At 35.8% G+C, this 72,089-nt stretch overlaps 1 long non-coding RNA gene across 1 annotated transcript; it reads right to left on the minus strand.

Annotated features, from left to right (window-relative positions):
- Positions 1-6,840: 6,840 nt before the first annotated feature.
- Positions 6,841-43,651, minus strand: LOC128315419 (uncharacterized). The gene is made up of 4 exons (XR_008298162.1): positions 43,464-43,651; positions 14,793-14,851; positions 10,046-10,127; positions 6,841-7,641 (listed from the first exon to the last, which is right to left on the minus strand). It is a non-coding gene; the product is annotated as an uncharacterized LOC128315419 (long non-coding RNA).
- Between the last annotated feature and the right edge of the window lie 28,438 nt (positions 43,652-72,089).

The raw sequence follows: 72,089 nt of genomic DNA on the forward strand, positions 1-72,089 counted from the left end.
TGTCATTTGAAAATGAAAAGACATGTGAGAACTTTAAGTGTATATTCCTAAGTGGAAGAAACCAATCTGAAAAGGACACATACTATATCATCCATCTGTACACATTCTGGAAAAGGCAAAACTATTAATATGGCAAATAGATCAGTGGTTGTCAGAGATTCAGTGTGGAGTGAAGGAGGTATACAGGATTGAATATATGAAGCACAGGGAGTTTTTACAATGGAGAAACTCTCCTCGTATGATACTGTAATAGTGATGCATGAACTTGTGCATTTTCAAAACCTGTAGAAATTTACAGCACAAAAAAATGACTCTTAATATATACAAAATTATAAATGTGTTAAGGAGGTTAGATGATTCGAGGAAGGAATTAGACTTGACATGAGAATCTAACTTTATTACGAAGGGACGCACTAGTCTCACTGAAGGAAGTGGGGAAAGAAAGGCACTGACCTAAGTAACTGAAAAGGAGTGAAGTCCAGAAAACCAAAACAAAATAATTGTGTGTAAGTGCTATACTATAGTCGATAATGTTTTTCTCTACAGGAGTATGAGTTAAAACTTTTGACACTGCTGTATGTGTATACCGGAAGTGAATGATTAAATAAAAGGATGACAGATGGGGAGAGCCAGATTTCTCACTTATGACATAGGAATTTGCCAGCAAGCAAGAGGAAGAGGCTAAATGATCCAGATGTTAATGTATTAGAGTTGGAGACATCAGTAAGAACTCATATTTAGTTTTAAATAGATAAAATTTATTACATTTAGAAGGAACTCTGGCTTACATGCGTGTATTTCTTTGCTCTATCAGTTGAGAAGTTCTGCTCAGGTTTAATACATATGTTAACAGTTATCCCAGAAATAGAGTGAAGACAGAAAAAATATGTGAAATAAAAAAGACCAAAGTTATTTAAAATTTTGATGATAAATATTAATTTATAGATCCACAAAGCTTGGCAAACTGAAAACAAGATAAATTCAAACTAAACAATACCTAGGGCCATCACAGAATAGTTAAACTGCTGAAAAAATAAAGAAATAATACTGAAACAATATTCAAAATAGCCAGGGAAAAAGAGGCATATTGCTTATGGTGAACAATGATAAAAAAAAATACTGTGATTTCTCATTAGAAATAATAGAAGCCAGATGTCAAAGAAATGGAATACTTGAAATGAAAACAAGTCTATAAAATTCTAATGCAATGAAAATACTCTGCATAATGAGAGTGAAATGAAAACTTTTTCAGAGAAACTAATAGCATAAAGGCATAAAGGCAAAGATAATCATTTGGAATCAACTCTATGTTGTCTACCAGAGAAATACTTCATAAATAACATCACAAATACATTAGTTTTTAAATCATTTTTTATTTTAATTCCAGTATTGTTAAAATACAGTGTTATATTAATTTCAGATATACAATACAGTGATTCAACACCTCTATACATTACTCAGTGCTCATCATGATAATTACACTCTTTTATCCCCATTACCTATTTCACCCTGACCGCTCCTGCCTCCCTGCTGGTAACGATCAGTTTGTTCTCAAATGAAAAATATTTACCTATGCAACTGGAAGCAAAAGAAAGCTTGCATGCCTACCTTAATATTAAAGAAATTATATTTCAAGACAAAATATAAAGAGAGTAATTTCTTAGAGGTAAAAGGGCCAATTTCTAAGAAGCACATATCAACCAAAAATATATATGCACTTAGTAACAAAGTTTCAAATTTTATGAAAAAAAAAAAGTTAAAGCAAATGGAAATACTACAAATTTCCACAGCCATAGTTGTAGAAACTATCACTTGCTATAGTCTGAATGTGTGTACCCCCTTAAATTTCATATGTTGAAACCCAATTCCCAGTGTGATGGTTTGGAGGTATGGCCTTTGGGAGGTGATTAGGTCACAAGAGCAGAGCTCCATGAATTGTATGAGTACCCTTAGAAGAGACCCTGGAGAACTCTCACTCCTTCCACTATGTGAAGACACATCAAAATGGCCATCTATAAACTATGAAGTAGGCTCTCATCAGACACTAAACCTACTGATGTCTTGAACTTCTCAAACTCTAGAATGTGAGAAATAAATTTCTGTTGATTATAAGCCACCCAGTCTATGGTATTCTGTTATAGCACATCAAATGGACTAAGACATCACCCTTATCTCAGTAGTCAATAAAAAATTTTAGGAAAAAAAAATCAGAATACAAAAGATCTGAAAAGCTCTATCACCCATTACCCTTTAATTAAAATTTTAAAAAGACAGTTCAACTTCTACAGAATCCATATTCTTTTCAAGTAAACATAAAATATTAATGAAGGTAGACCAAATTCTGGGCCATAAAATAATTTTAATCAATAAAAAACTGAAATATTACACAATATATTCTCTAATCCCAACAGAAATAAATTAAATAATAAAATTACATACCCTGAAATGTTTGGAAATTATATAAAACCCAAGTGATCTATAATTTAAAAAAAGATATAGAAAAGTAAAAAATGTTTGGAGATGAGTGACAATTAAAAAATCAACACTTCTGGGTATGCAGTTAAAGCATTACCTGAAGTTTAAAGACTTACATTAGGGAAGAAAGAAGGGGGAGGAAAGAAAAAAGGAGGGGAGGGGAGAGGAAGGGAGGGAATAAAAAGAAAAGGAAAATAAATATTTAGAAAAAAATTATCTAAGTTTCTATTTTAAAAGGCAAGAAAATATAGAGTAAAATTAAACAATAAGTAGGATGGAAAACTAACATTTTAGGATATGACACTAAAAACAATGGCAGCAAAAGCAAAAAATTAATCAAATGGAACTACATCAAATTATAGCGTTTCTGCACAGCAAAGGAACAACAACAAAATGAAAAGGAACAGCAACAAAATGGAAAGACAACCTATGGAATGGGGGAACATATTTGCAAATTATATCTGGTAAGGAGTTAATATCTTAAATATATAGGAAACTCATGCAACTGTAGAGCAATCATCATCATCATCATCATCGTCATCGTCATCACCATCATCTGATTTAAAAATAAGCAGAGGAACTAAATAGACCTTTCTCCAAAGAAGACATACAGATGGCCAACAGGTATAGGCAAAGGTGGTCAACATCACTAATCATCAAGAAAACGCAAATAAAAGTAAAAATGAGATATTGCTTTACCACCGCTTGAATGTCTATTGTCAAAAAGACAGTGGATAACAAGTGTTGGTGAGGATATGGATAAAGGGGAACTCTTGTCTACTGTTGGTGGGAATGTAAATTGTTGCAGCCACTGTGGAAAAGAGTATGGAGGTTCCTCAAAAAAATTAAAAATAGAACTACCATATGCATATATATATATATACATATATATATATATATATGTTTCTGTGTGTGTGTGTGTGTGTGTACACACACTGAAATATTCTAAGCCATAAAAAAGAATAAAATCTTGCCATTTGCAACAACAACATGGATGGAGCTAGATTGTATTATGCTAAGTAAAATAAGTCAGACAGAGAAAGACAAATGCATGATTTCAATCATATGTGGAATTTAAGAAACAAATGAGGAATGGGGAAAAAAGGGAGGGGGGAGCAAAACAAGAAACAGACTCAAATATAGAGAACAAACTGATGGTGACCAGAAGGGAGTTGGGTGGGGTAATGGGTAAAATAAGTAACGGGGGTTAAGGAGTGCACTTGTGATGAGCACTGGGTGTTGTATGGAAGTGTTGAATCACTATATTGTATACCTGAAACTATGTTAACAATACTGGAATTTAAGTAAAAATTTAAGAAAAAATAGAACTACCATATTATCCGACGATCCCACTTCTAGGTATATACTCAAAGGAAATGAAAACATAATATCAGACAGACATCTGTCTGTACATTCACACACACACACAAGTGCACACACACGGTAGAATGCTATTCAGCCATGAGAAAGAAGGAAATGCTTCCATTAAGTTGAATACTGAATTGTATCATTTTTATGTGGAATCTTAAAAAAAAATTCAAGCTCGTAGACTAGAAACAGAGAGCAAAAAGTGGTTGCCAGGGGCTGGATGGGAGCACTGTTGGGGGAGGTGAGAATAGGGAGAAGTTGGTAAAGGGTACAAACTTTGAACTGCAAGATGAATAGGCCTGAAGATCTAATGTATTAAATGGTGGCTATAGTTCTATAGCTGATAACACTGTATTGTAGAATTGAAATTGCTAAGCATTTGGAACTTAAATGTTGCCACCAACATACATATATAGGAAGTAATGGATGTGTCAATTAGTTATATGGGAGGAATTCTTTCAAAATATATACATATATTAATATTCACAATGTACACTTTAAATATGTTACAATTTTATTTGTCAATTATTCCTCAATAAAGCTGAAAAAAAAGAAAAGACAGTCTACTGATACAAGCAAGGTCCCATGGATGAATAGAACAGCACTGAGAGTTCCAAGATAAACTCATACATCTATGGCTAACTGACTTTTGGTAAAAGTGTGCCCAAACCATTTAATGCAGAAAGGACAGTCTTTTCAATGAATTGGAAAACTGGAAGTCCACATGCAAAAGAATGAAATTGGACACTTACCTTGCACTTCATACAAAAATCAACTTAAGATGGATCGAGGACCTAAACGTAAGAGCTAAAACTAAAAAAAAATCTTTTAACAAAACAGACATAATCTTCAGCAAGACATTTTTTAATATGATACCAAAAGCACAAACAAAAGAAAAATTAGATTAACTTAATCAAAATTCAAAACTTTGTGCTTCAAAGGACACTACCAAGAATGTGAAAAGACAATCATGAAACTGTGCCCCATAGGGTTAATGAGGTTGAAACTAGAAGAAAACTTAAAGCTCGTTTTTCCAAGAACTGTTTCTCCCTAATCAGCTATTGTGTCTTTTCAGACTCCACTAACTAATTCACCAGCTGTCTAGGCAGAAGCTTGGACTCAGGGTCAAATGACATGATTCAAGCCTATGAACAAGCAAGGCCCTGCATACCTTGCCTGACATAACTAGCCCAAGACTTCATGCAGTTTATACCAGCTCTCAGAGCATGCCCTTAGCCCCTTCTCCTGTCCTAAGGTCCTCCTGATGTCAGAGGCTGAATTTTGCCTCATTCTGATGTTGTCTCCATCTCAAAGTGAACATGAGATACATGTTACCTATATGTTTGCCCAGTGTGCATCCTCCATCTTTTCTTGTGAATAGTTGTAAGTTTCCCCTCCCTTTTCATCAATATGTATGTAATCCCAACCCCTATGGTTATAAAATACTTGTTCTCTCCCATTTCAGGAAGGGGGATTTTAGTCTTGTCCTCCTATCTTCTTGTTTGGCTACCTCTTGAATCAACCCTTTCCTCGATGCATGCCTGAGGTCTTAGTGATTTTCTTTGCTATGCAGACAAATTCGGGTTCAGTTACAATCACAGAATGGAAGAAAACATTTGCCAATCATATATCTGAAGACAGATTTTGCATGAAATATATAAAGAACCTTCACAATTTAATATGAAGACAAATAACCCAAGCAATCAATTGGGAAAAAATTAGAATAGGCATTTTCCAGGGAAGGCAGATATTCAAATGGCCAATAAGCACAAGCAAAGATGCTCACCATCATTGGTCATTAGGCACATGCTAAGCACAACCACAATGAGATATCACTTCATACCAGTTAGGATGGGTAGAATCAAAAAATCAAGTAACAAGTATTGGTGAATATGTAGAGAAATGGGAATTCTCATGCATTACTTGGGAATTTAAAATAGTGCAACCACTTTGGAAAACAATAAGGTAGTCCCTCAAATGGTTAAAAATAGAATTATCATATGACTCAGCAATTCCCCTGCAAAATGAGAACATGTTTACACAAATAAACTTACATAGCAACACATATACTAGCATAATTTATAATAGTCAAAAGGTAGAAACAATCCACATGTTTATCAATGGATAAATGAATAAACAACATGCGTTATATACATACAATGGGATATTATTTGTCCATAAAAAGGAATGGAGGTCTGATACATACTGCAACGTGGATAAACTTCTTAAACATTGAACTAAGTGAAAGTAGCCAATCACATAAAGCTATATGCCCTGATTCTATCCATATGAAAATCCAGAATAGGAAAAGCTACAGAGACAGAAAGTAGAATAGTGATTTCTTGGGGATGAAGAGAGAAGTATGAGGGGACAGAGGAGGGTCAGTTAAGACACATAAGATTTCTTTTTAAAGTGATGGAAATGTTCTGTAATTTACTGTGGTGATGTTGCAAATATCTGTGAATATCCTAACAATCATTGAACTGTAAATTTTCAGGGAATGAATTGCATGGTATGTGAATTGTATTTCAATATAGTAGGTAAAATTATTTTATCTTTTAATTTTATATCCAAGTTAGCATATAGTGCAATGATGATTTCAGAAGTAGGACCCATTGATTCATTCCCTACATATAACACCTAGTGTTCATCCCAGCAAGCATCCTCTTTAATGCCTCCTGCTCGTTTAACCTACCCCAAACCCCTCCAGCAACCCTCAATTTTTCTATGTATTTAAGTCTCTTATGTTTTATCCCCCATACTGTTTTTATATTATATTTGCTTCCCTTCCCTTATGTTCATCTATTTTGTATCTTAAATTTCACATATGAGTAAAGTCATATAATTGTCTTTCTCTGACTAATTTCACTTAACATAATACATTCTAGTTCCATCCACATTGTTGCAAATGACAAGATTTCATTCTTTTTTATTGCTGACTAATATTCCATGGTATGTGTGTGTATATATATATATATATATGTATATATATGTGTATATATGTATATATGTGTATACACACACACACACACACACACACACACACACACACCACATCTTCTTTACCCATTCATCAGTTGATGGACATTTGGGCTCTTACCATACTATGGCTATTGTCAATAGCGCTGCTATAAACATTGGGGTGAATGTGCCCCTTCCAAACAGCATACCTGTATCCTTTGGATAAATATCTAGTAGTGCAATTGCTGGGTCATAGTGTAGTTAATTTTTTGAGGAACCTCCATATTGTTTTCCAGAGTGTCTGTACCAGTTTGCATTCCAACCAGCAGTGCAAAAGTGTTCTTCTTTCTCTACAACTTTGCCAACATGTGTCATTGCCTGAGTTGTTAATGTTAACCATTCTGACAGATGTGAGGTGATATCTCACTGTGGTTTTGATTTGTATTTCCCTGATGATGAGTGATGTTGAAGCGTCTTCTCATGTGTCTGTTAGCCATCTGGAAGTCTTCTTCGGAAAAATGTCTATCCATGTCTTCTGCCCATTTCTTCACTGGATTAGTTGTTTTTTGGGTGTTGATTTTGATAATGTCTTTATAGATTTTGGATATTAACCCTTTATCTGATATGTCGTTTGCAAATATCTTCTCCCATTCCATTGGTTGCCTTTTAGTTTTGCTGATCATTTCTTTTGCCATACAGAAGTTTTTTTTTTTTTTTATCTTGATGAGGTCCCAATAGTTCATTTTTGCTTTTGTTTCCCTTGCCTCCAGAGACACGTTGAGTAAGAAGTTGCTGTGGCTGAGGTGCCAGAAAAGACCCCAAATAGCCAATGCAATCCTGAAAAAGAAAACCAAAGTTGGAGGCATCACAATCTCAGACTTCAAGATGTATTACCAAGCAGTAATCATCAAGACAGTATAGTACTGGCACAAAAACAGACACATATCAGTGGAAGGGAATAAAGAAGCCAGAAATGGACCCACATAATAATCTTTGATAAAGCAAGAAAGAACATCCAGTGGAATAAAGACAGTCTCTTCAGCAAATGGTGCTGGGAAAACTGGACAGCAACATGCAGAGGAATGAACCTGGACCGCTTTCTTACACCATACACAAAAATAAACTCAAATGGATGAAAGACCTAAATGTAAGACAGGAAGCCATCAAAATCCTCGAGGAGAAAGCAGGAAAAACTTTTTTTTTAATTTTTTAAAATGTTTCTTTATTTTTGAGAGAGAGACACACACACACATAGAGTGCAAGCTGTAGAGGAGCAGAGAGAGGGAAACACAGAATCTGAAGCAGGCTCCAGGCTCTGAGCTGTCAGCACAGAGCCTGACGGGGCGCTCAAACTCATGAACGCTGATCTCATGACCTGAGCCAAAGTCAGACGCTTAACCAACTGAGCCACCCAGGTGTCCCAGGTAAAATTATTTTAAAATGCACTTACTATATGAATTAGTAATCCCACAACTAGGAATTCACACAAGAGAACAGTTCAAATATTCTCATAAAAGAATGGTACATTAAAGTATAATATCAGAATAACAACTTTAATAAGGCCCCTAAACTAGAAATTACCAAACTGTCCATGAACAGGTGAAGGGAGGTGGAAACATTATATAAGCTTATGATGAGATATGCAAATTAAGGAATGAACCACTTATACAACCATGGATTCAATAACGAGCATAAATTTTGAAAACCTTATATAGAGTGAAGGAAGCCAAATACAAGAGTAGCTGTTATATTACTATATTTATGTGCAGTTCTAAAATGGCAAATCTAATCTATACTGATAGAAATCAGATCAGTGTTTTCCTGAGATTTCCTGTAAGGGGGGCATTCCTTACAGGGGGCACAAGAGAATCTACTGATGTGATGCAGATGTTCCATATCTCAAAATAGGTGGAAATTATAGTGATGTATACATTCATTAAAACCTATCGGCTACACTATTAAAATGTATACATTTTACTGTATATAATCATACTTCAATAAAGTTCATTAAAGTATCTGTACTTGATTTTATAAAATCAGATCTTCCTGTTCAGTGGGAGTATATCTCTATTTATTCACATTTCTTATGTTCTTCAATAATGCTTTATAGTCCAATGGCTTTTTAAAACTTTATTAGGATTTTATAATCTTGATTACCATTGTCAATGACGTACTAATTTTCCACTTGAATTTCTGATTATTGCAAATATAGAGAAAGTTATTGACTTTTGTATATTCATCTGATATACAGCCAGTATTCCAAATGGTCTTATTCATTTTCATAAGGTTTTAATAAATTTTCTTTCATTTTCTAGAAATGAGTTATATCATCTTCAATTGAAGGAAAATTTTGTATTTTTTTCCTTATATGTCTTATTTTTATTCTATTCTTGCTTCATTGTACTACCTAAATCTTCAAAAAGAAGTTCACCAATTTTGCTGACTGTGACCTGTAATACTAGAAATAATTCTCTTACTGATATGTTGAATTGTTGAAAGTGCAGGCATTGTATTTTTAAATCCCTTTGTGTTTTGGTTTTAAACTACTTTATTTTGGACTTACTTTTTAATGTCTTCTTAATTGATTATAAATTATTTTTCTAATTTTTAACATGAACATTTATTTACTTGTATATTTCTTTTTAAATAATAAATAAATTTAAATTATCTATTTTGCTTTGAGTACAGTTTTAATTATAATCCATAGGTTTTCTTATGGAGTATTGTTTATTTCAATAAATTCATAATAATTTGTCATTTTGATTTTGTATACCTCATTGACAAAGAGGCATTTTACCAGTATCTTTCTTAATATCAGAGAGCTTTTGTTTGTTGCCACTTTATGCTTACAAGTATCTGATGCTTGAAAATTATAAAACATCTTTGTTTTGAACTATATGCGAAAGTTCTTGACCTCACTGATTTCTGCTTGTGGGTACAAGGGTATTTATTGAATTGGGCCTCTTGGAGGAGCCTGGTTGGCTCAGTTGGTTAAGTGTCGAATTTGGCTCAGGTCATGATCTTAGCATTTGTGAGTTCAAGCCCCACATTGGGCTGTCTGCTGTCAGCACAGAGCCTGCTTCAGATCCTCTCTCTCTCTCTCTCTCTCTCTGCACCTCCCCCACTCATGCTCTCAATCTCCCTCAAAAATAAATAAAAACATTAAAAACAGTAGGCCTCTTAGATTTATGGTACATAAAAACTATACGAATTATTTGATTAATAAATTGTGAAACTATACCTTAATATATGTTGATTCAGAAGATTTAGGATCTGATAAAATAATGAAATCCTGAATGTAAACATCAACAGGAAAGATGCAACTAGAATTATAAATAGAAGTGGAATGAAAAAAAGAATTTAAGGAATGTAGAGAAAATGGAAACTATATTATAAATGCCTGTTTGATTACCATAATATCTTAATTCTCTTCTAGAAGAACTTTGAAATTTTAGAGTTGTAAGAACAATTACTAACTTATCTAATATGTATTGACGTGGAAGTGTATTAAGAGTAGGAACTATAAGGAAATGATTAAACTGTTAACACTAAATCCTACTTTAACTGTCATTCTTGGAAAATTGACAAAAAAATTAGGCATTTAATAGTCATAATGGGTAAAATTACTTAATTCTTTTATTACAGTGCTTATTTTAAGGCCTAAAATAACTAGCTAAAAAGCCCCAAACAATTTTGAAGTGAAATAGCTCAAAATTCAAACAAATCAAGCAACAATAGAGTTACCCAGATAATAATAAGTACAGAATGAATTAGAATAAATCTACCAAAAATAATAAGTATAATATCATATGAATTGTTGCTTATTCACAATAAGCCAGGTGACAGACACTGTAAATCATTTAATCCTAAAACAACCTTATGCAATAGTTACTAAGACTTGCATTTAACAAAGACAAAAATGAAGCTTAGAGAAATATTTTGCCAAGGTTCATTTTTTCCATCAGCCTAGGCTGTCTCCCGTGCTGCCAGTTAAAGTAAAAACACCAATGTCAATATACAACTTTCTATAAAGGGCAATTTTTCAAGCTTTTTGTGACATAAACTAACTCAAGAAAGTAAAAGATGGAGTTTATCTTAATTATTGAGAGTTATCCCATGAAATCCAATGGCAAGAATAGTAATACCTGCTCACGTTTATCAAAGTGCTTATTAGGTGCCAAGATCTGCTCTAAACACATTATATGTATTAACTCATTTAATCTTTGCAAAAAAACCCGTAGGATTTCTACTGGGGTAACATACTATAATTATCACAGTCGTATATAGTGTTACCATGGCGTAGCATACTATTACGATCATTTCCCTTTTACAAATGAGGAAACCGAGGTACAAAATTTAAGTTTCTTGCTTGTGGTCACAAGGACAAAGGTAGGTACCTGGTGGGAAGACTGATAGTCTGGTGCAGGTTTTACTGCCTTTTGAAGAGTGGAGTTAAACAGTGAAACTAAAAACTCCGTCAGTACTTTCTTCTCAGCTCCCCCCTGTTGTGTACATATTCTAGCCTATCTCTGTGTCTGGATTTCTCTGGTTCTTGGGCCAAAAGAATATGAACTATTTCCAAGTTTACATGTCACAGGTTGGTCATACATGACATTCACAGCCATTGTAGTTCTAACAACGTGAAAGAGAAACTACTTGGCTCATCTTGAGTCATTGTCCCACCCGGGTCCAGTAAGTTATAAGCGGGAAGAAGAAATCACCTGTTAACATTTTTTTTTTTCCTGTGGTCCTTCTATAACGTAAATAATGAGGAGAAAAAAAACCTTCTCCCCCAAAAGAGTTGCTCTGAATAGACAAAGAAAAACTACTATTGACGAAAAAGTAAGAATCAGGAAAAACTAAAAATGGACTATGAGCTATGATATAGCATGATCATTATTTGGTTTCAAGTCGGTTTCTCTTTCTAGACGGCCTGTTTCTTCGTATCATAAACTCTGTCTTGTTGAGCTTTGAATTTCCACATTTGTGGGCATTGTCCAATACAAGAAGTTGTCTTAAAATATTTTGGAAGTGATCTGAGTAACATACTAATTATTATTCTTCCCATTACATGTATATAATTTGTTAAGTATTCTTCCAATGAGTAAATTTGAGAGAGAAAATAACTCCAGATTTCAAATTTTTTTTAATGCTTATTTATTTTTGAGAGAGAGACAGAGTGAGAGTGGAGGAGGGGAAGAGAGAGAGAGAGAGGGAGACACAGAATCCGAAGCAGGCTCCAGGGTCTGAGCTGGCAGCACAGAGCCCGACAAACTCACAGCCCGTGATATCATGACCTGAGCTGAAGTCCCACACTTAACCGACTGAGCCATCCCAATGACTCCAGATTTCTAAATAATTATATTTTTTATTGTCCCCATAAGTAAATTAGCTGTAGAAGTGAGTCATTTTAATTGGGAGCAGGAATAAAGAAATAATAGTAAGTAATGTGCTCACAAAAAACAGATATTAACAAAGCAAGGAACTCTGAATTGATACAGTGTAAACCTCATCCCATACATAGAGGAGTCCAAGAGCACAATGAAAAATTCAGTGATCTCCCACAGGCCAGCAGGGCACTAAGGGGCCAGAGCGGGTCCAACATCTAACCATTCTTTAAAAGGCCTCAGAAGAAATTAGAAATTGTTTGGCTTAATTTAGATAAATAACAGAGGTTCACCCAAGAGCTTTTATGCTGTAATTGAAAACATTTATTATGTTAAATAAACAGAGATATTATGGGACAGTAGGAAGAAAGGCATGAGCTATGAGGGAAAAAAAGGCATTTTTAAAAGAAATTTGGGTCTACAGAGAGCCATGTCCCTCCATTTTCCCAGATCTCTAGTTTACCCCTCCCTGCCAAAGTGTGGTTTTTCACCTTATTTTGGATCACAAGTAATTTCTTGGGTTTGATGAAGGTTGTTCCTGAAAACAATAATACAAGCATAAAGACAAAATTTAACAAGCAATTTTAGGGGGTCCAGAATCATCCATGTAGTTTCTTTCTTTCTTTTTTTTTTTTAACGTTTATTTATTATTGAAACACAGAGTCAGAGCATGAGCAGGGGAGGGGCAGAGGGAGAGGAAGACACAGAATCTGAAGCAGGATCCAGGCTCTGAACTGTCAGCACAGAGCCCAACTTGGGGCTCGAACTCACAAACCACGAGATCATAACCTGAGATGAAGTCGGAAGCTTAACCGACTGGGCCACCCAGGAGCCCCCCATCCATGTAGTTTCTATTGGTCATTGCACCCCAACATAAAAGGACCTACTGGATTAGAGTACACCAATCAAAAATTCCGAGGAGTCCTGTACAAAAACGTGAGCCAAGGGTGAGAGGGGAGACTAGGCTAAGCCATTGTAAATAATTACTATTTTATTGTAGTTTTCCCAACTCTTTTCTATTCAACACCTGACTCAGGCACATATACAGAGTAGGAGATTTGACTAGATACACAAATCTTTTTTTTAAGTTTATTTATTCATTTATTTATTTTGAGAGAGAGAGAGAGAGAGAGAGGAGCACAATCTGGGGAGGGGCAGAGAAAGAGGAAAAGAGAGAATCATAAGCAGGCTCCATGCTGTCAGCACAAAGCCCAATGCAGGGCAGCATCTCACAACCGCGAGATCATGACCTGAGTTGAATCAAGAGTCAGTCGCCTAACTGCCTAACTGAGCTGTCAGGCGCCCCTAGGTACACAGATCTTAAATACAATTATCTGATGAGCTAAATATTAACTCAAAGGGAGCTTAAGAATACAGTCAAGGACAGGGGACATGCTACAGTTAACAATTTTTGCCAAAATTTTATTCATAATCTAAGTGGATACCAGTAGTGCATCCCCTATCCAAGAAAGAAATTTTGACATAAGCCATTTTCAAATTTAAAGTTTAAAAATAATATCTAAAAACTGCAGCGTAATTATTCAAACAATGTATGAGTATTTGTGTGTAGGTGGTGTGCGTAGGGTGTGTGTGAGAGAGAGACAGAGACAACTGGGGAGAAACAAAAACACAAATTTGCAGACACAAGTCTAAATAGAGAACTAAATAATTGTGAAAATTATATTGACTATGTCCATAAAAGACTTCTTGCTTGGAATCTTAGGTGTTATGAAGATAGCTAAGAATATTAAAATTTGAAAGATTTAGTTTTGTTGCAATTACCAATTATTTCTGGAAATGTAATTTTGACTTAAAAGCACCAATGAAACCTACCTGTAGGTTAAATGTTTGGCTATATCAATATTCAATTCCCAGAAAAGATTTCCTTTAGGAGATGTGTTAGAACCTGGAAGAACTGATTTGTGGAGAGCAACTTACTACTGTGTCTGTGTTAAAGGTACCAGTCCTTTTGTTGATCTATGATTCCAAAATTCTAAGTTATTAAAAAATGCATTAACTTTTTTCTGGAAATGATGGGACCACTCAATCCATTATATATGTGCTATTAGAATAAAGGATAATTAATGAGCTCAAATGACATAATCAAATGTATATTGTAAGCTTCTTGAAAATCATGAATTTCATTTTCAGCATAAATAATTTTTGGCTAACTATGTTTCACCATAGGTGAATAAATCCTTATGCTCCTCACATTTTCCTATAACACCATCAAATAGCATTCTGATCATTTTGTTATGAAGCAATTCTTTTTATTGTTGTACTCAAAACTAATAACCTACTCATTCATGTTTTCTAATTATTGAAATGTACTATGAAGGATTTTTAATATATCATGCTATAAATTTTATGATGCTCCAGCAAGAAAGAACTATATTAAAGCATATACAATATATAAATCCTTAACATAGAATTTATACTTCTTTTATAAGAATATATCAGTTTAGCAAAATCTTCTTTTTTATACAAAACTCACCAAAACAGTGTAAGATAGAAAGAATTAGCTTAATGATAATGATACATAACTCTTCTCGTAACCCATTAGTTATTTTGTGAAGTATATATGAAAATAGGCGATATTACCTATGAAAGTTTGTTGCCTACATACATGCCTTCTTGTTTCCAATCCATGCAATATCTTGCTGCAAAAAAAAAAAAAAAAAAGTCATTTCTTTATCTGTATTGCTTCCCTGTTCAACTAGCCATGATGATTTCCACTTGTCTGTTGTATCAAATTTGAACAGTGTGTAGTTTCCATAATTCTTCATACCTGGACTTGCTCTGTCTTTTCAGTCTTATTTTTCCACAGTACCTAATCACCTTTGCCTCCAGTTTAGGCCAAATCCATTATTCGCTCAGCAGCGCATCACGGCTAAATGAATTATCCTATCATTCACTCTAATGTTCAACATTTTTTCTTTTAAAACATATGTATTCCGTCTGTATTTCCTATGCTGAATATCAAAGGGCATTGAAAAAACTCATCAAGGCCTTATGACAAGAATATCATTTATGAAGCACAATTTAGGTGGTAGACAATGTTCTATCCTCTTTTCAACATATAATCCTTTAACACGGGAATTATTTCGATCCACCTTTTACAGATGAGGAAATCGAATCTTGGGGAAAGTTAAGTAGTTTCCCCAAGGTCAGACCTTGGAAGTGACATAGCTGGAGCTAGAACCCAGGCATCTGGATTCTTGGCATAAAAAAAATAAATCTAATCCAATCTTCTCCATTGTTCTGTGAGGTAGACAGAGTGCATGTTACTTATCTATTTATAGACTAGAGGGGGGAAAATTTTTAGAAATTAAATGACTTGTTCAGCATTTAGTGGCAACCCAGAGTTAAAATGTGGCTTTTAGTTTCTTACTATTTTTTTTATTTATACCACATTCTACAAAGTAAGTGTTAAACTCTATCAAGCATGGATTTACCTTCAGTTGAGCCTTGCTGAATGGAATTAGTACAGAAAATGACCCTTAGCACCACATTTTGAATGAATGGTATTTATATTTCTTAGATAAGAAATAAAGGAAGGGAGTATAAAAAGAAATAGATGGAAATTTCCTGGAGATTATTTGAGTGATGGCAAGTCTTTTGTTTGAGGGAAGCACAGGGTAAGCACAAGATCATTTCCTTATCTATGAGCTGGAACCAGATTATGGAATGCCTTAAAACTTGGACTTCATTAGCTCACAGGAAGATAAGCACCAAATGCTGCTTAGCCCGGAATCTGGGATTTAGGATGACCCATCTGAGAATGATGTATGCGATGCAATACAACAGTGGTATATGATTACCAGTATGTATGCTGTTGAATCAGACCCACCTAGAGAGCTTGTATGAGACCATGAGCTTCTGAACATCAGACTAGGTAGGTTTGACATGGTCCTTGGAACCTATATCATTTATATGAAAGGCTATATTTGAGTTTAAATTAGAAGATAGAAAAATAGAGTAGAAGTATGGAAGTTCGATTAGGTTTAGTTAGAATATTGAAGTATTGAATGTGAGAAGGAAAGAAAATTTGAACTTGGATAGTTTTTAAAAAAAAGGGGGGGGGAGTGTGGCAAATGCACACTATAAAAGATTCCATATATGTTTGCAAGAAATTCAAGACATTTCTAAGGCATTGAGGCTGTGATACTTTGAGGTTATGGAACTCGAAGAATTCATAAATACGTGAATCAAGATAGGGCGAAAGAAAGGAAGGGAGGTTGTGAGGAGATTAGGGATTTTACTTTGAACATGAAGTAGAGATGGTCAAGATTGTCTCTCTCCTGGTGGTCCCTTCTAAAGCAGGAGTCACATCTCACCTCCATCTCCTTCTAAATAAGTGAGTCTAGATGGCCTTGTTTATACCAGGTGACACCATCTCCTAGATCACAGCTTTGAAGAACAGAGATGGTGTCAGATCCAACCTGCATGAGTCTTATGGGAATGTGTCTAGCAACTCAGTCTACAATGTTAGAAATTATCCACAACTTTGAGGCTTCAGTTTATGTTCATCAATAACAGAATTTCTATTTCATATTCTGATATCTAGCTATTCATACACTTCTTTGTGTAACCATATATCATTTAATCCAGATGTCAGCTGTCACCTCATTCTCCTCTTTGAGCACCTAAAGATGAAAAACAAACTCACAGATACTTGCATATTTTTTGAACAATATAGTTTATGAAATACATCATAGAGGAAATGGAGGAGAGTGTACATATTTCATGCCACACAGCAAATTTAGTAAAACCCCAGGAGACACAGAGCAGCAGGCTGTCTTTGTGTAAAAGTGCACTAGACAAAGGCTCCCCACAGAGATGCTGAATAGAGATCAAAATCTAGGCTAGGTTCCACTCATGAAGACAAGTCCTGGTGAGAGACTGTATCAATCAAGATCAGGAAAAGAGCCTTTGTATACCATATCTTCTGAGAGACCTGCTTTCTTGAAAATCATCTTCTTGAGGGGTGCCTGGGCAGCTCAGTCAGTTAAGTGTCCAACTCGATTTCAGCTCAGGCCATGAACTCATGGTTCGTGGGTTCGAGCCCCGCATCTGGCTCTGTGCCGACAGTATGGAGCCTGCCTGAGATTCTTTCTCTCCCTCTCTCTCTGTCCCTCCCCTGCTAGTGTTCTCTCTCTCTCTCTCTCTCTCTCCCTCCTTCTCTCTCTCTCAAAAATAAATAAAAACATTTAAAATTTTTTTTAAAAATATAGAACAAAAAAGCAAATCATCTTATTGAAAGGGGATTTTTTAGTAATTCATACAATGGTGTCATCAAGGCTAGGAGGCACGCCTAAATAAATATTTTGTTTGACCCCAAAACCCCTCTTTGGCCATGCCACCACTGGTCATCTTCCTCCCTTTATTCATGTCTTCTCCATTAATCTTGTTCCCTCAGTCTTCTAGCTCTAGTAATTATAGAGAGATCCATTTATCACCACGAAATGCAGCCTAAAGCAGGAAAGGAACAGGAAACACTATACTCTTTTTCTCCTTCCCCGGGAACCCCTGCCAGTGCCTCCTATCAGCTGACACCAGTGGGAAGGCAGAAAGCAAAGGGACCCTGGTGAACTGACCCTTAGGCATGAGCCTTCTGGTCCAAAGCATAGGGTGGAGAAGTGTGGAAAGTGGATCAGGGTGGGAGAGGGACTAACAAAATCCCTTTGCATCCAGCCTTGGCAGTCTAAATACCTCAGCCATCTCTCCCAAGTTCAGTTAGCTTCAGGTGTGAAAGAATGACTTTCACACAATCTTTTTTCTGGAACCTAGAGTTTTAACAGCATTAATTTGAGACTCACGCTTCATTTGTGCTCATCTTGTCTTTGCTTATCTAAGCAACCCTTTTAAATCAAGGAAAACATTGATCCCAAATATTTAATAAGAACTTGAAAACTCAAAAACACAGACTACAGTTAATTTAAGAAACTAGAGAAGTTAACTTAATAATATTTTAAATTCTTCTCAGCGTATAATGGACAATTTTTCCTAGAAGTCTTTTTTTTTTAATGTAACATGATACAGGGTCCCCCAAAGTATATTTTGTTGTTATGCAAAAGAGAAGCATGTCCAGCAGATCATTTCCAGACTCAATTCATTTAGTCACTTTTTAGCAGAAGAATCATGCTTTAGACAGCACAAATCCCCTGGGGATGCCCAAGGATACTCACTATTTAGCCTAGTCAGCCATTCTGAGTAAATTGAAAAGGCTTGATCTCACAACAACAGAGGGTCAAGTAACTAAAAAAAAAAAAAAAATCACAAGCTTCAATTTAGTGTTGGTAGGAGTTCTGTTTTTTATCGGCAATTGATAATGCTTTTCAATTTCATCAAGATGAGAAGTTAAGTAATTTCTATTTGATAGCATTGTTAAATAAATGTGTATTGTCTGAAAAGGAGGAAAGCAGAGTTTATTGAGAAGTAAAAATATACAAATAAGCCACTCCCAATCAAAATTCTGTACACCATAACTGGAATGCATGAATATAATAAATGAGATAGAAAGTAGAGCGCTGACAAAAAAAAAAAACCAAAAAAACAAAACAGGTTCAGGGGAAAGTGGTGAAGACAGGTAAACAAAATTCAAGAAGAAATTTCAAAAAAGGGTGTCCTCTAATCTATTTGTAACTGAGGCTCGTCTGTCACAAGACAATGTTTCATGATAGTTAAACAAATATATTCACTGAAACTTGGGAGTGGATCTGGGACTCCTGGTGGCTCAGTTGGTTGAATGTCTGACTTGGCTCAGGTCATGATCTCACAGTGTGGGTTCGAGGCCCATGTTGGTCTCTGTGCTGATAACTCAGAGCCTAGAGCCTGCTTTGGAGTCTGTGTCTCCCTCTCTCGTTCTCTGCCCCTCCCCCACATGTGCTCTCCCTCTCTCTCTCAAAAATAAATAAAAATTTAAAAATATAAAAAGAAAACTTAGGAGTGGATCAATGAACCGATTATATGATGTATATGTCATTTTTGTATAAAGACAGTTTGTAACTAGCACAATATTACCGCTCAAGTCTTTGGTGAATAAGCTGAAATTTAGTAAGCAGAAGTTAGATTACTTTGTACCTCCTGTAGACAAATACAGAAGGATTCAATATGAAGGTACACCGAATACTGCCAACACATAATTAACTGTATGGCTCCAGATAAAACCTTACACATTTTTCTCTTTACTGTTACTTTTGTTCACTGTGGTACACATCCGGCCTTAAAAAAAAAAATAGGACAAATTTATACTTGGATGCTGATGATGGGTAAAGAAATGGAAAACATTGTGACAGTTTTTACCAAGATTAATCTGAAAACAAATGAGACTAATGGAAAGAAAGTTCTGAACTGGAGGAATGGACAAGTGCATACAGTAGAACTTAGAGGGATGGTCGATGGTCTTAAGCTCTTAATTGAAGGTGAGAGGAGGTGGTCAACCATTATCTGAATCCTGTTTCAAGGGAATATATTAAAACTTGATACTAATGACTACCTTTTACTGTGGTGACTCAGCCTGTAATCTGGCAATCCTCCCAGGGATTCGTTTTGTTGGGAAATTGTCTGAAAGGGTATACAAAGGATTTGGTGGCCTGTTTTCACTGAAGCAGAGGGTAAACATGATTTCTTCTGAGGGTGTCTTCCAAGGCAGCACCTGGTACTTTCAACAAGGTGAAAGGGCCACTTTCTGCAACCCAGATTTCCAGCACATAATTCCTCCCATATGTTTCTTTATAGGAAGCATCTGGTTGTTGAAAATGTTAATCATATGTCTCAGTTTTATCCAAAAGAATCCCAGCCAGAATACCAGGACCCCTAAAACTTCTGAGTTTAGTCAACACTTAATGAAAGTAAATTTTACATTCCATTTAATATATTGAGGACCACACTGAGAATGAAATCTTCAGATACCTTTAAGAGTAGGAGAGATGCACTGGTTACACCCAAAGATTTCTACATTTTCACTTAAGGAAATGAGGACCAAAATAGAGCAACTTAAAATTTACCTTGATCTCTAAATATGCCCAATTCTAGCATTTTTTTACATGTCTTGAAGCACTGTTAATGTGATAGAAAATAATTATCTGAGACTATGTTTCATGTCTTTGAAATATTGGCAGTGAACCAATTTGGAGCAATTTTTAGCATTTTGAAGGCCAACTGGGTAGATAGAAATGGAAAAGAAAACTTACTGAGTAGTCAATATTTGGAGAATTCATACAGATAAAATGGTGCGCACCCATTAGAAAAATGTAACAGCATTTATGTATTTTTTTTTGTTTTTGTTTTTTTTTTTAATGGAACAACATTTAAATAAAATATGACATCAAAGAGATTGAATTGACTGTAGGCATATGCATTAATATGATGAATCTGAAAAAAAAATTGAGAGATATAAATCTCAGAAGACGTATATTAAGATTACATTTATATAAAATGAAAAAGAAAAAAGTCAACACTAAGTAATATATTGTTTAAGGATCCAAGCCTCTATGGTAATGCAATAGATAGAACAGGGTCAGCAAACTACAAACCTCAGGCCAAATCCAGCCTTCCACCTAAATAAAGCTTTTTCCCCCCTCCCAGATACACATCCATTTACTTATGTATTATCTGTGACTGCTTTCACACTACAATAGCTGAGTTGAGTGGTTATAACAGAGACCATATGGCCTGTAATGACTAAACTATTTACTATCCAGCCCGAGGTAGTTTTTATATTTTATGGAACCTGATAAATGTTTTTTTTCTATAATTAACATGAAAGAATACAGTCCAATAATTGCCAAGCCCATCTTGAGCAAGAAAAAATGGTGCAATTTGCTTTATCAGACATCAAAAGTTATTATATAACTCAATTGAATCAGACAAGGTAAATGGATACAAGTGTAGAAAAACAAATCAAAGGAAGAAAGCATGGAACCTAGAAATAGACTATACTGATAAGCCAAATTTATTTATAACTTATCTAATACTGCAGATCAGTAGGAAAAGAAGAGTTTTTAAAGATGGTAAGATAAAAGTTTTATGTGGAAAAATGAACATGGACACCTACATAAATAACAGACAGATCTATTCCATGTGGGTTGAATTCATAAATGTTAAAAAAAAATATAATACATTAAGAAGAAAATACATGAAAATATCTTTGGATAAGGAAGCATTTCTTTTCTTTTAAGTTTATTTATTTTGAGAGAGAGTGCTCGCACGCACATGCGTGTGCATACAAGAGGGGGAGGGGAGGAGAGAGAAGTCCAAACAGGCTCCACGGGGCTCCATCTCACAAACATGAGATCATGACCTGAGCCAGAATCAACAGTCAATCCTTAATTGCCTGGCAACCCTGGATACGGAAGCATTTCTTAGGCAAGAAACAAAATTTTCAAACCACAAAGTATGACTGCGTTAAAATTAAAAGTTTCAGTTCATCAAATATATCACCTAGAAAATAAAAAAGGCAAATCACACACAGGAAGAAATTATTTGTATTGCTATTAAAGTAAAGCTTTTGGTGAACATGCCCCACCCATAAAATAGAAGAAAGCCAATCCAAGCAAAAAGAGAGCAAAAGAATTTAAAAGACATTCCATATGATGGTTTTTAAAAAATTCAATAAACGTAAGAAATTACATAAAATCAAATTGTATGTCATTTTATTTTATTTTATTTTAAATTTAATGTTTATTTATTTTTGAGAGAGAGAGAGACAGCCAGACAGACAGAGTACGAGTAACAGGGGACAAAGAGAGAGGCGGACACAGAATTCAAAGCAGCCTCCAGACTCTGAACTGTTAGCACAGAGCCCAATGCGGGGCTCGAACTCATGGACTGCAAGTTCATGACCTGAGCCAAAGTCAGACGCTCAACTGACTGAGCCACCCAGTCGCCCCTTTTTTTAGCATTTTTAAAAAATTTTATGCCATTTTATATCTTGCCTTCCTTCTACATCTACACTTAATTTCTTTGGACATATTAATTTTTACATTCTGGTGGATGTAAAATGACTGTCATCAGTTACTTGTTTTTCCACATAGAACAATTCCCTAATCAATTCTTCATACCTTGTCAATACCATAAGTAATGGATTTATATTATATGCTTTGTTTGTAAATGTCATTCCCAGCTATGCTAAAAAAAAGTCTCACAGACCTTCACAGAGAATTAAAGACTTTCCTGGAGCACCATATGTTGAAGACTACTGGTCACATTAACAATGAGATGTGGAAAGGAGAAAAGGAGGGCATTTGAAATAGAATGTACACATGTGAGTTTATATGTGCACTCACTTTTATTCTCTTGAATATTTGTTCACTGGGAACAAACAGCAATGTAAAGACTTTTTCTTTGGGAAGCAAGCTGTGTCCCAATCGTATTAAAGTCTGATCTATAGAGAACAAAGCAGTGTCCAAATGCACCGATTTTTCCCTGCAGGAGTAATGAGTCCAGTAGAGCTGTTTTAGAGCTACATGCTGGTTTCCCGCCCCGCCCCGCCCCCACTGGAACAAGACATGCCCAATGAAGCTAGGTGAGAGGAGCAAGAACTGAGAGACAGTGAGTACGGGAACCTGTGGGTCAGACAAGGACTAAAAATGAAGAGATTTAATTATTAGAAAAGAGGTGTGCAGGAAGAAGACAATCATGTGAAGGAAAGGCACAAATAAGCACTGAGAAGGAGACAGAAACAAAATAGATGGAGGCAGAGACTTCACATGATCACACAATTAAGAAAGACAAATTTAAAGGAAAAATCGCCTTCTTTTTATTATAGCTCATTTAGCTGTATCTGTTTTCAACTACATGAGGATTCCCATTTCCTTAGAATTTTAATTTCAAGAAAAACAGACTATTTTTTTCTGCTTCCCCTGTAACTGCGTTTTGAAACTTTTTCAAAAGCAGTATAAGCGATGTATAATTCTCCATTCTTGCTACTGAAATTCTATATTGATATTTCTGTAAAGCACCCTCTGTCAATTACCTAACTTCCTTTATTGCAGCCCATGTTCCCTTATTTCCCTAAAGCCAATTTTATTGTCATACTTTACTTTTTCTCTAATCTCCTAGTCCAAATACAGATATCATTTTGCAGAATGTATTTCAGATGATGGAGCGATGAACTGAGGGTTTTGATATTTTTTGGTAGATATCTATTTATCAATAGGGAGATTTTCTGGTAAGCATTATTGTATAGCCTCGGAATTTCTTTTTTTAAGTTATTTCCTTATCCTCTCTTTTTAGCACTTGAATATAGTGGTTTGTTTCTGTCAGTTGCAAGCAACAGTAATCAACTGATTAACTGAAGCAGAAAATAAGGGGGTGAAATTGTATTTCAACATTCACAAACTTCCAGCTTGCACAATGCTTGCACAATGGGTGAAAATCAAAGAAGCTGGCTAGCAAAGAACTTGCCCAAAGTTGTGGCCAAGAGTATTGTGTTTCACACAGTTTTGGTAACACCAATATCAGACACTCCACCAACCTCCTCAGGATGGAAGTGGGCCGTCACCACACCGTGGAGGCATCCCTGGATACTGTCTCCAATGGTCTTCCCTCTTTGGCTCATTGCCTCAAGATTCAGAGCCCTACACAGAAGCTCAGAAACTTGCATCATATGCCTGTGTCCTATCTCCCAGGAGTTAACCTAAGAGAAAATACTCAATGTCTTGTGCTTCCAATAATGAGAATCTCTGCCTCTGACTGCATCTGTAACAATGAAAGATGCCCTTAATTTCAGAATGGTATTTGGATGTGAAACCGAAAAGTAACAATTGCCCACATATCACTGTTAAAGTCACTTTTCTCTTTACATGCGTCACTGAGCCTTCTATAATTTCCCAGATTTTATGCACCTATGACCTCTTCTCCGATATTCAAATTACAAATTTTCTAGCACCCCACATATCAGAAATCACCTCCCTTTTTGCAGTCAGGAACCGTTATCAGTCTTCTGCATTATTTATGCCATTCTATGAGATTAAAATTAGTCATGTTTTGACCTATTTGGTATGAAAAATAATGATTAAAAGTTATGAAGTGACTACATATATTTAGAAAATCATGTTGAAATTCTATCCTTTTAAAGTAATGGAAAATAGAATATACATAGCTGTGCTTTGGTAGAAGGAAAGTATCTTTAAGAGAAAACATGTAACTTTTGATACTATATTCCATTCAGGAAAGATATTCCAGGAATAAGTAGATACTGAGAATTAAGGGATAGAAAAGTTAGCTGAGATCCCTGTGCTCATGAAGTTTGTGTTGCCATATATGATATCTTTATAATTCCTTCACTAGATTACCAGGTTATATAGGTTAGGGAGCATGAATTCTACACTTTCTCTATTGCTAAACCTGTGACAAGAACACGATACACAAATGAGTAAATATGATCTTAGACTGTCAATGAAATTTTTACTCTTTTATCATTATTATTTGATGAAGGTTTTTTTTTTCCTTTTGGTTTTCTACCTAAGCAGTCTCTTTAAATTGAGAGGGGACCTTTTATCTAATTAAATATCGCACAATCAAACTTTATAAAATGGAGAATGGTACTAAGGCCTGATCTCCATGAACTAGACTGTTTTTGTTGCTCTTGATTGATTTAGAAGAATATATGCTCAGGGTGAAAAAATAAAATAGAAAATTGAAAACCTATATACAATTAGAAATATGTTGGGGTGTCTGGCTGGCTCAGTCTGTAGAGCACATGACTCTTGATCTTGGGGTTGTAAGTTAGAGTCCCACGCTAGGTTCAGAGATTGATTAAAAATAAAACCTTTATTTTTTTAAATATTTATTTTTGAGAGAAAGAGAGAGAGAGAGAGAGCGAGAAAGAATGCAAGCAGGGGAGGATCAGAAAGAGAGGGAAACAGAGGATCCAAAGCAGAGTCTGTGCTGACAGCAAAGAGTCCCATGTGGGGCTTGAACTCAAAAACTGCACGATCAGGACCTGAGCCAAAGTTGGGCACTTAACTGAGCCACCCAGGTGCCCCAAAAATAAAATCTTTAAAAACAAACAAACAAAAAGTGTGTTTCTTATTAAAGTACCAGTAAGCTATTTTGTGGAAATTGACAAGGTAACTCTAGATTTTACAGAGAACTGCAAAAGTCACAGAGTAGCCAACATAGTACTGAAGGGGTGAGATGGAGCGAAGGTGATCAATTGGTTACTTTGGAAATGAAAGAAGTCTATAAGATTAAAGGCAAAAAAACCTGCATGAAATTAAAATCTAGTCGATAAAGTTCTGTTCCATGATGATCCAGGTTAATTGTACTGATACGACGATAATGCATATTCAAATTGAGAAAATAGATGGTGGATTATAGTAAAAAGATTTCTCGTCATTGGAGTGAGAAATTGCAAATAAGCAAGGGGAGGGAACTAAAATGATCCATGTTATAATGAATTAAAGCAGTATACATCCATAAGAATTCATGTTTGCCTTAATATAGATTCAGATGCTTAGACATGGAAATATTTACAGGTACAGGTATGCACAAAGCTTAGTATCTACACATATATTTCTTTGTCCTGTCTACAAAGAGGGTCTAGATGCAGACCCATCCCACTAATAAGGAACACTTGCTCGGATAGTGGTTTCTAATACAATTATCCAATAAAATGAATCTTTGGAGAAATAACTGATTATAGGACTGGAGTAGAAAGCACACAAGGTTAGCCTACAGAACCTCAGATAACGAGAAAGTAAGAAAGAGCTAAAAAAAAAAAAAACAAATTTTATTTTTCGTAGGAGGTATGTTACTATGGCACAAGAGTTGACTAAAAGAGTTCTCAAAGGTCAAAGCTGGAACAATTCAAGCAAAAAAAAAATTAAATAGTATTAAATTATAATCAAAATTTTAAAATAAATATCTAAGAATCTATACAGGTATAAATAAATGAATCCTGTGCACAAGCATTCCAACTGATTTATGCATTCACTTCGCTCCCAAGGAAGTGGAGCATAACTCTGCATTCTTTAAATGTAGACTGACATAGAGTGACTTTTTTCAAAAGGCCTTAGCATGGGGCTGTGAGGAATAAATTTACAGTGAAGAAGCATGACAAACCCTACCTCTGCCAAGTGATCAAGGTTAATATCAACAGTGATAGTCACGTTTGATGGTGTGCACCCCTGTTGTGATGTGATGTGATGGCAGTGGAAATATACATCTGTGGTTTCCCTCCAAAAAACCTCAAATTCTTATCAAATCATAAGAAAACCATCAGACCAGTTCAAATAGATGGGTATCCTATGATGCAACAGACCAGTATTCCTCAAAACTGTTAAGGTTGAGTAAAGTTAAGTCAACAGTCAACAGGCACCTAAAGAGGAATGACCACTAAATGCATTGTGTTATCCTGATTGGGATCTGGGAACAACAACAACAAAAAAGGACATTGGAGAAAAACGAGAAGAATTTGAAATTAGGGACTTTAGTTACTAACAGTATATCAATGTTGGTTCATTAATCTCGAAAATCGTACCATACTACTATTAGATGTTGCAGAAGAAAAAGATTGTGAGATATATGGAAATTCTATGTACTATCTTCACAATTTTTCATTGAATTTAAAACTATTTTAAAATAATGTAGTTAATCATATTTATGTTCATAATACTATATGCTTTATATATTTAAAAGCATATATTTTTATACACACATATATTTTTGTTTACATCAATTTCAGTGTTCTACATTATATACTATTCTGAATATTTATTTATCATTTAATAATTCTCAGAAATAAGTTTATACTGTTACATATAGAGCTACTTCATGATCCAACAGCTTCTGGCATAGCATTGAGTCAATGTATCTGAAGAGAGTTAATGAATCTCTTAATGGGAAAGTATGTTGCTTTACACGTATTTGTGTGATTATATTGATGTTACAATTAGAATTGCTGTATCAAAATTATGTGCACATGAATTGTTGATAGATGATACCAAACTGCTGTCCAATAAGGTTTCACAATTTACCCCCCATCAGCTATGTATGAAAGTCCCTATTGTCCCTCACAATCAGCATTGTTATCTATTAGTAAATTTTTCTATGAAAATATATTGTTTTTGTTTTAACATATTTCTAAATGTATAATCAAGGTTATGCATCAATGTATATTTAAAAACCCTTTGTACCACAAGTCAGCAGTGGTAATTATGAACTTATTACTCAATTGTGTTACACAAAAGAGTAGCCACTTAGAAGAGGATTAAAATTGGATTAATAATTCATACCCAACCACAGGTTTAAACCACAAAATTGCCAATAACTTAAATGTTTACAAAAATGAATCCTTCAAGTAATTGAAGAGAACAGGTTGGAATTATATTACGGTTTTGGAGTTGGAAGGCCTTTTCTGTCTAAGCCTCAGGAACTACTAAAACATTTTTCAGGAGCCACAGAAGAAAAGTTTAATCATTCAACTGTATAGAAATTGAATTATTTGCAAGTTCAAGAAAAAACAAAAGCAAAACAAACAAAACAAATAGCATAATGTATTCATACACACACAAACAAGAAAAATAATGGTGAAACACAGGAAAAGATATTCTTATTCATATTAAAAGTTACACTAACACGTATGTGTATATATATATGTACATATACATATATATGTATACATCTATGTAATATCCACATAGTGAACAAGTTAAAAATTTGACAACTCTATTTGCAGAGCTTTGAGAAAAGAGGAACACTCACACACTGTTGGCAGGAAGGTGAAATAGTTCAACCTCTAATAAAGGGAAACTTGACAGTATCTTGCAATTACGTTTACTCTTTGACTCAGGAATTCCACTTTGGGAAACAGATCTTACAGATACACTGATAAACGTAGAAAATGACCTATGTACGCCACTCTTCATAGCATTCCTGTTCATTATAGCAAAATACTGAAAACAAGCCAAAGGCCCATTTTTATGGGAGCTGTTAAGTAAACTATAGCATATCCACAGTGAAATATGTAGAGACCCGTGAACAATGAGAATGAATTCCATGTGAAAAAAAAGGTAAACCTCCACATTAGTGTGTACATCCCCCTCCCCCCCAAAAAAGGTGTGGTACAGAAGAATGGATATTATATGGTATGTTTTGTGTAAAACGAGGGGAAATAAACCTGTATATTTCCATGTCTTATGTCTGCATGAATGAACACTGCACAGATACATTTTAAAGACTACTAAAACTTGTTTTGTCCAGAAGGTGGAGGTATGGTGTGGACATGGGCACAAGGAGAAGAATGAATTTTCAATGTTCATCAGTGTATATCATTTGGATTTTGGTTACTCTGATTATATTACTTATTGGAAAAAAATAGGCAAATAATAAATTAAAAGGTGTAAACTGCTTCTGTATGCTCTTATCGATTTTTATTTTGAGCTATAGATTCCCTTCTTAGTGAATGTAAGAATTCTTTATAGAATAAAGACATTGAGCCTTTGTAATATATTTTGTAAATATATTTTTTTCATGTTTGATATTTGTCTTTGGGCTTGTTTGCTAATTCTTCATCTTGGAAAAATGCTTAGTTAGAAATCAAATTTAAGGGCCCCTGGGTGGCTCAGTCAGTTAAGCATCTGACTTCAGCTCAGGTCATGATCTCCAGGTTCATGAGTTCGGGCCCCATGTTGGGCTCTGTACTGACAGCTCAGAGTCTGGACCCTGCTTCGGAATCTGTGACTCCCTCTCTCTGTGCCCCTCCCCCGCTCACCTTCTGTCTCTCTCTCAGAAAACAAATAAATGTTAAAAATTTTTTAAAAAACAGAAATCAAATTTAACAATCTTTACCTTATGGCTTTTTTTAGCCTACTTTTTTTTTTCTTTAGATAGAGAGATAGAGTTCAAGTGGAAGACAGCACAGAGGGAGAGAGAGTCTGAAATAGGCTCCACACGCAGCATGGAGCCTGATCCCATCTCACAGCCCTGGGATCATAACCTGAGCTGAAATCAAGAGTCAGAATCACTCAGGTGCCCCCTTTGTAGCCTACTTAAAATGATCTTTACTGTCTCACCATTATTAATTAAAACAAAATTTACCTTTTATTTTCATCTAGTTGTATGGTTTCTTTATATTTAAAATTAGCCTTTGATCTATCTGTCAATGTATTTTGTTGTTTAAAACAAATATGGGCTGATATTTGCCCCGCCTTTAAATGTTCTAGCCAGTAACTGTAAGATTTATTGAGTGATGCACCTTTCTTCCCTGATTAAATAATGTTAGTAGCGCACACTCAATTCTTTTTATAAACTACACTCGTATCTTTCTTTATAAATTTATTTCTGATCACTGAACTGTGTCCTGCTGTATAAATAGAACATTTTTCTCATTATATTTTCCCTAAGATTATTGTTTTCAGAAAATCTATCAATTTTTGTTTGATAATCATTTAATCAGTCATTTACTGAATACTTTTATATTCCTCATAGGTTTATAGTTAATTTCTTGGGTTGTACAAACATAAAATCATATCAGTCAAAAAATAAGTTAATTCACTGTATAAACGTAGAGTCATAATGTGTGCTTTAATTAGCGTGAACCTGTCTAAATGAAATCACTCCTTGGTAATCTGAACACCATAGAGACATATTAAAGTTGCCTGTATTGTCTCTGGATGCTTTGTTGTAATAATTTGTTTTATTCCCCAGCAACAAATACTGGTGAAAATGGACAAGAAACAAGAGCGTAAAAACCGCAGACTATTTTTTTTCTGGTTCTTCGAAGCCTATTTCATATAAAGAGGATTTGGAATTATTTTTCACAATCAGCCACAAAGATAATATCCAACTTTATAGTGAAGGAGGCTCAAGGTTCAGAAGAGAATGCATTGCCTCTAGAAGAAGAATATAAATAATGATGGAGGTCATTAAATCAGCAATATAAACAGATTGCTTAGTAATGTATAGCCTTATTTTCATCTCAGAATATTACATCCATATTTCTTAGCTAGTATTTTTGCTCTAGCATAATCAATATTCAATACAATGTAATAATGTTAGCTAATGCTGCAGAAGGTTTTCACAAATGTTCTGCAAAATTCTATAGGACAAATTATCCCTTTTGCCACATTAGTTGGCTGCAATTTAATTTATTTTCTTCAGTTGTTCCTGTTCTTAGTTAAATTAATAGTTGTTGGAGTTCAGTTGCTTTATAATTTGGGTAATTATTACTGTGTTCTGTTTTAATGTTTCTGTTTAGAATATGTTAAAATCTTCTTAGCACCTTTACAATTTCCTAAAGCTGAAAAATGGTATCATATACTATGTTCAATCCTTTATATATCAATACTTAAAATACATGCCCCACATTTTAAAGAGTGTGTGATATCATGACAAATCCATTACAACAAAAACTATTTCATTATGATATTTCTAATACCAGTCTTAGGACTGCTTTTTTTATCTCTTTATTTTTTAAGTTTCTTTTTTTTTTAATTTTTTTAACGTTTTTTATTTATTTTTGAGACAGGGAGAGACAGAGCATGAACGGGGGAGGGGCAGAGAGAGAGGGAGACACAGAATCTGAAACAGGCTCCAGGTTCTGAGCAGCAAGCACAGAGCCCGACGCGGGGCTCGAACTCACGGACAGTGAGATCGTGACCTGAGCCGAAGTCGGACGCTTAACCGACTAAGCCACCCAGGCGCCCCAAGTTTCTTTTTTTTATGTTTTATTTTATACATGGGAGAGAGAGAGAGAGTGAGAGAGAGAGAGAGAGTGAGAGAGGGCATGAGCAGCGGAGGAGAAGAGAGATGGAGACAGAATCTGAAGCAGGCTACAGGCTCCAAGCTGTCAGCACAGACCCTGATGCGGGGCTCGAACTCACAGCAGTGAGATCATGACCAGAGTGGAAATTGGACACTTAACCAACTGAGCCAACTGCACCCAGGGAATCCTTTACTTTAGAGGAAATGTACAACCTGTGTCTTGGGCATGTCCATGTGTTGGCCTATTTTTTGTATGGACCTCTTCTAACCTTAGGAGTTGAAAGTATATTTTCATGTGTCCAAATAAATAGTTGGGAACTTTCTGTCAGTCCCTTCCTTTGTTTGTGGGGAAATTTACTTCAAAGGGCAATGCATTACCATAAATGTAAGTGAAGTGATTTGGGGAAATTTTAAAAGTAACTCTAACTCAGAAATAAGTAAATTCCATTGTTAATAAAGAATTCGTTCTTGGGACACCTACCTGGATGGCTCCATCCGTTGAGCGTCTGACTCTCGGTATCAGCTGAGCTCATGATCTTACAGTTGGTGGGATTGAGCCCTGTGTCAGGCTCTATGCTGACAGTGTGGAGCCTGCTTTGGATTCTCTCCTTGCCTCCCTCTCTGCCCTGGCTCTCTCTCTCTCTCTCTCTCTCATGATAAATAAATGAATGATCAAAAAAGAAGAAATATTTCTCTTCAGTGGTATGTCACCAAAGCTGATTTATAATTACAGAAGTACGCGTTTCAATATATAAGTGTTAGTGGTGCTCATGATGTAGAATACAGGTATTTAGAGACTGTTGCCCAACAATTGTCAGCAACTCACGGTCCTGAGGATTTTTACATTTAAGAAACTTAAATTCACGCTTTTTAAGTTTGAATGACAAAATTCTTCAGTTATTCCAAGAGGATAAATTCAATTCAATTGAAAAGGATAAAATTTGAATAAGAACTTTCTATAATAAAAATTTGCAAGAATGCTGGTAGATTATGCAACTTCCTGTAGTAATTAGAACACCTGAAGCCAGAGTATTCTAATTCCATTAATAGTGAAACATTGCTAGCTCCGAGCCTTCATCTGGGGGGGATCGATTTTGTATTTTGACATTTTTAAAGAGCAATGAAGTTCCTTTCTAAAAAAAAAAAAAAAACTTCTATTTATAACTTACTCTTTTATCCGTTATAATTTCATTGAAAGGTTTTTGAAGCTCTATCTTTTGAAACACACTAAAGATATTATTTCGTGTGTCTGGTAGGTTTTTTTTTTCTCCTCTTAATATTTTAGACCTATTTCCTCACACTAACTTCTGAAGATTTAGTATGCTTTTTATGTAACATATTTCTTCCGTAGAAGAGTGTGTAACATATGTGTAGTATTTATGTAGTTTCCAAAAAACTGTATAAATCATGGAGAGATGTCTATACCAGAATGTAGTCACTTAGATCGAGTTAGGGGCTGCAAGGAAGAGAATTTCTTACAGTCATTGTAAAGTCTCTTTTTAGTTAGATCAAATCATAGTTCCTTGTGATTTTTACCCATTGCTTTAGGTTGTAACTTCTGGGAAAGTAAGCATGTTCTCCCTTTACTCTGTACCATTCTTTAAATGATTAGAAACCTATTCTGTTTTTGGTACCCCCAATAGCTAACTTCCATCCTCTTTATGTGCTTTCATCTGAAAAGCACATGCTTACTACTTTAATCTTAGAATTTTTAAAGTACTTGACATTAAATACGTAACAGTTTTGAGGAATTATGAAGGGTTAGGGCTTGGGCCAGGCAATTTTTAGATTATCTTATTTAATAACTATTAGAACTGTGTACCAAAATAAGTAACACCCAAATGTCAGTGACTTGACACACTAAAAGTGCTGTCTCCTCATAGCACAATTCATTGTCGTCAGCAAAGGTAGAAGGGAGCAAATTACATGTGAGAGATTTCTGTAGGTAAGGCCTAAAAATAATGCAATCATTCCATTCAGGTTCTGATGGCCTGAATGTGAGCTCAGACCCATGGTCAAAATCTATCTACAAAGGAGCTGGAAATGTAGTTTGGCTGTGTACCAGGAAGAAAATGAAATCGGTTTGTTGAACACAAAGTTTCTCATTAACAAATATCTGCCCACAGTGGGTCAAAGGTTGGTTAATACTTCCAACTCTAAGTCAAGCATCTCTGGCTATCTGGTCTGGCATCTTTATCATAGGGAAAAGGATTTTGATATGCAATCTCCAAATCCTTCCTCACTTCAACAGCCTGGCTTGCAAGACTGTTTACTGTTGTGTAATCCTATTTTGAATGCCAAAAGCTGAAAATTATCCTGATCTTTCCCTTTGTATTCTTGTTATAACTTTCTAAATCAATATCTCAAAACAGACATTGTCTCTGGTAGATTAGGTTGAAGGTCTTATATTAAGACAGGTGAATTCTTAAAAAGTATATTATTTTTGGCATATCCTTCCTATTTCAAATATTTCCCAACAGATGATGAGAATAATTTTCAGAAAGAATACTTCCATTTTTGATAAGAGACATCTTGCTTCTTCCTTCTCAAAATGTATTTTATGTAGAAGTCTGCACTATTTTCTAATTTCTCCCCTAAGTTTTCTTAAAAAGTCTAAGCTATTACATCATATTTTCATCATACAAAAGTTCACTGAAAATAAATGTTAATCAATGGTTAACAACAAATTTAATTTTAACAACTTAAAATAGGTTAATGTTATAAAAATGAGTCATATTGATGTGTACCTAGAGCAAATGAAATTTCTATTAAAAATATTTATCATTTAAATTACAATTAGCAAATCATCTAAGTATGGGTATAATCTTAACATCAGTAATATTTCTGTGATCAGTTCCAGCCTCAACAGCAATTAACCAGTTTTTAGAGGTTATAAAAGCAGAGACCAGTATTTAAAAAGTAGATTCCATTATATAATGGCAAAACAAATATTTATAAATATTGGTGGATTAATACATCAAGAGTAGGGTGATTAACACTGGCTAAAAATGGAAGATACTTTAATTCACCAGGTATACCTTATAGTTAACATGTATAATGGGATTTATATAAGAGAAAAGGCAAATGTTATGCATAGCTTTCAGCTTAGTAGGGTTTTTTTAAATAAAAATGTTAAGGCCATTTTAAAAGTGAAATTATGAAAACATATCACCTTTAAATTTGTTTTCCAGATTATGTAATAGAAAAAAAAAGATTTCATTCCAGTAAGAAGAATCAAGAGTGGCAACAATTGATTTCCTTCCTGATTCAGTATATCAGGCATCTTTCAAAAGAAACGCACACACACACACACATACACACACCCTTCACAAAAGGAAGAAGTTAAATGCCGTGATTTCAATCCCTTTACTCTGACATATAAAATAATGTAATACTTGTATAAAGTTGCATTTTTATCACATAATATATGTCAAATCCTGTGGCATGTAATTTATACATAGTATGTCACTTAATTATAATAATTCCATATAGGATAAATTTTCAAAAAGGGGACACTGGGACTTAAGGAGGTTAAAGAATGTTCTTAGCCACAAAGCCAATAACTAAAGATCCAAGAATTAGGTCTGGCCAATTCTGAGCTCATACTCATTCTCTCTCTCTCTCTCTCTCTCTGTCTTTTAATGTTTATTTATTTATTTGGGGGGGGGGGTGGGAAGAGTGCCAGCAGAACAGGGACAGAAAAAGAAGGAGACAGAAAATCCCAAGCAGTCTCTGTGCTGTCAGCACAGAGCCTGATGTGACCACAAACCATGAGATCATGACCTAAGCCAAAATCAAGAGTTGGATGCTTGACTGACTGAGCTCATATTCTTAATAACTATACTTTCTCTAAAACTAATTAATAAAAAATCTTTAATATCTATAAACATTAGTCTCATAGCTAAAATTTCTTTAGATTTTTTTAAAGAACTCTTTTAATTAATAAGTAGTTTATTCATGCTTATCTATAAAAAGGATGTTTTTAGGCTTTCTTCACCTCCTTTAGCAGATTGTATGATAAATCTACTAAGGAATGATCTTCCTGAGACCATGATGATGTAAATCTGATATTCTCTAGTCTTTCCATAAAGATATTAATGAATAATTACATTAATAATAATATCATATATTTAAACAAATATTTTGCTTTTCAAAGTGTCTACAAGGTATCTTATTTTATTTTGTCTCAAGGTCTTTGAGAAAAGTAAGGCAAATATGATTGTATCTTTTGATGGAGAATTAAATACAGCATATATGAAAATCCATTTGTTAAAGATAACTTTGTTTTAAAAAGACAATTATGACCAAAACAGAGAGAGCAAGGATATGTGGAAAGAGTGAAGGCAGAGAGGTGAGTAAGAACTTATGGCAGAATTATGGGATGTTTCCTATAATATGGCACTTTCTCAATATCCTCCCATCTGGGAAAATTTCATTTTATGCATCCCATGGACCTCCAATTCGAACCAAAGTCGGAACTTCCATTTGCATGCAGGGTGCTGGTATGGGAAGGGGGATCTGCCAGTCAGACTCAGCTACCTGAGACTTTGATTCAGACATGGTCAATGTGAAGAAGCAGAACTGAGTCAAGTCGATTTGGACGATGTGATGGGTGTAGAGGTATCCAGGTTTCAGGGCAGTGAGACGACGATTCTGCCATCTAGGTCAGCAACAACGATGGCAATGGTATCTGTAGCTACAGTGGCCAGTAGACCCAGCAAGTGTGGTGTGAGATTTATCTCTGGCTATGTGACCTTTAGGCCTGACATCTGGCTTTCCTAATTGATAAACTCTTTAATGTTCTTGAATATTTTTTTAAAACTACTTTAAGAAGTTATCTACCATTTGTGGGGCACCCGGGTGGCTCAGTTGGTTAAGCGTCTGACTTAGGCTCAGGTCACAATCTCACCGTTCGTGAGTTTGAGCCCCGTGTGGAGCTCTGTGTTGACCGCTCAGAGCCGGGAACCTGCTTGGGATTATGGGTCTCCCTCTCTCTCTCTCTCTGCCCCTCCCCACTTGCATTCCGTCTCTCTCTCAAAAATAAATAAACATTAAAAAAATAATAATTTTTCTACCCTTTGGATGTAGATCACTGACTGACAAAGGACAAGGCTATGGAAGCCTCCTAAGTCTTTAAATGATAAACTCTATTTTGAGCATATCTTGAATAAACGTCACAATAATAAATTCAGAAATTTAATTTTGTTAGGAAAAAGCAAACTTGCATATTTTAAATTATTTTTTAAACTTTTTTATTTATTTTTGAGACAGGGAGTGACAGAGCATGAACTGGGGAGGGTCAGAGAGAGGGAGACACAGAATCTGAAACAGGCTCCAGGCTCTGAGCGGTCAGCACAGAGCCCGACGCGAGGCTCGAACTCATGGACCACGAGATCATGACCTGAGCCAAAGTCGGCCGCTTAACTGACTGAGCCGCCCAGGCGCCCCTTAAATTATTAAATTTAGCACCTGAAAAAACCCTAAAATTACTCATAAGAGGACATCATTTCACATGGTGGTAATTACTTCAATAGGATAGTTAAATTTAACAATTTTTTTAAGTTTACTTATTTATTATTTTTGAGAGAGAGAGACTGAGAGAGAGAAAGCGAGCAGGGGAAGGCAGAGAGAGAAGGAAAGAGAGAATCCCAAGCAGACCCCATGTTGTCAGTGCAGACCCCAATGCAGGGCTCGAACTCACACACTGTGAGATCATGACCTAAGCCGAAATCAAGAGTTGGACACTTAACTGACTGAGCCACATATAGGTGCCCTTAAATTTAAGAACTTTTAATCCACCACTATGTATACAAACAGGTTTTATGTTGGACATTTGAATTATACTGATAAATAAGAATACTCTCTTTCTCTAAAGAACCTGTAATCTAGGAAGACCATGTTTTTAATGCAATAGCTTTCCACTCTGTATCATCAATAGATGGCATTTTTTTAAAAAAGGAAATGTAACTTTCTGATAAATAGTATAGACAGAAACTTTAAATATTTATTTATAGGAATATAAACTTGTTAATTACTGACCCTGCTTATGTATATTTAAAGGGAAAATCTTTTCCAAATGATAGTATCAGAACTGAGTGCTACCAGATTCTTTTTTTTTTAAATTTTTTTAATGTTTATTTATTTTTGAGAGAGAGGGAGAGACAGAGGGTAAGCAGGGGAGGGGCAGAGAGAGAGGGAGACACAGAATCCGAAGTAGGCTCCAGGCTCTTGAGCTGTCAGCACAGAGCCCGATGCGCGGCTCGAACTCACAAATCGTGAGATCATGACCTGAGTTGAAGTCGGATGCTCAGCCGACTGAGCCACCCAGGCGCCCCAACTACCAGATTCTTTAGAGGCTACTAAAGAAAAATTATCCGTGCTTTGTATTAACTTCGTTATTTCTACAATCTTCCAACATGTGTCTTAAAACTCATGGATTAAAAATAATGAAGGGTAAAACAAGATCAAGTGGAAAATAATAATATTAAAATAGACTAAGGTAAGTATACTTAGTCTAATGTAATAAATAACCAATTTTTGGCCAATATTATAGGTTCTATTTTTTCTGTGTAATTAATGTTTTTCTTTTTTTTATAATGTATCTTTTTTTCTTGTAATTTATGCTTTGTATCTAAGTTTTATTGTTCCTAAACTTTCTGGAAAAACTTCCACAGTAAAGTTGTGCTAATAAGTAAATGTGATGAAATATTTTCCTCTATGATTTAAACAATTATTTCTGGAGGGATGACTCATGGGCAAGCAGTTTTCCTAAGGCTTGATTTCTTACACTTTTTTTTTTTGCAAAACTTTTTCTAATGTCATACTTCTAAATATTCATACTTATAATATTGATGGTCCCTCAAAAGTGTTCTGGAAGTTTGTTTTTGTGTTTTGTTTTCTGTTTTTTCTTTAACGTTTATTTATTTTTGAAGGAGAGAGAAACAGTGGGGGAGGGGCAGAGAGAGAGGGAGACACAGAATCTGAAGCAGGCACCAGGCTCTGAGCCATCAGCACAGAGCCTGACGGGGGCTGGAACTCACAAACCACCAGATCATGACCTGAGCCGAAGTCAGACACTCAACAGACAGGCGCCTCCTGGAGGTTTTTAAATTAGCCCCAAGAAACTAAAGAACCATATGTAAATTAACATAAGAGTTTATATGAATAGCAATAAATTACTTTCATTGGCCTTAATTGATTTTGCCTTCACTAGAGATAAGGTAAAGTAGGTATGGTTAACCTTGTTTATTTATCCTGAAATATGTTCTCTAAGGAGGCTGCAAACTTTATTCATATAACTCAGCTTATAAAGTGCCTCCTGGACAGCATTTCAGAAATTCTAACTTCTGGAGCAAGTCTCTGCCCCTCAAATCAACCATGTAGTCATAAACAACATTGGTAATTTCCCACTTATTATATTCACATTTATACCATGTGCCGGAGGTATGTTGCTTCATGTAATGCACTAAAAAGCTTAACTTCATCGGACAGATAAGAAAAGGAAAGCTTACAGAGAATTAAAAACATAAACAGAACTCAATCTTTCTGGCCCCAGATGTACCATAAATATGTTACCAGATACCAAGGTGTCCAGGAGGCTGGCTGAAAAGGGGAAGAGAGTTTCAGGGGTGGAGTTTCAGGTATTCTTCCGCGGGTTTTCCAAGTCCACCATGGGGGGAAATTCTCTCAAATTTAAAGTCTGGGCCTTTTGTGGTGGTGGAGGAGGTTTGTTATTTATTTGTGTTTTCTTTTTGTTTGTTTTGTTTGAAACTCCAAATATGAACAAAAAAGAAACACCCTGGGGCTTCTAGCTGGCTGAGTCAGTAGAGCATGCTACTCATGATCTTGGGGTTATGAGTTTGAGTCCCACATTGGGTGTACAGATTACTTTAAAAAAATAAATACATAAGGGCCTTAGTGGCTCAGTTGGTTAAGCGGCCAACTCTTGATTTCGGCTCATTTCATGATCTCGCTTCAGCTTCGTGAGATGGGGCCCGAGCTTGGTTGGGATTCTCTCCCTCTCTCTCTGCCCCTCCTCCACTCACACTCTCTCTCTCTTACTCTCAAAATAAATAAATAAGCAAGAAAATAAATAATTTAAATAAAGAAATATTTTTTGAATTTAATTTAAAAATAAATAAATACCCAGTGGCTGGTTGTAAGATCGGCGTAAAGTTTGTGACATTTTGAAATCTATAAAGACCCACCCAACGATGAGAAACACAGTAATTGATATTTTATACACGTTTAGCCCTGTGATACCTCTGAAAAAATTCACTTTAGGAAATGAGATAAGCTACTGGAAGGTTGATGTTGAAAGCCAACTCCAGTTTCTGATAAAGATTAAATGAATGTGCTTCTCTGGCAACTAGGACCAAAGAAAAAAAAAAGAGATTTATAAAGTTTTAAGTCATTGTGCTATATCAATTCTAGTTCATGTTTCTCATTCCAAAATACAAAATTATTATCTAGCCAGAATGCTTCTTGATAGATTCTATAAATGTGAATTTATAGATTGGATGATTTTGGAATAGCTTCTAAATAGCTTTTTGCAAGTAAAAATATATATATATATACCATACTAAATTTTAATTAATTCATTCACTTAAAGTACCATTAAGACTCTTCCTTCAGAAATAGATTTATATAAACACAATATTGAATATGAAAGAATATGCAGGAGATCGGTAAAAATATTCTTTACACTTTCAAAAGGTATTTTGGCACATATCCCTGTGCCAAAGAGAGTTAAAGCAGACTTGTTTCACTGTTTCTTACACACAGTGACACTTGTGCCCATGTAATAAAATACTGGATGGCTGGGATTCCAGCTCTCGGACTCCATTTTGCTCCAAAAGCACAGTGCCATGAGTCATTTTATCTCACTGTCACTAGGTACATCTTACCTTCCTAGTCCATGTACTAGGAATAAAATCAGACAACTCTGGCATTCCAAGGACAAAAGCATTTTCACCCTATTAAGCCCAGGCAGTTGTTTTGGGTCTTGTTATTCAGATGTAAGTGAATATTAACACTTAAGAAATTGTAGGGAGCTTAAACCAGAGATCTGGAGTTATAAGATGAAGATTTAAGGCTTTGTTCCATTGTTTATATTCTATTGGACACCGAAAATATTGATAAGATTTCCTACTTCTTCATCTACTAAATGGGGCTAATAATAATAAAATAAATTAAAAAAATTTTTGGTAATGTTTATTTATTTTTGAGAGAGACAGAATGCGAGCAGGGGAGGGGCAGTGAAAGAGGGAGACACAAAATCCCAAGGAGGCTCCAGTTTCTGAGATGTCAGCACAGAGCACAACCGTGAAATCATGGCCTGAGCTGAAGTCTGACTCTTAACTGAGCCACCGAGGTGCCTCTATAATAAACATTTCTTAAAGAAGACCCCTAAATAGTGATGCAACTGGATAAAGAAACAGCCCAATCTGCTATGCTGTTGAAAGAACTTTTTAAAAACAAAAGAGAAAGAGAAGAAGCAGAGAAACCGCTGGGCACTCTACACTTTTTCAGAATAAATCCTATATTCTCTGAAACTACAACCAAATTTCCTAATCGAGTACAATATGGTTCTAACTAAACTTCTGTTGTTGTCAAGTTGAATATTGTAAATCCAACAAGAGAAGAAAGAATATTGACTAACTAGTTCACTGGCCATTTCATCCATCTGCATTTGTTTTCAACCTGCAAACTGAGGAGTTTGAAATCAAATTATCTCTAAGTTCATGTCCAGTTATAACTTTGGTAATTTTGAAGATATTTAACACATTACCTCCCCCTTTTGTACTTGTGTCTTTTGACTAATCGATACCAACAAAATGTACAAATTTCCCTTACCCAGAAAGTTCCAACACTTTCAGCACTTCATGCACATTTTGTAAACACCCATTGACAAAAATTTTAGCACCAAATTCTAAAAAATTTCAGCATCTCATTTCTATTTTGTAAATATCTGTTGGTCAGAGTTGTGTGATATTCCCTGAGCCAGACCATCTTTGAATTAATCATAAAGATGAAGTGGGAAACAACTGAAGGATGAGGGCTTTGAGAATTAATATGTTGCATTTCTGGTTTAATTGTCAGGGTCTGAATAACACATAAGAAAATGTTGTCGGTGTGATGTAGTTGTCCAGGTAATTGCAGCATTTTGGACGTGGAAACCAATTGATTTTCAATTAACAAATGGTAGGAGCACTATTACAGTAGTGACTGTTAGATTATTGCTCAGATGAAATGTTGGTCTCTACACATTCTATACATACTTATCTTTAATATATCATTTGCAAAGCAGATAGATCGCTAATTCTAATCTACTGAAAATTGTGTAATATTTCCTCTCCCATAGGAGAAAAGAATGATGGGAGGAAAATAAAATGAGCTCTATGTAAAAAATATAGCTCAGTGACAGCCATCCTGGCATGGTAGGTGGCGAGTGTCTTGAATGACCAGAATCAATAATCACATTGAAGACTGCATCAGATATTGCCAAGAATAGATTTACCTTGAACATTAGGTCAGTACTCAGGTCTGAGCACAGGTGCCACTCAGAGGACAAGGGAGGCCATAGAGGAGCCTGCCTGTATAATCTTCACTAGAAAGCAGCTCTCCTCAAATGATGTGGGAATAAATAAAAATAATGAAACCTAATTCTTGCTCTAAAGATGTCAGAAGTTCATCTCCACTGAGGAGCGCCTGGGTGGCTCAGTTGGCTAAGCATCAGACTTCAGCTCAGGTCGTGATCTCGTGGTTAGTCCCGGTTCGAGTCCCGTATCAGACTCTGTGCTGACAGCTCAGGGCCTAGAGCCTGCTTTGGATTCTGTGTCTCCCTCTCTCTCTGTTCCGCTCCTGCTCATTCTATCTCTCTCTCTCTCAAAAAAAAACTTTAAAAATAACATTAAAAAAAAAGAAATAAGGATTAAATATGGGATCTATTAACTTTTGGACTTTATTTATTTATTTATTTATTTTGCTGAAAGCATACATATTGACTCAAATAACTCCTTTCCCAAATTGTATATTATTTCCCAAAATGTCCTTTGTTACATATCTCCCCACTCTAGGGAGTTCTTTGATAATGATATCACTGTAAAGCTCAAGATAAGATTTTTATTCCTTTGAGTAATAAATTATAGTGTTTATCCTATTAATGAACCATCCTCACTTTCAACCATTCTCTCTCCATCCCCACTTTCCCCCAAATCAGCAGTTTTATTTCTGCCTAGCAAGTCCCTTACAATCAATTGTATTACAGTGACAATAACAGAAATGAGCCTAGAGGGTAGAGTGAAAGCATTGTTGTAATAGCATCAATAGCATGTAATAGCAGAAAGTCTTCTGACTTTCTAGAAATAATACAGCATACATGTTTTCTCTGGATTTCCCTCTTCTTTGGAAAGATCAGATTGAGGTATTGAGAAGGCAAAAGTTTTAGGCTTTCAAGCTACACAGAACTTGGATTCAAATGTGGGATCCATACTTTATAGCTGTGTGACCTCAGGCAGTTGTTTAACTTAAACTTTAGCCTATTTATCTATAAAATGGGCATATGAACTGGACAAACTCTCAGAGAATCATGAGGGTCTCATGATATACTATGTGAAACTATAGAGCACAATGAATTCTTGGCACATAGAAACACTCTATAAATGGTATTATGTTTAATATGGTTATGTTATGCATTATGTCATGCTATTCATTATATTCATTATTTTTAAGTTTTTCTTGTATGTGTCCCTTTCATATTCATTCATACATATGTACAAAGAAAAGATTGCAAAATTAACTGTAGAGCACATACACATGAAAAACTTGGCATCTAAAAATATTATTTTCATTGTTTTGTAATTTAACTTTTCTAGAAATTTATTATTTGGTCTTTTGCCAACATATCAGTCCACAATGGATGGGGCAGCTTGGCTTGGGGAGACACACTGGCCTGTCACCACAAATAGCCACAGAGTCTCTGCCTAGAACAGGGCATCTTTTAGTTTAATGTCAATGCAAATATCTGGGCTGCAGTGAGGCTGAAGGCCTACATTTTCTTTTTTATTTAAAAAAAATTTTTTAATGTTTATTTATTTTTGAGAGAGAGACAGAGTGCGAGTAGGGGAGGGGCAGAGAGAGAGGAAGAGAATCCAAAGCAGGCTTCAGGCTCTGAGCTGTCAGCACAGAGCCTGACGCGGGGCTCATACTCAAACACAAGATCATGACCTGAGCTAAAGTCTGATGCTTAACCAATTGAGCCACCCAGGGGCTTCCGAGGACCTGCATTTCTAACAAACTCCAGGTGAAGCTGATGCTGCTCAGAGGACACCCTCCTGGTAAATGGTAAAATATTAGAGGACTCAGACCAACCTGCAGAATTTCTGACCCATTTATAGTTAATAGACAACTGTTGTGGTCACCATAAATAAACTCTATTGGTCACCTTATATCAACTGAGTGTACCAATGGAGTATATATAAAACTCAATTAGAAGAAGTGAAAATGTTTGAGTTATTGAAATTGCATTATTATATATCAGTATTTGGGGGGAACACTCACAGTGTAAATATGCCGGAATGCCTTTACTTCTGGTATAGACAGGATCTTGACTCCCTGTCAAACATAAAAGTATCCTTCAAGAGGCAAGGAAAAAGGGTTTTGGAGTTCTAATCTTTCCTGGGGCAGAGGCCCATTACTGTGTCACAGTGAAGTCTCTCTGATGTACCTAGAGCACTTGTTAAGCCTCCTTGTGAATAAGAGAGATTGAGAGTTTCTTGGATGTTTGCTCCTATATGTTGTGGGGAGAATGGGAGGAGAAATTTCACTAAACTCTTAGAATTGGCCTTAAAAAAGTGTCTGTGGTAAATTAAATTCCATGCACAGACAAAGGAATTGGTGAGGGAGTTGAACACTGGAAGAAACTCCTGGCTAACAGTGCAATGAGCAGAAAACCACCATTACCTAATTTCTGGATAGAAACGTACCTCTCATCAAATCACAACTCCTCACAGGATGCCTGAGTGGCTCAGTCTGTTGAGCGTCTAACTTCAGCTCAGATCATGATCTCCTGGTTTGAGCCCCACGTGGCTCACTCCCGTCAGCTCAGAGCCTGCTTGGGATCTTTGTCTCCCTCTCTTTGTTCCTCCCCCACTCGTGCTTTCTCTCTCAAAAATAAATAAACATTAAAAAAATGTCTTTAAATCACAACTCCTCAATAGTGAGACTATAAAGATTTTCACCTGGCTATTGTCAACCCAAATGCCCTTCCCCATCCATCCATTTCTGCCCACACCATCTAGCTAACAACGATTGCTTTTGAAATGACTAATTAATCCCTACTTAAAAATATTTTTTTAATTTCTCTTTGAGTCAGAAATTAATATGCCAATTCTCTTATCTAGAATACTGACCCCCTCCAAAGATGTTGTTCCTCTATCAAGTCTCTGCTGACAAATAAAACCATTACAGGAAGACCTTTGTCCAACCATCGGGGACTCTAATAAAGTCTATGAAATTTCTTTCTACTTTCTTGAATCCTCAAGATTTTGTGGATATGTCAGTAAAATTATGGCTTTCTATGTACTTGTCACGTGTTCCTATTTTTATTTTAGCAATTTGAGTGACAGGAAAATCAAAACACCTTCAGAGGCAGTCTATGATTTTTTGAAGTCTTAAACTCTCTCATAGTATTGAATTTGCCATCTATTAAATGAATGTTTTTGATGGTTTGATTTTATTTGTGCTTCCAGAACCAACAAGTATTTTCTAGAATTTTGTTTGTTTTGTTTTTCTTTCGAGTCAACACACTAAAATAATAAAAATGACTGTTGGAAAATGAAAAAAAATAGCGTGTTGGGCTTCTCAGCTTTCTGTTATGATTGAATGTCAGAATTCAGGAAAACATATTTTATTTAAATATTTATAACATATCTACAATGTTTCTGCCTTCTATTAATTAATTATAGCACAGAATAACTAATCAATTACCCAAAAATTGTTACCTATTGTCTATGATATGCTAGGCATTATACCAAAATTGTACTAGGACGTGCCTTGTGAAGCCCAAAGTTTGCAGGGAAAGATGCAATTATAATTAATAATCTAATGTTAAGCACTAATAAAGGTACAATACCTTTCTGGGAATTAAAATATCTAGGAATGTTCCATAGAGGAAGAAATGTGAATTTTGTAGCATTGGGTAAGAGTGTATTCTCTGGAGTCAAATAGACCTGAGTTGTGTTATTGATCAGCTGTGTAATCTTGAATACATTTAACCTCTCTAAGCTTCCATTTGCTCATCTGTAAAATAAGTGTTGTTATGCTAAAGTCTAGGCTGGAACACAGAGAATGAGAGGCAAGAAGGTGGGGGCCGCATCTCCCTCATCATCCTGGCCTTGCTGAGGAGTTGGATTTCATTCTCAGTGTAAAGGGAATACACTGGAAGGATATAAACCAGGAACCAACAAGATGTGGTTTGCTTTTCTAGATCACTCTGGTTGCAGTGTGGACAACATTAGCATAGAGGAAGGATGGGAATGTTGAGTGTTGAGGCATGAGGTCCAGGTGAGAAGAATAACACCAGCACATCTGGGGAAACTGAAGATGAAAAGGAGTCAGGGGTTACTGACATACTCTCGGGAAGCAGAGCATGACTAGGCCACAATCAAGCAGTACTGATAGAAAAAGATGGAGTTGAGAGATTCTGTTGAGATAGAAACATAAAAATAAAAATAAATTTCTAGATTGAGAGATACAGTGGGTGGCATTCACGTGGCAAGGACCTTGAGTGTATACAAAAAAAAAAAATCATGATCTGATGTAAGAAGAATACATATAGGATATGAAGTCAAATATTTTTATGATGTTTTTCAGAGAGAAAAGAGCATTTTTTTAGGATTCAGTATATATTATTGGGCATATTTCCTCTGTCTAGATACTTAAAGACAGGAGTGATTATTTTACGTTAATTGTGTATAGGAAACAACATATTGACTTAAACACAAATATTAATTGCTGTCCATACTTTGTATCATTCTGAAGTAAAATCTATACACTCTTGTCAATGATTTAAATAAAAAGTTTTCAGTATAGCTCTCAGCATGAAGTTTTGTTAGCAAACTATTAGGTGTCTGCTAGAAAAATTCTAATGAACAATTTTTCTTAAACAACCTATAAGTTTTGGTGAAGCAGTGCTTGGGAATTGGCAAATAATATTTTATTTGATTCTTCAGGAAGTTTGAGTTTATTCTTGTCACAGGACCTTACTTTATCATCTAGATGTGGCATCACCTTGAAAAGAAAAATGTATTTTTTAAAAATATGAACTCTATAAAGTCTGGCAAAGTTTCTGAGAATTAACCAGGTGTGTCCCATCAACTGTCATTTGGAGATGTGTCCAGTCAACTGTCACGGTAATGTTCCCAAATGGATGCGTGGGCAGACTCCAAGGTGGTTGCCATTTATTGAGGAACTGCGAAGAGTTGAGGCCATGGTAATCCCAGGTGTGTAGCAAGAAACAAACTTATGTATGAGATCATTCATTCATAAAATGGGTATTTATTGAGCACCTATTATATGTTAAGAACTGTTCTAGATACGTAGAGACAGCATTGAATACATTCGACAAAAACTCCTGCCTCCATGGAACTTACAATTAGTGAGGGAAAACTATGTACTAAAATTAAACAAAAGGGGCACCTGGGTGACTAAGTTGATTAAGTGTCTGATTCTTGATGTCAGCTCAAGTCTCGATGTCAGGTTAGTGAGGCCGAGCCCCAAGTCAGGCTCTGCGCTGGCTTTCAAACTTGCTTAAGAGTCTCTTTCTCGCTCTCTACCCCTCCCCCACTCGTGCTCACACACGAACATGCACATGTGCTCTCTCTTTCTCGCAAAATAAATAAATAAATAAATAAATAAATATTTTAAAAAATAACAATATTCTTGCTTATACATTAGACACATGTGAATTATATGAATTGTTTGGATTTAAGTTTCTTTAATCTTCAATTAGTGTAGAGATTATTAACGTACTTTGAGCTATATGTCTGAGTTGATGATTTGAAGCACTTATAGAATATCCTCCTGTACCTGTTATCTTGCTCATTGTTACACATGAGGACTGAGAGTGCCAGTCAGACTTTTTAATTAATTTTTCGAGTTCTTCACTCCGATGTAATAATCACAAATATTAAGAGATACTTGTGGTTTGTTGCTTGGTTATTTTGCCATGCTTTGATTTTTATTCGTAGTCACATCAGGAAGCACTTCAAATGACCGTTAATGGCTTTTAAAGTTATGACTTAAGTGAGGCTCTGAAACAGAACTCCAATTTCAAACACCTATGTTGTATTCCTTCAGAAAGTTCTCTTGGAAGCTCACATATTTTCTGAGTAATTTGAAGAACAATCCCTCAAGTACTTATTCTGCTCCAAAGCAGTTAGGAGAATATGACCAAAGGAAACAAGACCCCTGGATAATAATGGACATTTCAGCAACAATGCATAGAGTGCGTTATAACAGTATCCTCTAGACGTGCATAAAGCGAACATTGAACTGTGTACAAATCAGCTAAAAGCCTGATTAAGCAAGTGATGTTTAAGCAAACATTTCAAACACTTGAGGTTGATTCCTGAAGTTTCTAAGCACTGAAATGGCCATATATGTACCACAAGTACCGTATGTCCAGTCTATGTGAAGGAGGGCTGTCCTGTGACAGTGAGGTGGGAATGGGTGCCCAGATCCACCAAGAAACTACAGCGTGCACTCTCCTTGTATTTGTTGTATCATTAGCTTTGACAAACAACATATCAACTATGTAAGTAGATACTTGGGGTTGGAGAAGAGATGTATTCTGAGAAAAAAAAATAATAAAATAGACACCTCCTCACCTTACTAACTGCCAAGATTAATATTTTTCCTTACTCCACTACAAACACTCAGAACCACACACACTCACACACACACATTGAGAGGAAGAGTCTGCGTCCCGTTTGTGTCTTTTTATTGTCGCCTTGCAGAGGTATAATTTGAATTGTTTTGGTACATTTCCTTAAACAGCTTAAATTACTTAAAATACTTGCTATTCAAATTGTGAATCAGGTGACAAAGGGACAGGATAACACCTCTCCAAATGTAGGACAGTAACCACTTCAAAGGCAATATGTTAAACAATGGTTTGGGAGCAACCTCATTAATTATCATCAGCATAAGCATCCCAGCTCCAGGAGTAATAGTTAATTCTTTGTTTTCCACATGCTAAGATTGTACTAAAGGCTTTGAAGTCAAAGAACTCACTTAATTCTTACAAGAGCCCCTTTAGTCACCAGTGCTTAAAGATGTTAAGTCCATCGTCCAACATGACACGGCTAGTAAGGGGCAGTATCTGAATGCAGATTTAGGCAATGATTAGGGAACCTCTAATCAATTGGCCCAACACATGTGATTTTGATATTTTTAATCATAGGATTAATACATAGCATCACTGTCTTCTCTTTTTTTTTTCTTTTTATAACTCTGTAACTTGGCTCTTGTAGCCAAGTTAGGAAAACCATTTACAATTTTTGTTGTTGCTGAGGGATTATTTTTCACATTCAAAATGAACTTTTCAGCTGTGACATCACAGGAATCTTTCAAAAACCAATCACCATTACTATCAGAAATGTAAAACCACTGCCCCAAGAAGAAGGCTTTCGATGATGGAGCACATAGGGCTGTTTAAAAGATCCATTGTAACCCTCTCCTTGAAGGAGAATGTGTGATGAGGATATTTCCTTGATATCAATGGTAGTTGAATAGTCTACATGGACAATTATTTTTAAATCTTAAGGATTGAAATTCTGTACCAGCTGAAGTTGCCAGATGGTGTATAAACAAGAAGCCAAAGACGGCTGGCTCCAGAACATATCCTTGAAGTAGCTGCATGAGAACAGAATTGGTTGAAAATGGTAGTGGCATCATTGGTGATAAACAAAATATGTCTGGACCCATGGGGCCAACAGCATAAATAGGAGAATTAAGAATAATAGGTTCAACCATCTGATGAGGATATGTCCAAAGCTCTTGACTCGATAATTTGAAAATTTACAAAATTACATGTTAAGTTTGAAAAAATCTAAATCCAAATAAATTAAACAAAATAAATCAGCAGTCATATTGATGTTTCACAGAAGGTTAAGACTGAAAGGATCACAGAGTTTATTCCACTCTCTCACGTTACAGATGAGCAAACTGATTGAAAGCATCACTTAAATTCAGCATTATCAACCCAATGGATTAATTACATTGCTGTGATATTGGGATTTACATTAGTATATATACACACACACACACACACACACACACACACACATATACACACACACATACATACATACACATATATATGTATGTGTGTGTGTGTGTATATATATATATATATATATATATACACACATATACTTATATATAGTCTTTGTCCCCATTTCTGGCACAGATCCTAATACCTTTGGAATTTCCTAAGTGAAGAAAGTGATGAAGGTACCGTTTGTTACGTCACTGAGGTGACTTTGGAAAATCAAGTCGTTAACTTAACAATGGGGGCTGGTTGCTAGAGGATCCAAAGATTTCATTAGAAGTTTGAACTTTCAGTCCCATCCTCCCCATATACCTCTAGGGAGGAAAGAGGGTCTGGAGATAGAATCAATAACCAGTGATCAATGATTTAATCAATTGTGCTTATATAATGTAGCCTCCAGAAAAACCCAAAAGGATGGGTTTCAGTGAACATGTGGCGATTCAGGGAGAGTGGCATGCTAAGAGAGGGCATGAAAGTTCCATACCACTTCCCCATACATTATGCTATGCATTTTTTCCATATGGCTGTTCCTGAGTTATATACTTTCATAATAAGCCAGTGCTCTAGAAAGTAAAATGTTCCTCTGAATTCTGTGAGCTGCTCTAGCAAATTAATCAAACCCAAGAAGAGGTGATGGGACCTTCAATCTAGAGACTGTTAGAAGCACAGCTCACAATCTGGATTGGAATGGTCTCTGAGACATGTGTGTGGAGGGCAGTTTTGTAGGACTGAGCCCTTAACCTGTGGGACCTGACACTATCCCCAGATGGATAGTGTCAGAATTGTAGGACACACAGCTGATGTGTGAGAATTGCTTGTTTGTATAGAGAAAACTCCCTCTCCAATCACACTGAAGTTGGGTATAGAACTTTTCACTGCAAATTAGGAAATGAGCAAATGAAGCCATCTATTTCCTCCTTTTTAGTACTCATGTAATGTTGGTTAGGAAAATGACTACCAACGTATCAAATGCCCTAAGATGCTAGTGTAACACTAAAAAAAAGTAATAATAATACAAAAATTTAAAAAGTAAAATAAACATATGGTGAAATCAGTTTTTTTGACTCACCTCCAATGGGATTATAAAATTGATAAGAAATATATATAGATAGATAGATAGATATAGATATATGTATTAGAAAGGAAAGGAAAGGAAAGTACAGCCAACTCAGGAGTAGCTTGCTCTTTTCATTTTTAAATATTTGCAAAGACAGTGTGAAGAGTCCACAGATAGCCTTCACTTACTCTCCCTAATGTTAACATTGGAATTCCTCCTTTTCTTATTTCTAATATTTATCTAACAGTATGATACTTGGCTTCCATTATCTACAAATATTTACTGGTTTGTTATACAAGTGAAGCAGTTTCAGAATTGTTAACACTGGGGTCCCTGAGTAGCTCAGTTGGTTAAGCATCTGACTTTGGCTCAGTTAATGATCTCACAGTTCATGGGTTTGAGCCCTGTGTCATTCGGCTCTGTGCTGACAGCTGGGAGCCTGGAGCCTGCTTTGGATTCTGTGTCTCCTCTCTCTCTGCCCCTCCCCCCCCCTCTCTCTCTCTGTCTCTCAAAAATGAATAAATTAAATTTTTTTTTAATTTCAAAAAAAGAATTGTTAACACCTACCCCTTTGTGAAACAAGTTTTACCATCTAGAGCTCAGAATTCGTGAACTATTTTTTTTGTCATCACATAACCGGGCAATATCCAGCAAAAATATAGTTTTCCAAACCTACTAGGTCTTCTCCTTTCTTTCCCACCCCCTTCTGTGTGTTAATATCATTTAACTGTACATAATTGGAGCCATTGTCACAATGTACATACTATATGGGTTTTCCCAAGATCCTCATTGATTTTAAAAAATTCACTATTTTTGGTGTAAACGTCTATGGGAATTGACAAATACATAGAGTTCTTTCTGTATTCACCACCACAAAATCACACAGAACCATTTCATAACTAATTTTTGACACCCCTGAATTTCCTTTGGGCTATTCTTTCTAGAACATCCTTCAATCACCAACCACTGGCAACCAGTGTGATCTCCCACCCTTACAATTTTGCCTTTTCCAAATACCATGCAAAGGAATCATAAAATGCAGCCGCTGGGGTCTTTCACTTCGTAAAATTTATTTAACGGGCATCTATGTTGTTGTGAATTGGTGGCACATTCCTTTTTATTGCTGAGGTATCCATTATGTAGATGTTTCATAGTTCATCATCCGTTCACCTAGAGAAGGATATCTTGGTTGTTTACAATTTTTGGTGATTTTGCATAATGCAGCTATAAACTTCACACATAAATATTTTTGACAACATATGTACTTATTTTATTTTCATCAATATCCAAGAGTTGGAGTACTGGGTTGTATGGTTAGTTCTGTTTAACTTTGTAATAAACTTCCCAAACTGTTTTCCAAAATAGCTATATCATTTTGCATTCCTATCATCAATGAATGAGAGTTCCAGAGTGGCCTCTTGGCCAGCATTTGATAATGTCAGAGTTATGTTTGTTTGTTTGTTTGTTTGTTTGTTTGTTTGTTTTGCCATTCTTATAGATGTGCAGTGGGAGCTCATTGTGGTTTTAATTTCTAGTTTCCTAAAGTCAGTTAATATTGAGAATATTTTCATATATTTATTGTCCATCTATATATCATTTTAGTGGACTTGCTGTTCAAAATTTCTCCCTATTTATCTTTAGTTAGGTGTTCTGTTTCTTTATTGTTGATTTTTAAGAGTTGTTCATATATTGGGTGCCTGGGCAGGTCAGTCAGTTAAGCTTCTGATGTCGGCTCAGTTCTCAGAGTTCTCAGTTCTCACGGTTCTTGAGTTCGAGCCCCACATCAGGCTCTGTGCTGACAGGTAGGAGCCTAGAACCTGCTTTGGATTCTGTGTCTCCCTCTCTCTCTGCTCCTGTCCCACTCGTACTCTGTCTTTCTCTGTCTCTCAAAAATGAATAAACATTAAAAAATTGTTTTAAATAAAAAAAGGAAATTCCCAGAAATATCTGAAACGAGCATTTTATGACAATAGAGAAGACAACAAAACAAGCCTGAGATGGACCGTGTTTGGTAAGATACCAGAATAGCAGAGTCCGATGTAGCTGGGAGTTAGATGAGTGATGAATTTAGTGGAGATGATTGAAACACTGAAATGGATCTTGTAAATCTTTGTAAGGGATTTAACTTTTGCTCTGAATAAGATGGACCAATCTCACCGTTGAGTTTGTCTAGGGAAAAGGGTAGAATCAGGGATGCAATTATTATTTACAATAATCCAGACAAGAGAAGGTCCTGACCACAGTATGATAGAAGCACAGGTTATGATGGATGTTTAAAATCTAGGAATATTTTGAAGGTAGAGTCATCAGCATTTACTTTCAGAAGGGACATATGGTAAGAGAAAAGACAAGAGTCAAAAATGACTTAAGTTTTTGATCTAAGCAGCTGAAAGAATAGCTTGACTTTAACTCAGACTGAGAAAGTATGAGTGGAATAAATTTTACAGGAAAGATTAAGAGCTCAGTTTGGGGCATGTTGACTTTGAGGTTATTATCAGTTACACACCTAATAGGAAATGTTGAGTACCAATAAGTGAATAAATGAATAACACTCTTCTATGAGACAGGGCAGAGACAGTGTAAAGTTCTTGTGAAAAATAAACTATGTTTTGGTCAATTTCTTAGGGACATTGTTCATTTGATATGCCTGTTACATACTTCTAGGTTCTGGGACTCTATTAGTGAAGGAAAAAGACATATATCTTTGTTTTCATGAAGATCTCATTCTTGTGGAGACAGAAATTTTAAGAAATAAATTGGCAAGATATATAAGTTAGAAGGTAATGTATACTTTGAGGGAAAAAAAATTATGGAAGGTTAGGGAATATTGGAAGTGTCCGCAAGGTGCGGATGGGTGCTGTCGCTAAAATGGTTACTCTATGCCTCACAGTGATGGTTCAGAATATCTAGGAAGTCATAAATACCCAGAGGTATGCAGTGTTTGTGAGATGCTTGAGGCAGGCGGCTGTGAGCATCACTTGCAACCTCTGATTCAACCTGGGAGGACATTTCAAATGGAAGGACTCTACAGGCAACACCACAGATAACACTGAAGTACATGATATCTATTCATATCCATTCAGTGCCATCGTTCATGCATACGTAGTTCACCTCCCACTGGTGGCCTGGTGAGGGAAGGATCCTGCATGTCAGCCAGTATAATCAAGATTTCATCTGTCTCCAGGAGAGAAAAAGATGGAAAGAGGAAGATGAGGGGAAAATAAGAGCTTGGAGAAGGAAAAGGTGGGAGGGTAGAATATAGAGTGCAAGAATCATACATTCTAAAGCATCATTGAAGACTGGAGCTGAAAAATCTGAGATTGGAAGTAATTCACACGGATTGAGCATTTGCTCTTTGAAAGGGATTGTTCTAAATGCTGCACGCTTATTAACTCATTTAAGCTTCATACCAACTCTAAGAAATAGATATTATTTAGATCCTCATCCTACAGATGCAGAAAGCAGGGCTCATAATGTTTATACAGCCTGTCGGTCAGGCAACCAGTAAGTGATGGAGCTGTGACAAGCTGATGCTGGTCACATGTTCTTGCCTGCTGGGCAAGGCAGCCTGCCTGACGTCCAGGTGAGAATCGCCTGCCTTTCTGTACATTCCTTTTAGCCCTCTTCGTGCCTCTACCAACATGGACTGCAGTGCTGGCGAAAACAAGGCTCAGAGAAAAATTCCACATTCCAGGAATTTTAATTTCAGAGATATCTTTTTCCTATCAGAAACCATGTATAATTAGTATATTTATGCACATGCACACCCGCACACACACACGTAATTTGCCAGTAGTATTAAACTTGCAATCATTAATCTGTAAAATTTCTTATTGCATTATTTGAATGCCCACAAATTATTGAATAACCATTCGATTAGTTTTCCTCCTTTCTACTGATGCCTGACCCTTAGCTTAAACCACTTATAAGAGATGATGATAAAAATAGCTTTTTTTTTAATTTTGGACGCAAATATTCCTTTTGTATTTATACCAACCCAATGAAGTGGTAATTGTCCCTGTTTTGGAAAACAAGGAGTTTTATAGACTTAAATATTGTTACTCAGCTAAATAATATCAGCACCAGGTCAAAGCCAGCATAAATAAATTCACCGCAAAAACTCATTCACAAAGGAAGTGATTTATTATGCCTAAGATTTTTTCTCTGCCATTTGATCCCTGGGATAACTCAGTGACAACTCTGATAAGCAACCTAATTAATGTAATTAGAGTGGGAGAGAGAAGAAAAAGAGAACGGGAAATGGAAAAGAAAAAGGAGACTGGGAAAAGAGAAGGGAAATAGAAGCCTTTCTTTTAAAGGATTGCAAATACTTGGGCTACAGTGGTTATAGTAGGCAGAAGAGCAGGGATGAGCACTATTATAACAGATTTTAAGGGTAGCACTTGACCTTGGAATTAAGTTAGTACTGTTTCATAAATGGAACCAAACTCTCTCCATGTTCTAGTGTCACCACAGTTTGAATTTTTTCTATGCCTTTTTTCATGATAAAGGCATTTTGAAAGGGAAAATTAAATATTTACTCAAGTAAAGGAGCATTCATGCTTTAACACTAGAAAAAAACAGCACGTGTCTAGCTGTTTCCTGTTTAGTCACTGACATTTTTAAAAGCCAATGCACTGAGGGGCACCTGGATGGCTCAGTCGGTTAAGAAACCGACTTTGGCTCAGGGCATGATCTCATGTTTCATGAGTTCGTGCCCCGCATCGGGCTCTGTGCTGACAGTTCGAAGCCTGAAGCCTGCTTCAGATTCTGTGTGTCTCCCTTTCTCTCTCTGCCCTTCCCCTGCTCACACTCTATCGTTCTCTCAAGAATAACTAAACATTAAAAAAGAAAAAAAAATTTAAAGCCAATGCACTTAATAGAGAACCCCCAAAAGTACACCTTTTAGACTGAATCATGATGATCTATAACATCCCTCAACACATCATATTTGGGATATATGTTTGAGAGCCTGGAAAGAAGATGCCACCAGAAACAAACCTATGAGACTTTCCTGCAATATTCACTGACATCTGTCATCTCACCTTGGTTTTTCTGGAAGGAAAATACAGTAGGATTGTTTGATTTTATGGCTTACAAGAGATTTTTAGTTAACCATTACCCCAAATTAAATTATAAGGCCTGTTATTGGATTTGTATTAAAATAAATATTAAATGTCATCAATTACATGAACATGAAGTATTATTAAAATTCAGGTAAATATAACAAAAAAAAAGAAAAAATTCCAAAGATATGAGAATGAGGCAAGTTTGAAAGTGATATGTTAAAAAAAAAACTTCATTGAATTCTTACTCATTTTAGAATGTCTCATCCTTACAGTGTTTGTCATTACTGATTGTTCCAAATAGAATCTAGTTTATTCTCCCTTGAACATTAGATGTGATGGGTTTCATTAAAATGGCATAACTTGTGAAATTCCCTGGGAAATCTTACAGACACCTGAATAAATAAGCAATCTATTAAATTATAGATAGATAGCTTTGATGATAAGTTCACTTTCACAAACTCTCGTTCTTTTGGTCCCCTGATACAAAAACTCAGCTTAAGGCACTTGAAGTTAACACAGTGGAAAAATAATGGAATTCATATAATGTAGCAATAGATTATAGTTGACTGTTCCAGGAAGGGGGACGGGGTGGAATCTTCCATAGGGAAGCATAATCATGCTCCATTTCACAGAGTAACAATGAAGAGGGAAAGTGTCCGCTATATAAGGGGGAAGTGTAGCAAGAAGAAAAATAAGTTAGGGAAGAGAAGTCCAGGAAATGGTGGCATAAACAGTCTAGACACATTCAGAATTGACAGGTGAAAGTGATCACATGAAGCTTCTGTGTCGCAGTACGATATGCAAAACATTTAACAGGAGATAACGGCAAGCTCTTAAATTACTACCAATGGGCTTTTAGAATTTAGCTAGCAATCAAGCAGAGAAAGCAAGGTCAAGGTTCCTGGGAAGAGGTGCTCACATTTTTATTTCCACTTTGCTGTGCAATTACACAAACAAAAGGTAAATATGGAATATTCTTCTTTCAACTCTGTACCACAACATCTAGATTGCACTACCAATAATGACAATGAAATAGAAGATAGATTTCTCTTTTAATTTTTTTTTTTAGCTTTCTCTCTCTCTTTCTCTTTGCAAAGAATGACACTTTTGGATTGATTCTCATAATAGCATTCTCTAAAAGGAGTCCATACTATAACCTTATTTTCTCAAATCTAACACTAGCAGAGAAAATGATGTAACGATTTACATTAAATTGCTGGAAAAAAGACTTTAGTATATAAAGGGAAAATTTTCTTCTAAGAAATGTAGTCAATGATATTCACGCATTAAAAGAAAGCAATTTTGGGATGAATACTATCTTTTTGCCATTCAATTTCACATAGCTAAAGGGAAAGGATATAGATTTTTGTCATGAATTATTGCCCTTTGAAAATCTATTTGAAAATAAACATACTATCTATAAAGGAATTTATAAAAATATAATTAGAACAATGCATCAAACAGTAACAGCTTCACATTATTTTTAAGGACTCACAAAACTCTTAAATAGCTACATGTTAGATTAGGATACAAGTTTCAATAAATTTTAAAAATTGAAATACATCGGAGTATACTCTCTAACTACAACGGAATCAATCTAAACATAAATGAAAAATTTATTAAAAAGTCCAAACTGTTAGAACATTAATGTATTTTTTGAAAATTTATTGAAGAAAAAGAAATTGGAATGAGAATTAGAAAATAATTTAATTTAATGATAAGCAACATATCAAAATGTGTGGAATGTAACAAAATCAGGGTTTAGAGAGAAATGTATAGTTTTAAAGACATATTTATTTAATCAGAAAAATTAAAAATCAACATTCAATCTTACTCCTCAAGAAACTACAACAAAAGTAACCCAAAAGAAGCAGGAAGACTATAAATAACAAAGATAAGATCAGAAAAAAATAAAATAGAAAATAAATGTACAAATAAAGGGAATCTACAAGCAAAAAGAAAAGACTAAGAATGAAAGCAAAAGAGACTGGGTGACTCAGTCGGTTAGGTGTTTGACTTTGGCACAGCTTCTCAGGGTTCATGAGTTCAAGTCCCATGTCAGGCCTTCTGCTGTCAGCACAGAGCATGCTTCAGATCTTCTGTCACCTTCTCTCTCTGCCCTCCCCCAGCCTGCATGCTCTCTCTCAAGGTAAATAAGTAAACTTAAAAAATATTTGAAAAAAACAAAAAGACAGAGAGAGTAAGGTGCCACCAATATTGAACAAACATCAAAAGCATTCAGCAACTAAGGTGAATAGACAAATTCCTTAGAAATACAATACATGAAAATTGATATAAGAAAAAAATATCTGCATACTTCTGTATCTATGATAAATTGAATTTGTTATTAAAATTCTTCCCACAAAGAAGCAGTCTTTCTAACATAAATTTTAAGAAAGACATAATAATAATCCTGTACACCCTACACAGGAACCAAGAAAAAAGGGGTATTTCAGAATTTGTTTCATGAGGCCAGAATAGTGTTGACACCAAAATCTGACAAAGCTACCACTCAGCTTCTTTCATGAACATGTATATAATCAATTATAATAAAAATATTAGCAAATTCTAGTGATATATAAAAATAATTTTATATAACAGATAGTGTTGATTATAGGAATCTCAGGTGATCTTAACATTTGAAAACCAATATCTATATATTGGTTTATATATATATATATAGTCATATATATATATGGTATATATATATATAGTCATAATGCCTACAAAAAGGAGAAAAATCTGATGTAGAGAAAGCACTTGATAAAATTGTATAAGTATTATAGAAAACAATTAACAAAGATCTAAATAAATAGATATATCATGCCATATTATTTCTGAAAACTCTAAGTTGTAAATAAGTCAATCTCCCCAAATTGATCTACAGGTATAATGAAATCCAAGTCAAACTCTCAGCATTTTTTGTAGAAATTGACAAGCTGATTCTAAAATTTATCAATGAGCCAACCCTGAAGAAGGCAAACAAAGTTGAAGGATGCCAAATATGTAAAGTGATCATAATATATAGTAATAAGGGCATTGTAATATTGACATAAAAGTAAACAGATCAATGAACTATTATGGAGTCTAGAGATAGACCTGCATCTTTATTCTTACCTGAATTAAGGCAGTAGAGTGGAAATATAGCATATAAGGAAAGGATGGTTGACTGAAAATCGTATGAAAAAAGCAAATGTTGATTCCTGTTTCACACCATACAAAAATAAAACAATTGTGGATGGATTGGGAATCTAAAGATGATATAAAGGCCAAATGCTATTTATTCATCAAAATTCCAAATGTCCAAAATAGGTCCAAAAACAGGTGAATGTTTAAATAAATTATCACCATTATAATTATTTTTGAAAAATATTTTAAGGCACAGAAGACATAATTTAAAACATGGAAGTTAATAGTATACAACATTGTATATAGAACATTATTCTAGCTTATACATATAATAGGGGTGTAAAATCTGGAACGAGTAAAACAAAGTGAAAGTGGTTGTCTTTGTGTGGTAGAAATTGGTACTATTCCCTTTATTCCTCTTTGTGTCTCTAAATTTTCTAGTGTGTATGTAGTTCCTTTTATGTCTGGAACAAAAGTTTGTAAATTTGCTCTAATTACCTCATAATTCACATCATATTTTCCACTTTATGAACATGGACTTAATGTCATAATGACTTAATGACTTAAAGTCATTTGTAGAATTTGGCCATGACACACTACTTGCCAAATGATGTGACCCCCTGACGAGAGTTACTCTTTTCACAGTTTTTTATCGGTCTTGACATTTTTTATTTGTCTTTACCTCATGCGTTGGATTTTTCTGAACACAAATTGAGAGGAGCTCAAAAATCTGTAGATTTAAATTTTAAAACTCTGGCTGTGCTCTTGAAACCCACCAGTAAGAACAACAAATAATGCAGTTAGATCATGGGCTAAAGGCACAGAGAGACATTTAACCAAAAGAGATATACAGATGGAAAATTAGCACATGAAAAGACGTGCAACATCATTAGCCATTAGGGAAATGCAACCTACAATTACAAGGACATACCACTACCAACCTATCAACATGGCTAAAATGAAAAATAGTGGAAATGCCAAATGCTGGCAAGGATGTGGATAAACTGGATCACTTATCCAATGTTGGCAGGATTGTAAAATGGTGCAGTCACCGTGAAAAACTATTGCACTCCTAAGAATTTATCTAAGTTCCCAAAACCTGCGCACATATGTTTAGAACAACTTTTTTTGTATTAATCCAAAAGTAGAAACAACCCTGCTGTCCTTTAATGACTGAATGGTTAACCAAATTGTGGGACTCCCGTACTATAGATTACTACTCAGTAAAAAGAAGGAATGTACTCCTAATACACACAACTTGGTGAATTTCCAGAAAATTATGCTGAATAAAAAATGCCAATCCCAGAGGTTACACCTATATATGATTCCTTATCTATAACATTCTTAAAATGACCAAATTATAGAACTGGAGAACAGATTAATGGTTGCTTGAGGTGAAGAAGGAAAGGAGGTGGGAGGGAAGTGGGTGTGGCTATAAAAAGGCAACATGAGGCATCCTTGAGATGGAAATCCTCCTTATCTTATAATCTCTATCAGTGTCCGTTTCCTGGTTCTGATGCTGTACGATAGTTTTGTGAGATGTTTCTCTGGTGGGGGGCGGGGGGACTGAGTAGAGGATACACGGATCTCTGTATTATTTCTTACAATTGCATGTGAATCTAAAAATCATCTCGAAACAAAAAATTTAGTCAAAAAAATGTAAACTATAATTCGAGGCCTCTGTCCATATGGCTTTTTAAAAAGTCAAAATAAATCAGATTCGGTCATCATTCAAAGGACTATTTCATGAAACCAGGTAACCAGTTTTTTTCTGCCCTTACACAAACATAGGTTGGATGTAACTTCATACTAATTTAAGAGAGAGGGCGATTCTTCTATGTTCCTTTCTACTGTGTTTTGCGTCCTGCTACGTAGGATGCAGCAGCAAGCCTAACGTTAACTCAGCCACCTTTCGGTGAAAAACGTGATAATAAGGCCAGCTCCTTACAAGTAAAAAGGAAACCTGCACAACCCGATAGCAGCTCATTAAGGAGCTCCACACACAGTCTGCAGAGCTTGAGGAAGACCTGATTGGGAAGAAGCTACTTAGGAACATTCGACCATTCTGTGAAAGAGAAGATTAATATTTGGCGAAGTCAAGTGTTACCTTAAGGGAAGCAACTCTTCGCATAATTGAAGAGAGCTCTGCTGTACACAACTCAGAAAAAGAATGATAGATCTCCGCATGTAACACTGGTAACAGTGAGAGTGCCCTCTAATTGTATCTGGTGACCGAGGAGAGTGCAACAAACACTTAGGTTAGGTACTCATTTAATGTTAACTCAGCACAGTGCTAATAGGGACTGCCTCAGAGTTTCGTGATTTAGGACTTAGGCACCTCAAGGCTCTGACAAGCACTATTGTCAGGAAACAACAACAAAGAAATAGCTGTCATGAGATTTACAAATCAGATCCAGGAAGTGATGCTGTAGCTGCAGAATTATTTTTGTCTATTTTTAACAGACAGCTTCTGAAGGTGTTAACTTTCTTACGAAGAATCTAAATCAGAAGTTGGAGAAGTTTCATTAAGTACCTCATTGTCGGAGTACCTCGGAAATAACGCCGTTCCAGAAATTACCCTCGTGTTCACTCCCCACTTGGTTTTTTTTTTCCCCACTAAATATTGCCTTACGCAGGATCCATGTAAATTTTTAATATTGAGAGGTTGCTCATCCTCAGCACAGTGTTTTCCTTGATAATTTAACTAAAAAGAATCCTTTTTAAAAAACCCATTTTTTTTAAATGGGTGGCTTATGACAACCATGGCACAGTTTGGGGTCTCTCTGGATCCTTAGTCCTTCATGGTCAAGCAGGAAATGAGGCAGAAGCAATAAGGGTCTGATGAGCACAAATCTCAAGGTTTCAATTATCTTCACCCACCACCACACTTCATAACCGCAAATCTGCTCACTGTCTCTGTTTGGAGCTGGAAGATATCCATCTCTGGTTCTTTCTTCCACAGGAGAGATGCTGCATTGCCCTCTCTTGACCAATATTCACTCGTTGCTTCTTCAAACCTAGTTGAAATTTGAACTAAATATGCTTCACCCTCATCATTGCTGTACTCAAGGCAGCATCGCAGCGCTTTGTTTTTAATGGGTGGTAATCTTGATCCTTTAAAATGAGCTCCTGCCACCCGGATTTTCAAAGCGGACTCAGGACCAGAGCCAAATCTAATGAGGAAGAGGGACAAAGTCAGTTCAGCCTCATAGTGTCTGGGGTCTTTCTCAGAGGCTCTGTCTCCTTCCTCAGCCAAATGATATCCTTACCTAACATTACATAACAGAGGCAACAGTTGAAGAGCTTCTCTGACCAATCAGCTGGCTTAAACTTTTCAAGTGATTGGGGAGCTAATTAAAAGTTATCAGACTTTAGATTCTAAACTCAATAGTTGCATTCAGGATCAAATTATTAACTGAAAATACGGACTTTAGGGCCGAAGCCTGGAACAGGTTTGGTCTAGTTGACCACGTACTGACAATTTACATATGCAAAGGAGAATTTGTGACAATCTTGGGGAAATTAGTGATAATTTTATCTAAATCTACAATTGAAAGCTAACCTTCTGAACTAACATCATGAATTGGATAATTTCATTAGTCGGAGTCTAGTCACTCTGGTTTTATGGACAGTTGCATTTTAACAGATGAAAGAAGTGTAACGGGCAACACTAATCAGTGAATGAGTTTGAAAGACTAGAAAACACAGTGTCCATAAATCCAAGAATGTATGCATTTTCCCATGGGGCCTATTTATTGCATCTTTAACTTTCTCTAGTCCTACTTCTATTTTCACAATAAATTTCTGTATATATAAAACCACAGTCTAGACATACTGGTAAATTGATATTTTTAAAACAATCCAGAAGTGAGTTTTAGAAAACAAAGATATTTGGCAATAGGAGTAATTAATAATGGTTACTTTTCAATAAACCTGTGTCTCTGTATTATACATTGATCATCTGACAACAGTTAAAATTTCACTTTCCAGAGAATTAGAGATTTTCAGATACAAACGGCCATGTAATCCGGGCTTCTGGTTCCAATTTGAACAACTGGAACAATCAATGTTGGCTCTTCAGGTAAACACATGGTGGTTAATATATATCATCACATAAGAGATGGTAAGAGAGCTGCTTCCACAAAATGTTCCCAAGCCAAAAATATGCCTGAACTTTCCAGCAAGATTTCCTGTTTCGGATCAAAGTACAAACACTCTGATTTAAATGTCTTTTACCATGGGGATCCTGGGTGGCGCAGTTGGTTAAGCGTCTGACTTCACCCAGGTCACGATCTCGCGGTCCTTGAGTTCAAGCCCCGCGTCAGGCTCTGGGCTGATGGCTCAGAGCCTGGAGCCTGTTTCCGATTCTGTGCCTCCCTCTCTCTCTGCCCCTCTCCCGTTCATGCTCTGTCTCTCTCTGTCCCACAAATAAAAAAAAAAAAAAAAAAAAACAAAAAAAAAACGTTGAAGAAAAAAAAAATAAATGTCTTTTACCGTAATTTAAGTTAGTATATCAGATTAACCTCAAATTCTTTAGCAGGTCCCATGAAAAAAACAGCCATAAATAAAAGATAGGAGAAGGTCTGAATACAGTAAAAGACTAGAAGCTCCTCCAGAGCCTTCAAGTAAGGATTGGGACCTGTATTAATTTTCTGTTGCTGCTATAACAAACTACTACAGATTTAGCAGTTAAAACGAGAACAAACAAAGCAAAGCAAAACAAAAACAAACAAAACACATTGCCTGGAGTTAGGAAGTTGGGAGGCATGAATTAAGCAGAGTATGAAGGAGTTTTAGGACAGTGAATCCATCCTATAAAGTACTAGAATGTTGGACACATGTCATTACAAATACATGGAAATCCAGGCAACTCTCCTGTAAACCTTGGGTGATTACAATGTGTCAATGTATGTTCATCAGTTGTGATAAATGTACCACTGCGGTGGGGGTGTTGATAAAGGGGAAGCTGGGCATATGTAGGGCAGGAGGTAAGTGAGAAATCTCTATACTTGTCACTCAATTTTGCATAAAGCTAAAGTTTCCCTAAAAAGCATAAAGCATGTATATTTTGTTAAAAGATTCATTTGTTATGCACAGTTCTGTAGGCCAGAAATCTGAGTAGAGTATGACTGAGTTCTCTGCCTCAAGGGCAGACAATGCCAAAGTCAAGGTAGTAAGCAGGCTGGGTTTTATCTGGATGCGCTGGAGGATAATCTGCTTCAAGGTTCAAACAGGTTGTTTTGCAGAAATCGTTTTCAGGCAGCTTACTGCAGAAGTCCCTGTTTCCTTCCTGGATGCAAACCAGAGGTTGTCCTCGTGTTCTAGAAGCTACCTGCCTGCGTTCCTTGGCCAATGGTTTTCTCCATCTTGGAAGCCAGCAAAGATATATAGAACCCTAATTCTATTTTTTCTGTTCCTTCTTACTTTGAATCAATCTTTGCCTTCCCCTCTGCCATCCTGTTCTATTCTTTTTTTTTTTAATAATTTATTGTCAAGTTAGCTAACATACAGTGTATAAAGTGTGTTCTTGGCATCAGGGATAGATCTCTGTGATTCATCCCTTACATACAACACCCAGTGCTCATCCTTTTCTGTTCTTTTTAAAAAAAATTTTTTTAATGTTTATTTATTTTTGAGAGAGAGAGAGACAGAGAGAGTGAGCAGGGGAGGGGCAGAGAGAGGGAGACACAGAATCCAAAGCAGGGTCCAGGGTCCGAGCTATCAGCACAGATCCTGATGCAGGGCTTGAACTCCCCGAGTATGAGATCATGACCTGAGCCAAAGTCGGACACCCGACCGACTGAGCCACCGAGGCTTCCCTCATCCTCTTCTGTTCTTGAACCCACCCAGATAATCCAGGAAATCTCCCTATCTTAAAGTCCCTTCAAGGAAGTACCTAGCCTAATGTTTGAATAACTAGAGGTTGGAAATCCTTGGAACACATCTTTAGAATCTTGCCTGCCATAGGGCGTTAGAAGCACATTTATTGCTCAGGTGAACACTGGAAAAAGAAAAGAAAAACTGGAAAAAGTTATTGTATGGAATAACCATGAATGTAAAACTTATTTTAATTTTGGATTTTTTGGAATGGTTTGTGTGGTTTTTGCTTTTTGTTTTCAATGTGAGATTTATTTTGTAATTTAAAATAAATCTGATTATTACAGAAAATTTGAAAAGTAAATAGAATGAAGTGTTAAAATGCCATGCATAATTCTGTCATTCAAAGACAACATTAAAAATTACTATGCTTATTTTCATATGTCTTGAAACAGTTATGCATGTGTGCTTAACTATTTCCTATGCTTAAGCATAATTGTCATCACATTTATTTGGATTTCTAAATAGGAGAAAGCTCTCTGTCGGACAGTTTATGGGGAAGAATCAATAATGGGATCATTCATGCTTATCATAAGTGGTAATAATAATTCATTGGATTTTTTGGTTCCATCCATGAATGGAAGAGACAACTACTCAATAGATTTAATCAAATGGACAGTTCAAATAGATGTAGCTTGGTAAAATGATGATTTCCACAGATCTTGTAACGTTATTTGGTAATGCTTTTATATATGATAACTCTGTTCACCTTTTATCCCTAAGCTTCCAAAGTTTTAAATTGTCCTCTGGAGTTTCCACAGTCAATTGGAATATACTTCTAAATAACTTTTTGAAGAAGTAAAAGCATTTTAACTGAACCTTAGAAGAGGTTAGAATGTTCCATTATTACCTTCCCACTCACAATATATCTCAGCTGGATATAAAAGCTATTGAATTAACAAAATATTCTCTGTCAAAACTCTACACTCTCTCTATTCAATTTGACAGTTAGTTGTAGAAGAGAAGACTGAATTGAGGATGATTTGTATGAGGCAGATAAGCAGAATTTTCTACCTGATTATACGCTAGAGTTTGCTTTTCTTTATTTTCTTTCTTCTTAAAATTGAAAATATCTCAAGTGTTTTCTGGATATAGGTCTTTGTGTGTGTGTGTGTGTGTGTGTGTGTGTGTGTGTGTGTGTGTGTTTCCTGGTAGGTACCTTATTTTTACCTGTATCCTGAATTCTGTAATGAATCGGGAATAAATCAGTTTTACATTACTGCTTCTATGATTATTTTGTTTTTGTCACCAGGAATGCTAACAACTCTTAGATTAAATCTTTACTCTATGATTCTTTATATCATCGTCTGTCATTGTTTTAATATTGTTTTCCCCTGAATATTCTGGAAAAGTGACTTTGGAGGAGTGACTCAGGTATTTTCTTCTATAGCATTAGTCCAATTCAACAATGTCAACTCTGCTATTGCATTTTTAGTTTCCCTGCAAATATTTCCGCTACTATCTCTCTTTTTGTAAAATTCTATGGATTTTATATCTTTACCTATCCCTTCCGTATGATTTCTGTTTCCTTTTCAACAGAAGTCATTCTTTCTTCTTTCCTATTAAAGATATCAAACAGGTATCAAATTTTATAATTTTCTTGTAGCTTTTAGAGGAAATCATTTTCAAGGATGTCTGTGTGTTCAAGAAGATATTCTCTTATTGCTGTCCTACAACGTGAATCCATCGTCCCATGTCAGTTTGTATGACACTGTCCTAGAACGGGGAGAGCTATATCTTAAAGTTATGTTTGCCAACAGACAATGCGTATGAATAGTCTTGATCTTGTTATCTGTTAATTTCAGGGGCAGCCAACTGTCTCTTTTAGATGGTTAATTGAAAAAAGAAACAGTGACTCTAGATTTTAAAGCAAATTTACTTTGTTTAAATATCTTATTGAAGGGCAGCTCTCGCAGACTGCCTCTACTTTATGTTTCTCTGAGTCGGTAGAACACTTGTATTGCCAAAATTTTTATTAAGCATTGGCCACAAAGCTCATCTTAACTACTTTTACTGCAATTACCATGGTCTAATGAATTCAGAAAGACCTGGTTTTGAATCTCTACTCCATCACTTTCTAGCTTTATGGCTTTTAGAAAGTTTCCTAACCTTGTTGAATCAGTTTTCCTAAGCACTCTCCTCTCACACTGGTTGTGTGACTTATAATGAAAAGACACGTGAAGTCCCTAACACAAGGCATACCACATAGTTGAAACTGACTGGTAGGTTTAAGTACTACCACACTTCCAGGAAGTAATGAGCCACCTTCAATTATTCTTTCCTCCTGTTTAGGTTTTTCCTTCAGTGTTTCAGACTTTGACTAAATATAAGAAGCAAATTTATGCTGAGGGATGGGATGGAGAGGGGTTAAGGTCAGTACTTTGCCTCAATAACTGGTACACCATGGGGAGAGAGACAGTCAATTGCTTTTTCTATTGATATAGATCTTGAATGTAGGAGCCAAAAGGCACACTGTGTCAACTAACTAATTGCAGGCAGGGGCCATATAAACTATCAATTTCATTTTTCAATCCCATTCCCTCAGGCTCTCTAGTTAGAGGGACTGTCACACAGTTTCTTTTACCAAATGTTAACAGCCATCTCTTACTGTGAAGGTGGATGTGTATGTGTGATACATGCTTAATAAGCATTTTAGTCTACTTCAGAGGGTGCTGCTAGATACCATTAAGAACAAAATGCGGGGCGCCTGGGTGGCTCAGTCGGTTAAGCGGCCGACTTCCGCTCAGGTCATGATCTCCCGGTCCGTGAGTTCGAGCCCCGCGTCGGACTCTGTGCTGACAGCTCGGAGCCTGGAGCCTGTTTCGGATTCTGTGTCTCCCTCTCTCTGCCCCTCCCCCGTTCATGCTCTGTCTCTCTCTGTCTCAAAAATAAATAAACGTTAAAAAAAAAAAGTTTAAAAGAACAAAATGCTATGATTCGGTAAAATTTCCCTCTTTAGCTCAAAATTCTTGAGGTCTTGTTGGCAAAATTTCTAATGTGTTTCTTCCTGATGGTGGTTATGTCATAAGTTGGTCAAATTTTTTTTGGAAACAGTAGATTGAAAAAATAATAGTTACTGCATTACCACTTCGGATGTTTGGTATGCTACGGTGCATCATGAATCTCAGAAGGAGATATAACATATAACATCTCTCACATTGGTTTGACCATGAGAAGAGTTAAGGAGGTGAATAACTGCAGTGGACATTCTTGACATGCCACCTAGAAACTCTCACACTCCTTTACTGATCCTGCACCCCACCCCCCACCTTCTGCTTCTTTTACTGCTAAAATGCCTCACTTGAAAATGTCTTCTGACAATTGCCCTCAGGCACTGGAATTGCCTTCCTGGTTGAAAACACAAGAAATTTAGAAAATTCTATACTCTCTTCCATTCCCATTCCTCTCTCACCCCCAGCCCTAACTCGTAGCCAATGACCTACTGATGTGGAAATACCAAAGCGCAGGCCCTTTGCTGGGAAAACTGTCAGGTGTCCTCCCGAACTCCCCTTCAGATCAGGTTGAGTCTGTCACTTCGCTCAAAGTTACATCTCTACCTGGAGGTCCCTTTCCCTGCCCTGTTTCCCTACCCTCCCACCTCCAGTGGTTTCTTCTGGGATCATAACCTTCCTGAATCACTTGCACTCAAACCCTTGGCTAGGGGTCTCTTCCTAGAAGGACACAACCTAAGGCAGTCAAATATTTTGGACCTGGGACTCGAGAAACAAAAATTGGAAATGCTGCTTTATTGCATTATGACTGCATTCGAAAAACATGGGAATGGGTTTTAGAATTTGGGTTTTAACAATAAACTCAGGTAATTTGATGCAATCTTCTGTTTAAGAGTCAAATAGCAGGAAGTGCATATTAATACATATTAAACATGTTCCAATAAAGAAGGTCTTTCACAGCTTTCTACTGGTTCTAATTTCAACCACTGCATTCTTCAAACATATTTCTATACTCTCTTTTGAAGACTTTTATCCATTACTTTCTCGATTATTTTAAGCAATCACCTCAGGAAGTTTCACTACCAAGAGTAAAATTTATATTAACCTATTTGAATTTCAAATAATAGTCTATTAGAGCTGGGAGAGACCTTAATGACCATCTATTCTAACCTTGTCATTTCAAAGATGAGGAAACTTAAATTTAGAGAATAAAAGTTATGGCCCAAGGTCACACAGAGTCATCCCAAGTTTTCTGAATTTTAGTCAGACATTTAATCTTTACACAAGGGTGCCTTTCTAATTTTACAGATAATGATTAAGCAGAAATGCATTATATTTCTGGAGTGTTCATTTTATCTCTATTTCTATTCACAGAAATATGATCATTTCTTTACACAGAGTTCTTATTTAACATTCAAAACTCCAAAAAATGAAAACTAATTTTCTGTTTATCTTGGTTGTGAAGAAGGAAAAAAATATTTCAAAAGTCATATATGCAGAAAAATTCAATTACTAATGCTTCCCATGGTTTCACTTTAAAATGTTTAGCTATTAGGGGCGCCTGGGTGGCTCAGTCGGTTAAGGTCCGACTTCAGCTCAGGTCACGATCTCACGGTCCGTGAGTTTGAGCCCCATGTCGGGCTCTGGGCTGATGGCTCAGAGCCTGGAGCCTGTTTCAGATTCTGTGTCTCCCTCTCTCTCTGCCCCTCCCCCGTTCATGCTCTGTCTCTCTCTGTCTCAAAAATAAATAAACATTAAAAATAAAATAAAATGTTTAGCTATTATAAAAATTCTAATAATATTGACCCCCCAAATAGAAAGAGAATGATTTTGTTGTTGCTGTCCCAAAAACACAGCAGTTTTTTAAACACTGAGAAGGTACAAATTTCAAGACTTCTCTCTAGCTCAAGTTACAAGATATTTTTTGATCCAAGCAAGGATAGTTTTCAGAGTGATAAAGGGGGTTATTAGTAATTTTGCTGGGTCTGTCCAGCAAAATGTATGTGGATGTGTAGTCATTCTTCCCATGACTATGTTAGTAGACTCCCTGTAAATCTTACCTTCTCCAAGAAGAGTTCCTCATTCATCCTCACAGACAAGCTCTTTCTCTCCTGGACCACCATAGCCCTAGGGGCATTTCTCTCTAAGCTAAATCTCTGGATTATTTTCTCTCCACCTATATCTATATCTATATCTATATATCTATATCTATATCTATATCTATATCTATATCTATATATCTATATCTATATCTATACCTATATCTATATCATCTATATCTATTATATCTATATATCTATCTATATATGAGATATCTATCTCTATTATCTACCTATCTAATATATATATCTACATCTGTCTATATCGATATCTATATCTTTATCTATATCTATAGTCTGTCTTTGCCCATTTTGTATCCTTTACACTGGCTAGAATAGTGCATTTCTAATCAGTGGTGCCCCAAAGTGTTCCAATTTGATTACTTAAGAGTCAATCGCATATAGAGTACAGACTAACCAGAAAATAACACAAAAACATCCATTCGAGCCAAGCTCAAAGTCCTGTTTTATGTATTTTGTTACCAAACACAGGTCTGCAAGATGTGAAGCAGTGATAAGCAGTGCTCATTGCTATCCACATATTAAGGCCCTTTAAAAAGATTTGCTGAAAGGATAAGATATACGTACATGTGTCTTAATTCTTTCTTACTTGACATTTCAGATTTTATATTATATGAAGGATTCAGAGGCATTATAGATGTCAGAGCAAATCAGATAATTCATTAGTTTTGTTATTCTTTTCTTGCAAACCAAGCTAATTCTCCTAATAGCTAATGATTCTTCTAATTACATTACAAGCTCTGTGAATATTGATCTCAAAGCAAATATTGAGGGGAAAAAGAAGTGAATACAATTAAAAGGAAAAGGTAATGCAAATTCTCCTCCTAAGCTTTCCTTGCATGCAATGTAATGCTTTTTGATACTTACAGTAATCAGCATCTCTGTCTTCCTTGTTCTATTATACCAAGAGTAATTGAAGTATCAGTCCATAGTAATAAAATCAATTTATGCAGTTATTGGCACTGAGGCATTAATATCACAACTCCACTTTACATTTTTCCTTCATGGAGTTTGAGTGAGTGGCGACTGTAATTTCAGTCGTGTTAGGGACAAGTTTCTTTCCCACAGACTTCGGAAAATTTCACAAGCTGCATGGTAACATTTCCTGCTGTTTCCAAATATCAGAAACATAATTTGGAGTTTTTGCCTTTGAAAGTGCTTGTTTCATATTACAGAAAATGGGAAAATGGCTCTAAGGTATAGAAAAACCATCAAGCTCTTGGATCAATTTTGTTAACTACCTTTGTTCCTAATTAGGCTAAGTTGATAATTTATAAAGCCTGCCAGTGGACAATTGTATAAATATTTACAATGAAAAAGGACAACAAATATATTTAATAAGTACTGAGCAGATTTTGTATTAAGCGCTCTTTGTGTATTATTTTATTCTCAAAATAACTCTGATCGGCAGATACTATTATTTTTGATGAGAAAACCCTACTGGTGGAGGTTAAAAAGATTTGTTTAGGGCTCACCAGTCCACCCAGTGGCAGATCTGTGATTTGAACACGGGTCATTTGTAACTCCAAGTAGGTTTGCCTTTCCTTTTATTTATTTTTTTAGGTTTATTTATTTATTTTTTTGAGCAAGAGAGAAAGAGAGAGAGAGAGCATGTGAGAGAGTGGGGTAGAGACAGAGAGAGAGTGAAAGAGAGAATTCCAAGTAGGCAGAGAATCTCTGTGCTGTCTGTGCAGAGCCTGAGGCAGGGCTCGATTTCACGAAGCATGAGATCAAGACCTGAACTGAGATCAAGACCTGAACCGAAATCAAGAGTCCGCCATTCAACCAAGTGAGCCATCCAGAAGCTCCCAAGTAGGTTTTCCAGTAAAACAGAGGGCTATGAATTATAACCAGAAGTTAGGTATATTTCAAAATTACTTTTATTCCAGTTCCTTATTTTTATCAGTATCAATTTTGTTATCAGTTTACTCATGGATAATGAGTAATGATTATGTGAGGACACATGTTATAGTATTTGGAGTTGTTACAAAAAAATCATCTTGGAAGTTGAAGCCCGTGTGATTTGGGACAAGCCACTTAATGCCACTACCAATTATTCTCATATTTAAAATAGAATTAAGATACCTATTTCTCAGAGTTGTGAAATTAAGTGATAAAGGACCTGGCATGCCACTCTGTTAACCATAAGACACTTGTTCACATGTAAGAAATTCATGTTGTCTGATGGCTGAATATTTACTGCAAATTTTCATATAGGAAATATTGCTTTTACAAAGTAGCAATGAAGTGAGTGTTTATATATCAGCATGTTATATATTGTTATGCTGTACATATCAAATCTCATAACTCCAACTCCGTATCTGAAATTGTAAATTCTTAAGGGGGTGAAGGTATCAGAAATCCAAAACAAACCATCAGAGCCAATTTTTGTCAAAGTATTTTTATATGCTCATTGTATGGTTATTTAATAAGCCAGTCCTGACAGCCTAAGGAGCTCACAAAAGATCATATGCATCAGGTTATAACTTAACAGCCTTTATCAATTGTGAACACGTGTGGGACTAGGTAGTTAGTACTCAACGATTCTGTGAGAAATGAGACATTATTAACTAATTGAACAACATCCATTTGTGGTCATGGATTTAAAACTTGGCAGAGAATAAACCATTTATACCCCCACACAATTTTA

Source organism: Acinonyx jubatus, chromosome B2 (assembly GCF_027475565.1).
Source record: "Acinonyx jubatus isolate Ajub_Pintada_27869175 chromosome B2, VMU_Ajub_asm_v1.0, whole genome shotgun sequence".
Taxonomy (NCBI): domain Eukaryota; kingdom Metazoa; phylum Chordata; class Mammalia; order Carnivora; family Felidae; genus Acinonyx; species Acinonyx jubatus.